The sequence below is a fragment of the Uranotaenia lowii genome, chromosome 2, assembly GCF_029784155.1.
Source record: "Uranotaenia lowii strain MFRU-FL chromosome 2, ASM2978415v1, whole genome shotgun sequence".
Taxonomy (NCBI): Eukaryota; Metazoa; Arthropoda; class Insecta; order Diptera; family Culicidae; genus Uranotaenia; species Uranotaenia lowii.
Window position 1 is genome coordinate 415,711,959 of NC_073692.1, and position 72,089 is coordinate 415,784,047.

Sequence of the window (72,089 nt, forward strand, 5' to 3'; positions counted from 1 at the left end):
TTCAGAGCGACCACATGCTTTCCTTTTGTTCGTTCGCACTTTTAGTTTTGCGGTGCGAACCACGCTAGACCAACTATTGTGTTGTGTATTCCGTGTTGATCCGTGCTTGAACAGAAGTTAAGTATGTTTGTTGTTAAAAAGCTTCTTAAAAATTTCTACCTGTACCTAATTTTTTTCCTCTAACATTTTTGCTTGAACAATGCATACATAAAAATAGTCAAAAAAATAAGTTTCTGTATAATTATTCAGGTTTGAGTCATTTTACATCAATAGTAATGTATTTAATTTAATTTCAAACTTTCGAAAATAAGTCCTAGAAGTTGTCAATTTTTTTTCAAGAAGTTTTTAAAAAAATTATTGGTTTGAAAATTCTACTTTAAAGAAGCACTTTTAAAATTTTCTTGAATAAGAAAGTAGTAAGTTAGTTCTGTTCAACCACAAGCATGACCGCTGGAAGCATTGATAAAAAAAATCCAAATATTTAGGAATAAAAGTAAGAGATAAGAATTGCGTTTGAAATCAGATTTATTTTCTAATTACTCTTGTGAAATCGATTAACATTAAAGATTTTAGTTTTAAACTTTGTTTGAGAAAAATCTGCAGTATAAATAATGCTAAACAAAAACCCAGTTCAATATGTTTTCAATTGAATTAAAAAAAAACTAGTTTTTTCTAAAAACAAAATTTTATTTTATAAGTGTGATTTTTTCTGGTTTGTGTTCCAAACTAACTCTGATTGAATAAAAAAAATTAGTTTTGAATCCTAAATTTTGAAACTGCGACCACCTGTAATTTGAATCCTTATTAATATTCTCACATTGATATTTTAATCATGATTAAAAACTTGGTTGCCCCCATGGTTGCACGGATTCACCGCAGTTTCGCCAACGAATGCGCTGAATTGCATTTTTTAGATCATGAGTTCGGCTAATCTTCAATGCAAATCACCACATACCCGAAACCATGGCTTTGTGTAAACTGTCGTGTAATGAATGTATTTTGTATATTTCTTCCATTTTCACTCAAATGAATTTTCCTTTAAAATAATCAAGATTGCTGATTTTCCAGCAATTCGGATCGTTTGCTGGAAAAAACCACCAAAATAAATGATGTTAGCTGGTTTCCAGCAAAAATTTGGATTACTAAACATTTCCAGCAAAAAATTTTGCTCGAAATCGAGGCAAAAATTTACTGTGTAGGGAAGGAAGGATGAGGCATAAACGTTGGCAAAGCACATGGAGCAAACAACAATTGGGAATCTGTTCAGATCGAAATATGTGTTTGAGTATCACGAGATATAGGATTTGTCGGTGGAATGTCCATATTTGGCACTTTCGTCAAGTTAAAATCATCACTGTTAAAGGCCCCGGAAGTGGGGAACCCCAGCTTTCACCACCCATGCAAACAGCAAACAAATGAAATTCTTTTGATATGAAGAGAAACTGTACTCACTTGCACTGTTTCTTCTATTGTTCTGGTGATCTCAAGGTCAGATCACAAGTCTTACGAACTAGAACACTACACGGGCGAGCTAAATTCTTATCGACTGACTGCACCAACGGTTGGAGAACGAATGAAGTTATGCCAAATATAATTCCCTTAGTAATATTCGTTGGAATTATTAAACCTTTTTTAAATCCATAAAGTGGAATTCAGTTCTTGGGGGTCTTATATTCGGTTTTCCAACGATTATTTTACGGATAATCAATACCGATCTTAAGAAGTCTCTCTCAGAATCTTCAAAAGAGTAAAAGATACAAATTTTAGCAGACTTTGTTTTGCTTATCATTTCCTTGCAAAAATTGCGCAACATCAAAATAGCAGCGATGAAAATAAAAATTTTCGAAGGAAAAAATCGATACGTAACGATGAGCAAACCCCCCTCCCCTCCCTTATGTCGCAATTCGTAACACACGAGCATACTCCCTCCTTCCCCTAGGAGCGTCCCGTAATAAATGGATGGCCATTTTAATAGACTTCGCTATTTCAGCGTTGCCACATCAAAATCTGTACCTCTCATCGAAAAAATCTTTTTCATCTGTACCGAAAACTCAAAAATCTGTACCGAAGAAAACAAAATTCTTCATGCAATGTGTTGATATGTGAAGATTTTGTTTCCTTATTTTGAATCTTAAAAAGATATGTAGATACTTTATTGCACATAGTACAGTTTCTCAGCTTAACACTTTTTGTGAAACTTATCTAATCATTTTTATTTTCTCTCTTTAAAAAACTGACACACGCAGAAAAAAGATTTTTTATTTCAAAGGAAAGTGTAGCAAAAACAAAGGATTTTTTCCTTTGATTTTGGGATAAATAAAAATTCCATTGGTTCAAGGACATTTTCCTTTGTTTCAAAGAATTTTTCTTTTGAAAAATCTTTGAGTCAAAATCTTAATGCTTTGAAACAAAAAACAGTTTCATTTGATGCAAAGTCTTTTTCGTTTGCTACAATGTAATTTAGATTTAGATTTAAAAGGATTGGTTCATTGAACTATTTCCTTTTATTCCAATTGGAAGAAATATTTTCTGTTGTTCAGAAGTTCCAATTATGAATTTTGAACAATAAAAAGAAACAATTTACATCTGTTACAGTTTTGCTAATATCGATCTTTGGCAGACCAATCACGCGATTGCAATTCGTGAAGGAATCGATAAACGGACTCTCGATGGCTATGTCAGCAAAAGCTCAAATGTGGTTCAAATATTGGCTCAACCATAAGCTCAAATAACGAAATAGCACGTATCAAATTTGATGATATGATGCTAAAGGCATCCTTTAATCTTAAGAAGCATCACAGCAAAATATTACGTTAATTACATGAACTGTTTCAACTTAACATTTAGGTACAACTTATTACTAAGCACCTGTCATCCTCGGTACCGCTGCCAATAAATCAGCTTCTCCTGCTTGCAGTCGACGGGGCCCCGGTCTCGAACACTCGTCCAAACGGCAACGTGCTATCCGCTTAAACGTGTGAGCGAATCTAGGATGCGTGCAAATCCCATGCATGCGTGCACACTGGCTCGGCTTTCTTTCACACACTCTCACACGGCTCCGTCACTTCTTCGGGTACTACATGCATATATGCTCGACTGTCCATGCAATCATGCGCAAGTCTGAGCACGACATTCGATGACGATGATCTCTAGCTGACGATGATGATTTCGACTCTCTCCGTTCATGCTTCGTTCACAATATTACAGTGATACGCATGCTTAAGTCCACCCTGGAGAGGTGACTTCGATCAAAACAAATTGCGCCACACGCACACGGTTGATGAGGGGTTTGCCACAGTTGATCTGATCCAAGGCGACTCAGATGTGTTGGGAAGCAATGTACGCACTTGTGCTTATTCTATATTGAGTGTGTATCGTTTCCTGACTGACAGTGCTATGGGCAACACTGCTTGTCGATCGTATTCAATCCTTTTGTTTCCCCCGTCGCGAATAGACGTATCGCTATCGTTAGCTACAAATAAAGTTATTCTTTTGTACTCGTAAAACCGCGTGTTTGAGTCCGTCCTTTCACCTTCCGAATTCCCTGAAGAATCTCGTATGAGCCTGACCGCTCATCAAGATGTTGGACTGTCGTTGCAGCCTTGCAGGCGTTTTCTGTGGGAGTTAGAACCGATTCAAAAAAGGTCCTAAGAAAATTTCATTAGTTTCAAGCCTGCCGATCATGATTTGTGAACATCCTACCTCTGTTGAGGACCTTTTCGAATTCACTGGTTCCCGTGTGGTGCTGCTTATGCTCTGTCGACCCTCAGCCTCAATTTCTACCTGTGATTGAGAGAATCCGTTGTATGAACTCCGATTAATATTCAATGTCAGTTTTACCTGGTTGTTAAGGACCATGTATTCATCTGGTCTGTTCAGAAAGTCTGATCTTCCCAGGACACGACGTCGGTTCACCCTGTGTGTGAATTGATTAGGTTAGCTCACTGGGAGGTTTATGACATTGATTTGTACCTGTAATGCGGTGGATTCTGGTAGGATTCTCTTTTCAGGTGAGCCGGATGTTGATGCTCCTCTGCCTACGATTGTGAGGCAATATTCATTCGACTTCTTGTACCGTGTATAGGTCTGCGATGGTTTCGACGCTTCCCGTGTTCGGTTAGATTGATGTCGTTAGCTTTTCGGTCTTGATGATGTTAGGCACACTACCGTTAAAATGAGATTAGTTCATTGGAAATAATCCGATGCAATTGTAGATTACCTGATAATGATGTAATAAGCTAGTTTTGGCCAGGTTTGCAGTTCTGTCTGCAGGATCAGTCTCGATTTCGGAATCGGTTGAAGTGTGCTTCAGGTGATTCCTGCACGTTATTTATGTACACTGTAGCAAGAATCATGCATGTGTTCTCCTGAGCAGGAACTATATATCACCGAACAATCGTTATTCACCGATTTTATCGCACATCAAGTAGCGGCACATATTTATACATGGTTTGCATGAGTCGAACTTACTACCGGAAACGGTCTTGATAGATGCAGTGACAGTTGAGACGATCGTGAGTGACGGTGAGTGTCGGTGATTCTTTGCGGTACAGCTGAACTTCGATTTCAGAAACTATACACGAATGTTTCTTCTCACAACATGTTTGTTAATTTTAATCAGATCCAAGATAATGTAACACATCTTAAATTCATTTTTATTACAAACTTAACACAAACACTGGTTCACTATAATGGAATTAACCGGTCCTAAATTTTGGCCTGAGGGCATTCTTCTTGGACCGCTCAATAAACTTCCGGAAGCAACTCCGGTCATCCAACTGGTGATTGCCGCTGAAGATCGGCCCGAAGATAATCAGACCGCTGAATTTTGGGCGGAATCAGCCGTGGTCCTGTAACCAGTGTTCCGAATATCAATCAAAACAAACACTCAGGATGCGTTTCCTGTTGGAAACATTCTGATTGTATAATGGGATAGCGCCTCTCGCAACTGCTTCGCCTGGCTGGTATGCAATCTCGTTCAGCGCTCCTATCAGCTATGCAAACCGAGTCGCATCATTCAGAATTATCGGTTTAGCAAACATCGCATATCGGAGATGATTGAGATACAAACTGATCCATTCTGAATGTAGCTCACTCAGTATCTGCCTGAATTATATGAAATTCAAAATTATTTTTTGCAGGACGAGAAAAATCAAACAGTTGTGCGGGGCACCATAAATTCTCAGTAGTTTTAACGTGACGGACGACAGTTTAATAAAAGTACTTGTAAAAATTTAAAAACACGGCGAAAGTGAACATCTTTCCCTCACAAACATAACTACAATTTGATTTTAATCCTACTGATGTTAAAAAACGTTATAACAACAAATAAATTTATTAATTTGCTGTATATCAAATCAAACAAAATACGCTAATGATCGGCTTCATGTATCACTCACTCACTGCCTGATCCATTCACTCCTGATCGAAGACCAACAAGATTCGCCATATGCATTGCGCATTGGTGAGATTCCAATTTGATGATGGTGCTGCACTGTTTTGACAGCAAGCATCGTGCGAGGTGATCTGTATTTTAGCGATGAATTGAACGATCGATGATCGGGTAGGTCCAGTAGCAATCAATAACGAAACACGACCGCTGTACGTTCAGGTGCGAAGGGCAATCAGAAACGTTCATTGAAAATGAGTGATATTCGGAACACTGCCTGTAACAATGCAAAAGTTTATATAAAATCTTAAATATTCACTTTTTGACTAATGGATTAACACACACTTACCATGGTATGCATTCCTCATCCTGAATCCTCCTAAATAGCTATCTCTGATTCACTTTTGTTTGTTTTGATTTTTAACACGACCGGCCAAACTTTATTCGAAATTCGGTACTTGCTCAATCCAAATTATCTTCTAAGTTTGAAGTTTTAACTTAAAGAAATTATTCCTTTCTGTTGAAAACATTTTTCTTTGGTTGAAAGAAAATTTACTTTGTTTCAAAAGACATATGCAATTCAAAAAATGTCTTTTGAATCAAAGAATTTGTTTAAAATCAAATTCCAAAATTATTCAGTTCAAAAAATTAATTCTTTCTTTCAAAAATTATTCATTTGAATCAGAACGAGAATTCATTGATTCAAAGAAAACAGGAGTTTGATTCAAAAAACTGAGTGTTTTGAATCAAAGTCAGTTTTGTTTTGTTTCAAAATCCAAGTTTTCTCTGCGTGCATTAAAAATATTTTTCATAACAAGCACTTTCTAATGTTCATGATGTTAATACATAGTTTTCTTAACGATTTTTGAGCGTCATATTTTATACGATATTTTTCGATCCGCCCGCGCCGTTTAATCCTAAATAACTTTTCGTTCTAAAAATATCGTCCACTGTGTCAACACTAAGACGATTACGACCTTTGGTTTTATTGGCATTTCCTTAAAAGAAAATGCGCTCAACCACTGATGATGAGTGGAGGATTATAATCAGATACTTAATTATTTGTAGTAAATTTGGAAATCTAGTAGTTCCATCGTATACTTCCCAGTAAGGAACTCCTATCGTCAGAATAATAAAGGCTAACTTTTGACTTATTTTCTATAAAGTTTTCAATTAACTGGATGAAAGCAAAACGTAGAAATTTTTTTCGGTTTTTAAAATTCAAAAATCTGTACAAATCTGTACCAAATTTTGAAAACCTGTCATATGTACGTACAGATTCTGTACCAAAAATAAGCTCAAAAATCTGTACCTGTCTAGATAAATCTGTACATGTGGCAACTATGCGCTATTTTTACAATGGCGACGGCAGTGCTCGCGCTCTAAAAGAGTATTTTGCGCAATTCTCTATGCTACTGGGGATGAATAAACCAATAGGTTTAAAATCCCAAAAAAAAGAAAAAAAATCTCTATTCTATGTGTATCTGCCTTTGCTCTCTGCTTATGCTTATGCTTATGATACGTACACAGCCAGATCTTGTCAGCATCCCGGTGAATAGTAAAAATACATTTACTATTCATCTTATCAAGGCCGGGGCCACTGTGCAGTATTGGACGCAGAGACGACTGGAACCAGGGGAGGAAGAAACGTGGACAACAGTACCATACGTTCCCATGTTTATTTGATATTAATTCGTTGGGAACATAGATGCTAAGATATTTCTATGCTCCTTGGTGTTGGGCCTTGCGAATCTTCCTTCAGGGGATGGAAATGAGGTTTTTCTACATAAAGTCCAAAATTTAACAATACAATAATTAAAGAAATTCTTCTTTAACCATCATACACTGTTTAATTTTGGATCCCTGTACCTTCATCTCAGGTCATCGACCATGGTTATAGCGCCATTGCTCGCTTTTGAAAAGATTTGTAAGAGCAGAAAAATTATTAATACAGCACCGAAATCTTTAGAATTTTTCCATTCTAAAAGATTTCAGCACCAAAAATAATACATACACATATGAACACCAAGATTACCTGTTTCCTTCTATTTGAATAGCGAACTAATGAAAACATAAACAACATTCACTACACCTGCACAATTTCAATCAAGCCAATGCCTTGGAATTTTTAGAAAAATGTTTTGCAACCTATTTAAAAAGATGCGTGTCTTTCAGTAACTTATTGATTTACTAGCAATCCCAGCTCAGCTGTCTTTAAAGTGACTAAATAAATGCGCATGCAGTCCGCACAAGTGGATGACAATAATAAATAAATAATTCGATTTTATGAGAAAATATTTTTAAATCCTCATGATAAATCATGTTGATAGAAAAAAAAAAAACAAAATGCATCAAGAATTTGGATGATCAAAGCAACCGAACCCTATAAAGATTTTTCTAGCTGCTGAAAAAAAAAATTGAAAAAATACTTCCGAAATCTTTCGAATGTGGAAACTTTTCTTGTTAACCATATTTCAGTACAGAACAAAGGCTAAAGCCATAGTGCCCATAGTAGAGTAAAAGTATCCAAAGTATTGAAAAATAAAATCGGAAAGCTCTCACCGGGATTTCCTGCCCTTGCCGTCTTTGTCGACTGCCGTTCTCCGTATTGAAGCATCCATTGTTCTTGCATGTTCAACTTTTTCTGCCACAAATCACTTGAACATTTTGAATTTCAATCCACACCTCAGTTCTGATTGACACGATAAAACAAACATTCTATTTCTCACAAATTCCACTTTCCATTAGGAAAATAATTAGAAAAAATTAAAACTGCAGAGCGATGAGTAGACAGAAAAACGCGTCCGCACTCGAACAAGGCCTACTCCGAACTCCGTGTATCTGCCTTTGCTCTCTGCAAGCCAAAAGGCTGCTTCTCAATTTCTTTGTTCGCCATTAATCGGGCTACCGACTGTTTTTACGCTTGGGTCTTCTTGTCTTCGCTGCACCACGAGTATTCTCTTCAGGGTTTTCCGTGGACAGATTGAACCGGGGGATAGAGAGATGAGATTCCTTTGTATTTTTTTTAGAAGGGCAATGTTTAAAATTTCACCACCACCACCACTTCACAATTTGCAACCAATTGCACAATTTCTCGCTCTCACAGCACAGAATTCTCTCATTTAAACTCAAATTTACTCATTTTCACGCAAAATTGTATACAATATAAACCCTCATCCGCTCTTGAGTGTCAATATGACTCTAGTGGAAGTTTGAAGGCTTGTTACTTTATTCATGCGCATCCATATTTTCAAAAAATCTACAAGAACTCCCAAATGAACTGATGAAATCTTTAATTTTGCATCATTAAATTTACATGGACGATCCCCCGCTAGGCAAGTGGCTAGTTGGCTAGTGAACAGTAGACAATGTGCAACTCGAGACCCCATACTCCCAACCTTCGGGTAGTGGTCATATCACCTCTTGTCTGCAACTCCGATTCTCTACCTCCCCGTGGTGCTAGCTGGGGTGCGAGCAACCTTAGCGGAGATCGGGTACCCAACCCCGGTGGATGCTTTGGTCGCATGCAAACTGAGTTAGGGGGCTTCGTACGCGTCTGTTCTCCATGTCAGGGGCGGCGTGCGGAGTGCAACAACGTCCTGGTGGTGTTCGGGATCCAAAACAGCAACATCACGACGGTCCTCCTGCGAGATAGTGGGGTTAGATGCGGGCCTTGCGAGCCCGTGACTACAAAAAACGTAAGCAACGAACAACGAACAACAAATTTCGGATGGAAATCGACAAAGACCCACGCGGCGAAAAGGAACTAGCGATTGAAAACTTGGAACATGGAACTTCCTATCTCTAAATTTCATGGGCAGTACCCACTTGCTCTCCAACGAATTGAAGAGCCGCCAATTCTACATCGTAGCGCTGCAGGAGATATGCTGGAAGAGCTCCACGGTACGAACGTATCCAGATGGTCGTGTTATCTACCAGAGCTACGACAACACACACAAGCTTGAAACAGCTCCTATAGTGATGGGGAAGATGAAGAAGCGCACGATCGGGCGGTGGCCGATCGACCCACGAATGTGTTGGTTGAGAATCAAGGGCCGGCTCTTCAACATCACCATCATCAACGTGTACAGCTCTCACATCGAAATTACCGATAACGACCAAGACAAACTCTAGGCGCAGCTGGAACTTGAACACGATCGCTGCCCAAAACATGATATCAACATCGTCATCGGGGATTTAATCGTTAGGTCGCACAGGAGGAGGAATTCAACCCGATCATTAGAAGGTTCAGTGCGCACCAGGTGACCAACGAAAACAGCCTCAGACTAATAGATTTCGCCGTCTCAAAACGAATGGCCTTAGTACACCTGGAGATCACGGTACCAAACGCAGTCACAGACCGACCACGTTTTGATAGACAGCCGGTACTTCTCGGACACAATCGACGTCAGATCCTGTCGAGACGCGAACATCGAGTCAGACCATTATCTGGTGATAATGAAGATGCGCCAAAAACTGTCCGTAGTGAACAACATACGAAACTAAAATTCAGTGGAACTTTTTTATTCGCTAGCTCACTCAAAATTTAACGAGAAAATTAATCCGCTAACTAAATGTAAATAAGAGGATTAATTAGCAATTATCGGATTGGCGTTTTTGTGACAGACACAGCTAATAGCAAATCTAAATTGAGTTTAAGTGTAATTTACTTGTACAAAATATCAACAGATCAAACAGCTGATGCATGCTCAAGAATCGAGCGAACTATGTTGCTTTATAAGCTCTTAAGACAGTCTACGCCTTTAAAATCTTTGGTAACAGCTAACATAAAGTCAAGATTCCTGGAAGCTTTGTCGACACCGTAATTCGTATGAGTCTTCAACTCCAGCCGTTGGTCAAGGATAACGCCCAGATCGTTGATGTGATCTATCCAGTTAATTATGCCGTCTCCGAGAGTGTACTGCGCTTGCGAGAAAATTATATAACCGCACATTTACTGCAATTCAAAGGCAGGCAGTTGGTGTCACACTACTTTAGTGTGACATGTAGAACTGACTTTGTAACCAATCGATGCCTTCTTGGCTTGTGATAGTGTGGAAAAGTTTGAGGTAATCAGCATAAGCGAGTTTTGAACCGTCGAGGAGAGAAAGTACATTGTTAAAATAGATAACAAAAATAAGCGGACCCAGATGGCTTCCTTGAGGACGCCGGAGGAAGCAAAGAATTTCCTTGTGCAGTGATTACCAGTTTCAACAGATAGCTTTCGTCCCGTTAAGTAGCTGCGAAACCAGGCCAATAAGGATATACAGAAGCCTAAGTCGTACTGGTTATGACAGAATGTATGTACTTTAAGCAACTTCAATCGAATTATCTGTCAAATCACCGACCATAAACAATTATCTTATTTATTCTAGGTTCTATACAAATATGTCCCTATCTGATTTTATTTTTTACAACACAAATTGCGCACTCCCTCCGGTTTTAATAACTTTTAAATGATATTTGAAGTCTTCAAAATATACATCCATGCTTAATGTCGCATTATAAATCAATTCGCAATTTTGATGCCAATCTTCTTTGGCCTTTTCAACGTGTAACGAGTTGGTTACGAATTTTATCGTTCGCCGATAAAAAAAATAGAAGCGGTCGCTATTTTCCATAACATCACCGACAGACAGCTGCGACGACTACGACGAAGAGCGACGACGACGACAACGCTCGGTAGCTTTTGGCCAAGCAAGGGATGATGTCGGAAAATGTTTGCAGCGCTAGTTAGAAGGGGTACGATGAAAACTTTCGATTGACGTCATCAGCCGAAGCTGACGTCATTGCGGGTCGAGCTTTCGGGATGATTCTCGGTAGTTATGTCGGTTATGCATGTATGAGGACTACCACCCCCTCGCTTCAGGAACCATGTTCGAACCCTGAACGCGGTCGTCGTCATCCTTTTTTTTCCTTCACTTTTCATCATACAGCGCATGCAGCAATGTGAATGTGTGTGAATGTTTTTCAGAGGACTGCACCTGTGTGCGTGTAGATGAATAGAAGAACACCATCGTCGAAAGGCAGCAATTCCGAAGGTGGGTGGTATACACGTTTGTTTGTAGAGCTTCTGGAAGGGGGGATACCGGTAACTTTTACTACACTTTCATTCATCAGAACACATCGGAAGAATGGTGCCAACATCAAGGATATTGAAGTGGCAGCGCTAAGGACGAGGTCAGGTTTTCGCAGATGGTGCGAATGTGTCATATCGGTAATGATATCAACTTACAGCGCGTTCCCGCCCCGATTTTCCTAGGTAGCTTTTCATTTGTGAATGAAAAGCTGCGATGCATTTGATGATTTAAAATTCATTCCATTATGACGTTGTGAATTCTAAATTACAGAACTCTCGAGGATTTGAAAAAAAAAAGTTTCAATGCTTTCGGATTCCTCACTCAGCTAGCTTGATTAAAAAAAAAACAATGTTATTCTAAAATTTTAAACTTTCGTTAACTCTATTTACTCTCCAGGAACGTTCGCATTTCCTTGTTGATTAGAGATGGATTGTGCTGCTGCAAAAAGTGATCAACTCCGGGTACGATCTTAAATTGTAAATTATTAAACTCTTTCATCAGCAGAGGACCCGTTTCTTTGGATATGAAATGGTCGTTTTCACCCAACAGGTACAGCCCGGGAGCGTGAGGAGTGTCAATGCTTTTCGGATCAACCAATTTCCTACCAGAACCCATATTCGCTCGGTAATAGTTAATGGGAGGAGTAAGAGCACCTAAAATAAGAAAGAAAAAAAAGTTATGCACATTCCCAACTAACCTAAATCACAAAAAAAAACTCACCTTTCTTTCCGAAAGTGTACTTGAACGCTTCGATCTCGTCCAAATTGCAGTGGTGCTTGAACATCCGGTCAAAATTCGCCAAATCGTTCATTCGGCAGAAGAATTCCGGCAGCTTCGGCATCTGGAAGAAGAACATGTACCAGGACATCTTGAACTGGGTCTTGTTGGACATAACGAGCTTCCGGAAGACGCGCTGCGACGGGGCATCCATGCAGATGTACCGGTCAATCATGTCCATGTGCCGGGCCAGGAATTCCCAGGCAATGACAGCGCCCCAATCGTGGGCAATCAAGGTGAACTTTTTGCGTCCTTGAGGTGGGGAGAAAAAAGAATGCTAAGCAGTTGCTTGAAAATAATGAAAATTTTTATTGTTTTCCTCAATTTTGTTATCTGTTTTTTGAATGAGAAAAATACTTTATAAATGCTTAATGAGCCTTGATTTAGTGGGTATTGAGTTTTGGGTCAGGGGTCGGCAGAAGGGGTCTTCCATATTAACTGTTTGATGTTTTAGCGTTATTGGCGTTGTTATACATTGAATTGAGATGCGAATTTCCACATAGGAGTTTTGAGTGACGAACAATCAATTCCAGGTTTTAAATTTGGGGTCAGGGGTCGGCCAAAGGGGTCGTCCATATCTATCTTTTAATGTTTTTGCAATATTGACGTTATTATACATTGGATTGAGATGAAAATTTCCACATAGGAGTTTGCTTTCAGGTTTCAAATTTTTAGTTAGGGGTCGGTAAAAGGGGTTGTCCATATTATCTGTTGCGATATTGTCTTGATTGTGCATAGGATTGTTATGAAAATTGGCACATGGGAGTTTTACAGTAAAGGTATTTGATTACAGGTGTCAAGTTTTGGATCATGGTGTAAAACAGGGATCGTTCATGTAAGTTGTTCACAGTTTTTGCGAGATTGTCATGATTATGCATGGGATTGAAATGAAAATCTGCACATGGGTGTTTTGAAGGTCGAGCAATTGATTTCAATTATCTAATTTTGAGTGAGGGGACCAAAAGGGTCGACCATATAAATTTTTCACTATCTTTGTGATATAGAGACTAATACATATTAGATTTAGGTGAAAATTTGTACATGGGAGTTTTAACCCTCATCCGCATTAGATTTCATTACCCTAATCAGAACTAGGAGTGTCAATTTGACACTCCAAGCTAAAATCGTCATAACTCTTTTTATATCTAACCGATTACAATGAAACTTATATCACTAGAAACCTTGTAACGTCAGTAAAATATGTTTAAAACATTATATATAGCTAAAGCTTCTAGTTTTCCCGTTATTCAGCATGAAAGAAAAAAAAATCCGAAAAAACATGTCTCAGGAAAACTGCTGTAGTTCATATGTTAAACGTTCAAAAAAATATTTGCCTGATACATATGAAAGCTGAAGTTAATGTCTACATCATGGAACAAAGAAATATTTTTTAAAATTTTTTTTAATGAAATGGTCACAAAAAATTCAAAAAAGTGGTCTTAAAAACCTACTTTTCATTCGATTGCTAGTAAATACTGTTTGAGCGATGGTAGAGTTTTTTAAAAAATATGAATATAAACTTTATTAAAATTCTAACATTTTGCTGTCTTTAGATTTTCGATGCAACAAAAATTGAATTTACTGGAATTTTTCAAAGTTGACTACTTTGCGCGATTTTTTGCGCAAATCATTCCTGAATTTCTAGAACAACAAGCATCGCATCCAGCAAAACGTGTTTGTTTGCTCTCCGAGTAGGTACGGTGGGTGGTGATTTGGGCAGAGAGCGAAGCCGACAGACGAAATAATGATGCGTGTCGTGCGTTTCTTGGTTGGAAATTTTCTATTGACAGGAGTTCACGTTTGCTTGTTACGACACGCATCATTATTTCGTCCGTCGGCTTCACTCTCTGACCAAATCACCACCCACCGTACCTACTCGGAGAGCAAACAAACACGTTTTGCGGGACGCGCTGCTTGTAGTTCTAGAAATTCAGGAATGATTTTACGTTTATAATTTTCATATTTTTGTGAAATCTCACAACGTAAATTGTTGCACCTCACTAGAATGTAGATTAAATTCCCTTTTCAATGGATATAGTTTTGATTGCTTCAAACGGCGAGAAAGCACTGAAAATCCGGGTACAACCTGACGGTGGACCACAAAAACAGATAAAATTTCAATTAGTGAAAAAATCGCGCAAAGTAGTCAACTTTGAAAAATTCCAGTAAATTCAATTTTTGTTGCATCGAAAATCTAAAGACAGCAAAATGTTAGAATTTTAATAAAGTTTGTAGTCATATTTTTTAAAAAAAACTCTACCATCACTTAAACAGTATTTACTAGCAATCGAATGAAAAGTAGGTTTTTCAGACCACTTTTTTGAACTTCTTGTGACCATTTCATTAAAAAAAAATTAAAAAAATATTTCTTTGTTCCATGATGTAGACATTAACTTCAGCTTTCATATGTATCAGGCAAATATTTTTTTGAACGTTTAACATATGAACTACAGCAGTTTTCCTGAGGCATGTTTTTTCGGATTTTTTTTTCTTTCATGCTGAATGACGAGAAAACTAGAAGCTTTAGCTATATATAATGTTTTAAACATATTTTACTGACATTACAGGGTTTCTATTGATATAAGTTTTATATGAAGTTCATAATAATTCAAACGACTTAAATGGATTTTAATTTTGGAGTGTCAAAATGACACTCTAAGTCGGAAAAGGGAGTTTTTTTGTCCAGGCTTCCAGGGTTCGTCCATAAATAAAGTAAAGATGCAAAATTAAAGAACTTTTGAATTCATTTAGGGTCCCCGAAGAAATTTTTGTTTTTTAAAGCTTCTGAAAAAAGTTACAAGCATTCAAACTTGAAATAGTGTCAAAATGACACTCTAATGCGGATGAGGGTTAAGGAACGAGTAATTGATTTTTGGTGTAAAATTTGGGATCGTGGTTCGGCAAAAGGGTTCTCCCATATTCATTGTTCACTGTTTTTTGCTGTAATTTCATACTAGCCCAAATTTTGTACACGGGAGGTTTAACAGACGGGCAATTGGTTTCAGGTGTCCAATTTTTGATCAGGGATCGAAAAAAGGGGTCATCCATATGAAATATTAACTGTTATAGCGATATTGTCATGGTTTTACATTGGATTGTGATGAAAATCAGTACAAGTATTAGACGGACGGAAATTCATACACGGGAGCTTCACGAAATGAGCAATCGATTAATGATTTAAAATTCTGAATCAAAGGACAGAAAAAAGGGACGTCCATATACTGCTGAAAATTTTTAATGTAATTTCGTTATTATGCATTACGCAATCGAAATCAACTGTTTCTTATTTTTTCAATAATTGCATGATTTCGCATCCGAACAAGCTAATAATTCGTGCACCGGTATTTAATAGACAATCAAAAGGGTCTTTCAAAAATACTGTTTAATATTTTTCGTTCAATATTGTCGTGAAAATGCATCCCAATTACAATTTACACACACTCATCACATATTTGAAGTTAGAAGTGAAAACGGAGTTCGTACGGGAACAGCTACTTTAACTCAGAAACGCATCTATCGATGTATAGTCTTCTCAGTTTGTTATCATCGCGTTTGTTACAAAATAGCATCGGTGGTAGGTCGCTATCAGACTATCGCATTCGCATCCAAACCCCGGATGTAACATTTTTTTGATTTTTTAACAGCTTGGCAGATTGTCAGATATTACAGCGATTCTTCGATGTGGTTGTAAATTGGTGTGCTGTTAACCTACTGGTCTTAAGCGTCTCTAAGTGCTGTATCATAACATTTGGACGCAAGAAACTTCCATTTTTATACGACTACAATATCCAGGGCGAATCTCTACATCGTAATGATCAAATAAAGGACCTTGGCGTTGTTTTGGATAGTCATATGACATTTAAGCGTCACTACTGTGCTACACTTGAAAAGGCTAACCGAATGCTGGGATTTGTCATACGTCTGAGTAAAGAATTTACAGATCCTGTTTGCCTACGAGCTCTGTATTGCTGCCTGGTCCGTTCAATACTAGAATCTGCAAATCTTGTGTGGTGGCCATTTGAAGCTACATGGGTAGCGCGTTTTAAAGCGGTTCAACGGAAATTCGTTCGTTATGCTCTGCGTGATCTATCGTGGGATAATCCTCGAAACCTGCCACCTTATGCACAACGTTGCGCTCTGCTTGGCCTTCACACGCTGTCGGATCGCCACTCCATCGGTCAATCACTATTTGTGGCGAAACTTCTCAGAAACGAAATCGACTGTTCTTGGATACTCTCCCGCTGTAATATTTATGCCCCAGAAAGAGCTCTGCGAAACCGTGACTAGCTTTCACTGGAATCGAGAAATACACGCTATGGCAGCAATGACCCTTTACGTTCCGCAAAAATTAGCTTCTTACGCAATTATGCTCTCTTTGACTTCAATGTCTCAACTGCAACATTTAAACGCTTGATCGAATCTAACATAAGTGACCAGTTAAGAAACAGCTAATTAGAAAACTCAAAATGTAAGTTTAGATAGACCTAGATTTAAGTTTTTTTTTTAATTCTTTTTTCTAGGATTTTAACGCTGTCGCGTTATTCATCCCCTATCCTCAGTGTCAAGTGGCATTCGTTGTTTGTAGTCGTCATTTGACGGTTTCTTTATATCAGTCTTGCCAGTTTGGTTTGTCGGATAAAATTTAAAATCTTTTTCTCTTCGTCGGGGCAATTAGAGAGAGCCTGCCGAAGGTTATCTGCAAGATCACAATCCTGTCGAGCTTGTTGGTAGATAGTGCAGTTTATGATGATGTGTTTAATTGTTAGGGGAACCTGGCACGCTTCACAGATAGGAGCATCATCTTTATCCATCAGGTATCCGTGCGTATATTTGGTGTGCCCTATGCGAAGGCGTGTTAACATACGCCTTTCTTGAAACGATGTACGGTCTCTCCATGGTTCGGGGGTATTTTTCAGTTCTCGTAGTTTGTTGTCTGATAGGTTGTTCCAATCCTGGGACCAAATATGGTAAATATGCTGCTTCAACCATTTGACAACATCGAGAGAAGGGATTTCTTGCTCCTAGATTTAAGTAAACCATTAAGACACTTACGTCAGATGGTCTTTTTTATAAACAATAAACAACAACAATAAACGCGATGATAACAAACTGGGAAGACTATACATCGATAGATGCGTTTCTGAGTTAAAGGGAGTATATCTGAGCGATCAAATATCATCTTTTTGTTCGTCCGCACTGCAAGTTTTCCCTTGTGGGGCGGACCACGCTTGGCCTACTAATGTGTGGTGGTAGATGCAAGTCTATATGTATCTACCGCTTCATAGTAGTAGGCCCGTGAGGAACAAAAATTTGGTATGTGATGATATGCTTCTAAATAAATTCTACCCGCTCATTTTCAACATCTTTCATTTCATCTAACCTTCTATCCATCTATATAAAAAAAATCATAATCTTTAGATGTCCCTACTAAAAAGGACATCACTTTTCACCGCTAAGCACGATAAATTAAATCTACAAATATAAATTACGGTGATTAATCCTTCATAAAATAAAAATTAACATGTTCTAATTAAATGCAAAATTTATGATTATATACCATTTATTCGACCAGTGTTGATTTTTAATCATTCAATAAACATTTGTAAAAAAATCTAGATGTTTGAAAACATTTAAGACAAGATCAGGACACAAACATTTTCAGAGTATTGATAAATCAAAATTTATTATTTCTCCTTTATGCTTTTTTGGCTCTGACTTATTTTTTCTTTACTACGAAATACTTATTGTAAAAAGATATTGGAACCAAAAATATTTCTGTCCAAATCAAAAACAAATTCATAACGTTTTGGTGCGATTAAATTTTGAATTGCAAAAAAAAGAGAACGGAATGAAGAATGCTTACCCAAGAATTCGTAAATTTTTGAGAGTACAAACCAAAATGCAGTACCCAAAAATAGATGGACGTCAAAACTTGCTCAATACAAGTCCGTTCGATGGATATTTCTCGTCCAACTGTATTTATTTGACCCTAAGCTTCTTTACATACCATCTTATCACATTATTGTCTGTGATATTGATAAACTAAAGTGCTCATGAGCGTGAGTGTTATCTCAGACAAATGTGTGCTCTTATCACAAAATGCATCAAAAATGTAGTATCAAGATGTTACATACTAGAGATAAATGTTAATAAGACAGCCTTGGAGTGAATCAAACTCAAACTCAACCAGTCTTCTCGATTCGATGACGCAACTAACGCAACATAAACAGATTTCCTCCCACACAACGGCAAACGAGCGAGATTTTCACAACCCATGGTAAATGAAATTAAGCTCACCTAAGGCTGTAACCAATTCTTTGATGTCTTGGACCATGTCGTCCACCTTGTAGTTTTCCAGACCTTCAGGTTTGTCCGAATCTCCATAGCCTCGCATATCGACCGCAACGACCCTAAAAGTTTACGCTATGCTATAATCGGAAAGCATTTCAACATGATGCTACCACGTTTATCGTTTACCAGTAATCTTTGGAGAATTCCTTCAACTGGTGGCGCCACGAAAACCAAAACTCCGGGAATCCGTGCACAAACAGCATCAACGGCTTCGAAGGGTCACCGTTCTCAACGTAGTGCAATTTGATGCCCTGGAGGTGAAAGGTTAGATAAAAAGTCGAATCGTCAAAGCAAACCACACACCCAGTCATTAGCGCCCATCAATAAAAACATGTGGACGCGTCAATTGAGTCCAATTAGAACGTTGTGCCCAGATTGCGGCCCCATTTTTACGCTTACATTAACGCTGACGAACTTGCTGGTTCCATAGTCGTGCTTCTGGAGGCTTTGCGGCGGATATGGACGCTTCTTGACGACCCAGAACTTCGAGTGGGGTTTGGTGAAGAACTGCACCGCGATGTAGAACAAAATTTGAGCCGAGTAGTAGACGCAAAGCAGACGGCTGATAAACCGCTGCAACGTGGCCCGCAAACAAGCCATTATCAACCGCCCGAGAGTAAATTTCAACCGAGACTAAACCCAACGATAAGCTCCGGGAACACTACACATATGATCGTTTCGCAAAATACTCATCATCCTCTAGGGTGGCGCTTCAGGTGTTACAAACTTATAGGTGGTACCTCCCATTGATATGGTCGGTTTTCGTTAGGTTCTACGTTCAATAGACGGTTGAATCCTCTGACCTGTAAAATAAAAATCTCATCTTTAGAACCACCCCAGCTCGGTATCAAATACTTCTGAGAGTTACTACGCCAGTCAATCTTTTGGCTTTATCTAATCATAAACGATTCATTCAACCTGGTCTTCTCCTTCTTCGACCAAAGGCCAAGCGTGGATCCAATTGTCGAAAATTGCGTGGTCATAATTACACGATAATAATTTGATCGATAGACGACAAAAAAAACGACTACTAACGTACTAATACAGTCACAAATTCTTCCCGACATGCAGCGGCTTAATTTCGATCCGTACACAGCCGAATGCGAACAGAATTTCACTTGTTTAGGCATCATCAACGGTTTTTGATTCCAGCTCAAACTTGTAAACAAATGACTCAATGAATACCTACTATAGGAATAGTATACTTATGCCGAAGTAGGCGGTTTCGCGTGGCCCGGAACACGTGTGCGGGTAGATGGAATTCTTGCATGGGCTACTGGGGTTGAATCTAAACTTCTGTGCCAGGCGCCATGCAACATTGCAGACAAGCTGCTATAATTTCAAATTTATAGCGTATTCGTTTGAGCTCAACCACGTGGATGGAACTTCAATTTGAATTTTTAGCTACAGGAATTTAGATTCCCAAAAACAGATTTCTCATTAACAATTATAAGCGTAAGAGTTCAAAACGCTAGAAATAACATTAAAATTTGAAAATCTTTTATGAGACATTTCAATGTCCTAAATAAAAATCGTCATTTCGAGTCCTCAACTAGATGCATTTTGGACCAATTTCGATATTTCTCGAATATCATTGCCACAAATGTTATAAATTTAATTATGAAACTCTATTCTACTGAATTTAACACAACCCGAGAAGATTTTAATGCCTTAATCAATAGCAAACAGTAGCAACAATAAGCTATCGATGCCAAAATAATAGCATTACTTAGTTTGGTGTTTTTCCCGATGTCAAAATCAAGTTTCATTAAAGTATCAAAAAGCTAAAATTCGATGACGAACGAATACCAAAGTAGAGCATCAATAGAAAAATGATAGTACGTTAAGGTGTTGATTTTACTATTTCATTTACTTGCATAAATAAGAAAAGTTTCAACCAAATGATAGCATGATCTGCTATAATTATCATCAAGTTCATTAAGGTGTGTGAATTTAAATTGGACGGAGGTGGTATAATACCAAAGTTTTGTTCTCTTTTTCCCCATACAGATATTACAGTCCTGCCAAATTTTTGTTATTGATGCTTCGTTCATTTCCAAAGAAGTTTCAATATCTCAGCGATGACAAAAATGTCAAAAAATAAATACATAAATAGAAAACATAGAACAAAATAACATATACCTATGACTTTCATAACACAAATGAAAAAAACTGTTAAATAAACAAAGGCAAAATTTAGAAGAAAAAAAGGTTTTAAGAATAAAAATGACACCGTTGCCAAAAATGTCTAAAATCACTAAAATGTAGAGAAACTTACAAATTTCCAACAAGGAGAAAATCACAAAATTGTTAAAAATTCCTGAATTCACGTGCCTGCCAAAAGCGAACAAAATTAAAATGAAGTTAAAAAATTTAAAATATTATCAAATGACTAGCACAACTAAAATGCTCAGAAATGTTAAAATAAAAAAGCCAAAAAGTGACAAAATGCCGGCTAAGAAAAAAAAGGTTTTTTTTTAAAAGACGAGAATAACGAAAACGACAAAAAATCAAGACAATCTAAAATATGGCAAATGTAAAAGAAAATTACTCAGCGATGACAAAAATGTCAAACAATAAATAATTAAATAAATAAATAGTGAATAAAGAACAAAATTACAAATATAATTTTCATGACACAAATGAAAAAAGTGTTGAAACCAACATAACAACAATGAAGCAAATGTCATACGGATAAAAATGACAAAATTGCCAAAAATTTTAAAATTTATAAAAATCTAAAAAAAATACATATTTCCAACAAGGAGTAAATCACAAAAATAAAAAAAAATACAAAACTTACACACATAACTGGTAAAACCGAACAAAATGAAAATTAAAAATTATAATTTTATCAAATAACAAGCAAAACTAAAATGACAAGAAATTTTGAAATAAAAAAGGGCTTAAAAATTGACAGAATGACGGTTTAGAAAAAAAAGATTTTTGTTTTTCGAAAAGCCAAAAATGACGAAAACGACAAAAAAACAATTACAAATATAACAAATGTAAAAGAAAATTAGAAAACCAGCAAAAATTAACAAGTTAACAAAAATTAAAATAATACATGAAACAACATTAATATGGAACAATTACAGCAATTATAGAAAATACTTCAAATAAAAATGGATAAAAACAAGTGATACAAACTGCAAAAAGACGGGAATGTCAAAACTAGAAAATAAAATCAAATGACAGAAATAACCAAAATAGTAAAAGTAACAATTGAATGAAATGACAAAAAAAAAACAAAAAGGACAAATAAATGGAACAAAAATTGAAAAAAAAAAACATTTTTCAAAAATCTATAAAACAGGAAAAATTAAAACGACACAAACAAGACGAAACTGATATAAAAATAACACAAAAAAGTACCATTAAAACGAAAAAAAAAAAGTAATTTGATAAATAAAGCAAAACTTACCAAAATAACAAAAACAGTTGAAAGTGACAAATATTACCCTTGTGGAAGAAGAAGAAAGAAACAAGCATACATTTTGGCAACACGCCCATAAATTTTATGTTGCCAAAATCAAACGGTTTTTTGTCACTTTTTTATTTTTTTATTTTTATTTCAAATTAGTCAAAATTAATGTTAAAACATAATATGTATGAGCCATTTTTTCAATTTGGCTCAATTATATTGTAGGCCCCCTAATTCTTTTTGTTATGGGAGTTTAACACGGAGAGTCATTCTTCCCTATGCTGTAGTCTTAAGCAGTAAAAATGGAACAATTAATTTTTTTACTGTTTAAAACTAATATAATTAGGCCAAATAAAAAAAAATAATGCTCATATTATGTTTTACATTTCTTTTGATTAATTTGAAACAAAAAAAAAATGAGAAACCAAACTGTCTTTTTTGGATGTTGCCAAAAACGAACGGTTTTGCACGGATGTCGCCAAAACAGAATGTTGACAACATCGAATGTTGCCAAAATCAAACGAGGTCTGTATTTACTAAATTTAAAAAAAAATCCAAAAATGTATAGTCGAAACTTCTAAGCTTATTTAGAACCGACAGCAATTTGTTTATTTAATAAATGGCCAACCAGTCTAATTTATCCGAACATGAAGTGTTTATTTAACCGACGTTTCGGTGCTGATTGGCACCATCCTCAGGGTAACTGGGATTTTAAAAAGAATTGTTGTAATTTTATGATAGTGTAAAGTGTGAGTTATGTTTTGGTCCTACTTACAATAATGTATCTGTTCTTTGCAATATTGCTTATGATAAGCCTATTGTCGTTTTGTTGGTCACTTGATAATTTGTACATGCTGTAAGGTCAAAATTTTTTGGTATGCATTATTTTAAATTTGAACTGTTCTCAAAACATTTTTCGATTTCTTACAGAGCTAATTTTGGTCTTGTTGTCTATGGCGATCTTTGACAGATTAAAACAACACAAACAAAAACAGAAAAAGTTCTCCCAAAATATCTCTCAAAATGAACACTCACAACAAGAATGAACTTGCTACCATTTCCATAAACCCTTAGAAAAAAAAAAAACAAAAAATACGGCCGGATAAAAATCCCATCTTCCTCAATTAATTTTTTGCTCTTGTAATCTTTAGGATATTCGATAAATTTATTCCCCCCTTCGGGTTTTTTGGAAATTTAAAACGGGGGGAGGGGGGGGGGGGGCAATAGTTGATTTTGAAATTTGTTCCGGCCTAACTTAATGTAGAAAAATAAATAAAAATCAAAGAATAGAGAAAATAAAAAAAAATTGAGCGGAATTGGAAAATGTGACAAAAACTGAAAAAAAAATCATAGAAATGTCAAAAGTCTGAATTTCATACTTAAAATTTGGAATTCAGAAATTTTGAAATTTTTGAAACGATTTTTTTTTAATTTTTAATTTTAAATATTAAATTTTAAATTTAAAATATATTGAATTATGATATAAGAAAACTGAATTTTGAATATATTGAATTTTGAAATAAAAATACTCACTTTTGTATTTTTTATAATTTGAATTTTGAATTTCGAATTTTGAATATTGAAATTTGAATTTTAAATTTTAAATTTTAAATTTTAAATTTTGGATTTAAAATTTAAAATTTTAAATTTTAAATTTTAAATTTTGAATTTTTAATTTTTAATTTTTAATTAGAATTTTGAATTTTTGATTTTGAATTTTGAATAAGAATTTTGAATTTTAAATTTTAATTTTGAATTTTGAATTTTGAATCTTGGTTTTTGAATTTCAATTTTAATGTTACTTTAATTTGTCGGCCTTAGCGATGAAAAGTGATGTCCTTTTAAGTAGGGACATCTAAAGATTATGAAATTTTTAAAAAGGTGGATAGAAGGTTAGATGAAATGAAAGATGTTGAAAATGAGCGGGTAGAATTTATTTAGAAGCATATCATCACATATCAACAAAGGAGGGGAAGGAGGAACAAAAATTTGATATGTGATGATATGCTTCCAAATAAATTCTACCCGCTCATTTTCAACATCTTCTGATATCATGTAATTCAACTATCTTTAGATTTCAAATGTCCCATTTTTTTGTCGTGGCGAAAGTTTGAAAATTGCATTTATGTAATTGATAATGAATTGATTCTTGAGAAGAGTAGGCGTCGCTTGAAACTGTCACACGCGTTTTTTCAGAGCTGAAAAATTTCTATTTGGAAATTTAAATAAATTTATAGTTTTTATTCAACAAACAAGTGCGAAAAAGTTCTTTAAGTGGGTGTGTGTGTTTGAAGCTCGCAACGGGTTCATAGTTATCGGCTTTGTTTGGCGTTTTCCTTGGTCAACTGGACAATTTCGAATAAACTTGTAAGGCTTTCAACAACGTTTCTATTCCTGGAATATCTTCACGGGAAAAAATAAGTTGTATGCAGAAAACCGAAGCTAAGTATTTCTAATTTTTAGATCATTTTTTATAATATGGCAAAAGATATTTTGCGACGGATTGCAATGAAATCTGAATGCGTTGGTTATAACTTTGAGATCTTGATTTATTTTTAAAGTTTTTATTTGAGGCGCATCACATTTCAATATCAAAGTAAAGCTTGCGATCTTGCATTTCAGTATTTTTTACCATATATAATTATTGCAACTTACTTATTCAAACAAGTTTATAGATCGAAACTATGTTTAGATCTGTAAAATTGAAATTAAAAAAATATATATATGAATACTGATGTCAAAAGTAGGTATATATATCGAAATTGTTATTTCCATACTTTTCTGATGTTTTTTTTTTCAGTTTTGTTCTAAATTTTAATAAATTTGCAGTTCAAATTTTGTTGAGGTATTCCTCCAAAAAAAGTTATTTTTATTTATTGAAGAGATGTCCACTTTTCCCATATTTATAATAGGGTTTTCAAAGTAACTTAAATTGATTCGTATAAGTATTCAAAGTTATGCATGAATTGATTGTTTATTGAAAGTATTGAACTGGACAACAAGTAGACGAAGTTGATTGAAATTGTAACACGAGTTTTAATAGAATTATATCTATAATAGAGATACATTTTTTTTAATATCGGGAATAATAAAATTTGGTAATTTATTGAAATCTTTATGTCTAAAATTTACCAGAATAAAATTTTTCGTATTTTAATTTGGATAAGAAATATTTAAAAAATTAAAAATGAAACTGGAAAATTTGATCATTTCAAGTTTGGGAAAGTATGAAAATTTGGGACCGTTAGAAACTTGAATATATTTTGAAAATTTAATTTTTGAAGATGTTGATAGTAAAGAATATAAAAAATGAAACTCTAAATTTTTGTGAACTATGAAATAACTTGGAATTTTGAAAACTTGAATAACTAACCTGAAAATTTTAAAACTGGAACATTATGAAACATTTGTACGTTCCATGTAAATTTAGAATTTTGAAGCAATACAAATTTCAGAAATCAAAAATTTGTCAATTAGTGTACTGATTAGTTTCCAATTCAATATAGATTTTTTCCGAAGATTTTTCTGGAAATACTGATTTGAAAAAATTGAAAATATTATAGCAAATTTTTTTGTTTCAAAAAACCAATTGAAAATTTTCACCATTCATATTCGTGAATAGAATGAAAGAAACTTAAAAAAAATTGAAATTTGGATTACATTGGAAGTTTTGAAAGTTATGAATTTTTTCTGAAGAATTTTGTCAAAATCAGTGTGCAGTAAAACAAATTGTTTAAATGATTTATAGCTTATTGTAAGTTATAGGAAAGTTATCATAAAATCAGTCATTCTTTATTTTAATACTTCTTTTCCCTGAAAAATGAGTTCAAAAGAGTTATATTAACATTTCAAGAAAACAGATATTCTAAGAAATAATAGTCTCATCTTGTCAGCGTTTCCTACTTCTTAATTAATTTAGACGATTGACCAGGAAACCGTGGGAGTGCAACAGAAGAAAATAAAAGTTTTCATTAATTTCTCGTGGGAGCGAATTGAGATGTGATTATAAACAGCAGGTCTAAAGATACACTGAAATTGGTTTTCTTTATCAAGTTTTTAGTATTTCTGATTAAATATGTCATTAATAAACTTAACTTATTAGAAACATTTGTTTGACTGATAAAAATGCAATAGAATATCTTAAAGATTTTGGAATTTTATACCAAGCATATTCGATGATTTACTACTATTGAGATTGAGATTGAGATTGAGAAAGACTTCTAAAATGTGAGGCAAAGGAGAGCAAAGAATCAAAGAGTTTTCAAAAAGGCAATATTCATAGAAAAACAAATTGGAAAAATTTGTGTCATTTTAAGTTGCTTTCATTCTCTAACCATTAAAGCCCTTCTGCAAACTCTTTGTTTCAACAGGGATTACGGTTAGGAAAACGAGCTAGTTTATTAAGGAAGAAATTTGGAGGGTATTGATTTGCCTTCAATATTTTACTCGATCCATTTTTATTGGACCTTTATCAAATGCCTCATAGAAATAGGAGTTTCCTTAGGAAATGTCTAGGAGCATAGGAGGTGTAGGAAACTCATGATCGCACCATTTACCAAAATGGTTCCTGATCTCTACCTTTCACCAACTAACACAACCCATCCTTGGATACTTGAATATGGATTCGCAGACGTATAGACGGTTTCCATAGTTGGTGATACTAGCTTATATCTGGTTCTGACTATTTCAAAAAAAATTTTTTTTTGAGTGCAGTAGCGAGAGGTTGCTAGTTGAACTTAAAGAGTATCTTACTAATAATCCTTCCTTTTTCCCCATTGACTACTAGGACGTGGCCGGCGCCGTTATTAATCATTTCAAAAAACGGAGAGCATGAGTTTTGAACATTGAGAATGAACTGCTAATCCCAAGCACCATTCTTTTGGACTTTGTGCAAAATTGATGGCCTCGATTAATCACGGAGTAGCAACCATTGGCGACGTGGAACTTGTTCTGCTTAGCCACGCCAGCGATCATGGAATTCGAAATGTAAAGTTTGAAAACAAATGTAAAAAATACGAAGTGCCTCTAGAATCAATTTAAAAAAAACTGTAAGTGAAGCATTTCGAGTTCAATGATTTAAGGTGGATATGAGTAGTCAACCAAGCTAAGCTAAGCTAAGCTTGATAATGAATTGATTCTTGGTAAACATATATTACCTAGGGTTGATTGTCCGGTTTCATCCGGGTTTGCCCAGATATTTCATGTAAAATTTAAAACAGCCCGGATTTTGTCTGGGTTTTACCCGGATTTATTCACTTTATTTGCCAAATTAAACAAAAAATACAAATTGTGTTGTACATTTGTTTTTATTTAAGCGTCCAAAACGAAATTTACTAAGCAATTTTTTTGAAAATAATCTTGAAAGATTTTTTGGAAGCCTAAAATACGATTTTACATCTACTGATGAGTTTTGAGGAAGAAAAAAAAATAACAAGATTTTTTGTCTTGATTTTCTGAGTAATTCCTCGGTTTTCACTAAATTTGTCCAGATTTTGCCCGGATTTTTGGTCGTAAATTTTGATATCTAATGCCCGGATTTTGCCAGGTTTTTACATAAAATAGTCCGGATTTATCTTGCCCGTATACGTACTCAAAAATTTCCTAGCAATCTTAACATATGTGGCTACACCACACGAAACCACGTGGACGGCATGTATTGTCCACGTGGCCTGAAAAACGCCAAAATCAACCGATGGATTTGTTTTGATTGCTGTTGTTGTCTCAAAACGATCGATAAAGGGGGTAGAGAAAAAACATCGAATTCGTAACCACAGCGACATGATAAGTTTGTTGATTCTCGTTTCAAAATTGGAAAGAAAATTCCAATCAGCGGAGTTTTCACTCGGTTTTAGTGCTAGTTCTTCGGAATCCGGATAAGAATTTTGTTTTACAGATTTTTGGTTTGAAAAAACCATGCCAGAACAACAGATGCCGGTCTACGATAGACCATCTTCTAGTTCATCCTCAGAGCAGGCATCCCGTGAACATTCGCTCGGTAATGAAGTGACTTTTCGTGATGATCCAACCGCATCAATCCAGAGGGAAAATCATTTTGTGGCAATTCGAAATATGCAAAATAGCAACAGAAACAGTCGACATCGGAACCGTTCTCTGTTTTCGAATCCACCCTTCGAGCGATCGTTTGTTCCAGCTCCAGCCCGATACTATCCGATAATCATTCCGGCTGAACCAACCATTGAAGATCTGCTGGTAAGTAACCGATCGATATCCTACCGTGGTCATGGTCATTGGTTGTTGTGCTTCTATGGCTGTTTATACAACACTAGGTAATTGATTTTTTTTTCCTATTGCAAACAAATGAAAAGCGCCAAGCGGCCGGATCCAGCGAGCTGCACCAATTGACGGAAATCAAGCTGAAGGTAATTTCCCACATGACCAGCCTGCAGCGGATTCCGTTCTTTATTCCGAACCTGAGGGCCCTCACCCTCGAGGGAAGCATCGTTATGACCTTGAGAGATTTGGGTTGCGATATGACGTCACTGGTCTATTTGAATGTAAGTCGATGTAGCTTGAAGAACCTCGATGGTACCAGTGGGCTGGAAACATTGGAGGAACTGGTGGCCGATTACAACCTGATTGAGGAGGTGGGCCCCTGCACCAATTTGGTTATGATCAAGAAGATAAGCTTGAAAGGGTGAGTTTGTTATGATTTTTTTTTCTCTTTACGGTGAAAACAACCAGTGATACTTAAGTAAAAGACCAAATGAGATAATTTGTTGCGTTATTGTGACTTAACACGTTCGTCGCCACGCTCATTTTGGTATTTAGTTTTACTAGCCGGGCCCAAATAAATTCTTGGAGCGAGAAAGTAAAGACGGAGAACTTCAAAATTTGCAACGTTTGGTCAAACTGAGCGGCTAACTTGGATAAGAGTGCGTCACCCGTTTTTGATGTCACGGGGCCTCCCAGGAAATACACCCGTTACCCAAATATGGAGCCAAGGGGACGAACGTGTTAAAGACAACATTTTATCATTTGACGCCGGTTTATTGTGTTGTGCGGGGTTGTGCGAAGCGAGCAACAAATAGGTAGTAGCCTTTGTAGGGCTGATGTTTGTTGTGACAGTGGATAGTATTGTACCGTACACCCATAGAAGAGGTTGCAAAAATCCAATGCCTATTTAGCATATCTCTGTGCCGATTCAGTGCGCTGAAATGTGCACTGTGCCGAAGACGGTACGTTTGAAAACCCGTAACTGGCATAAGGACTCGGCTCCCAACCAAAATGATGACCACTACATTCAAGCGAAACAAGAAAAACATTTTATGGGATTTCCTTCCTATTGGATAACTCATCCCAGAAACAAAAAAATAAAAATTAAAACCACAGCGCCGTAGTGAGAATCGAACTCAATGTACCAATTCAATCGTCTTGCCAGTCCGGCATTTTAACCAGTGTACTATTCGAGCTTCATGTAGGACGAGGGATATTTGTCATAGGCTTTCTGTCATCGATCAATCACAAAAAAAACGCACAACGGCGGCTTCCCGGCGTTGTTGCTTTTGCTACACACGCACAGTGCTCGGTTCGCTGGCTCAGCCAGCCTGGCTGCCTGGTGTTGCCCGGTATTTATTTCCATCCTTCTTCGTATTGTGATGCGATAGGGAGGGACGTGAATTCGTTTTTATTTTGTTTCTTTCAGACATACGCAATTCGGTTAACTTGGGAGGTTAATGCCGGTGGGAGCAAATCGAATCAGCACCGGTCGCGTTATCTTCTTGTACCAATGATGCCTTGTACCAATGATGCCACCATTGGCACAGAGGCTGATTTGTGGGTGTATGAAGTGAGCAACGAATAGTACACCCAAAATAATTTAGAAATTTATTCTATTTACGCTATTTTTCACGTAAACGAAAATTTTTTTTGCATCTCATCACGGAGAAAAAAGTATAGTATTTCCAATAATATTCCGCCTATATTTAACTATATTTCTGATTGCTTCTCGGCTAACTATAAATCTGATGATTTCAACTATATATATTTTGCGTTTAACAACACATATAATAGATTCCATTATATTTCTATGATTGGTTTTAATAGATCAACAATAGATATTTTAGATTCCCACCATATATTTAATTCCACTGTACAGTTTTTTTTCGGATTTAGCATATTATTATTTTATCTCATTGTAGATTTATCTCACATTTTCTCATTTTTTGGCCGGCGACTCCATCGTGCAATCCGAATGTCTTCCAGTTAGTCCATCGGTTTTGGTTCTGCCTGGGTGAACTTTTGTCGCAGCTTTTTTCCTTAAATCCGGAAATAACAAATGGCCAATACTGTCGCCACATTTTGCTTACCTTTATTCCTCAATGTATGCTGTTCCTTAGGCCTTCAGCAGACCGCTACCGTGCCGAATGTTGAATTTTTTTGAATTTCTCTACTCGACGGTGTTCTACCAAGTCCATTGGGATGAATGACTCGACGAGCAGCAATCCGGAGGTTGATTTGTTAGTGACAGAAGCATCGCTTACCCGGATCGATGAGGATCGATCGATATTGGTGAATAACTTTTCGGTTCCCATGCTTACGTTTCCTTCCGTGAAATGTTAAATTCCTGATGGCACCTGGAGCAAAGAGCAAAAGAAAGCAAAATTAATATAGCATATAGATAAATAACACTAGACTTACATTTTTCGCAAAGAATAACTTTTTCGAGTTGTTCAGCAAATGAATCGGCTCGGTCCACCGAACCCCATTTTGATCCGAAAACAAAACAAAATTCCGAAACATTTTTTGGTTTTTTATCACACTGCAAATTACACTCTCACATAAGGATACCCAGATTTTAATTAAAATCCTAACCAGCAATTTATAGTTCAATATATTATATAGTTGAGTGCCAAAAATCAATCATACAATTGTAGTCCAGTCTATCATATATAGAATTGAAATAATTATACCATTACAATTGAATCTATTATAATCATGGTTGATTGCACAAGATCAATCAGCAGTTTGTAGTTGAATCTATTATATTTAAAGTTGAATGCCAAAACTCAATCATACAGTTGTAGTTGAATCTTTTATATTTAACAATTATACCATTAAAATTGAATTCATTATATTCATAGTTGATTGCGTAAGATCAATCAGCAGTATGAAGTAGAGTCTAGTATTTGTATAGTTGAATACGCAAAAAATTAACTACACCTCGATGATTGTTAGAACTAGCTCAAATAATTGAAACAACAGTCATCATTTTTTGAAAATATGTACAGGATTGCCAGTTGTGTTTTTCTAATCTTATTTGTTTGTAAGTACAACTTTTTTTTTTTAAATCTCAAACTACATTCTGAAAATACGTGTATGTTTTGTACATGTAATCTGAGCAAATATAAATGTCGACATACGATAATTTAACAACTTTATCCTACATGATTTTAACCGAGATTTCATCAACTATGTGATTCAATTGGCTTCGTTTTCTTGGAATGATTTTATAATTGAATGATATTATCATTCAAGCATCCAACTACTTTGTTGTAGTATTGTTCCCCACCAATACTCTATTTTAGTTTAATTCAAACCAAGTTTGATGTACTGTTTTACTTTTTCAATAAATAATCCTTTCGACGCCAAGGGGTTTCAATAGAAGTTGATTTGATCCGTCAAATTTCGGAACCAGCCATATTGATGGCTTGGTTGCATTATTTTTAATCCATAGAACAGCTGAGATCTTAGCTTGCCTTTTCATTTTAGCACACTGCTAGTTTGTAAACTAAGGTAACGAGGTAATCACCCCACATCACCGCTGCCTACTAACTGTAAAAGTCAGATAACCTAGTACTGAGACTAACTAGTTTGAGACCGCTTTCCATTTTTTTTAAGCTTTTAACACATGAGCTACTCATTTTATCTGTTTTTTTCCTTATCATCTAGCTGTCTCCAAAATGCGCTGTTTTCTTTACACATTTTTTTTTTTACTTTAAAATGCAGCAATTTTGTATAGGCTCTGATGTTCCTCAAAGGATTTGTTACTGTCTTTAAACTAGAAATTTTGCATCTTTTGCGGTTATTATCTCATTGGAATCAATCAGTTGTTTTTTCATGTACAGATTTTCTATCCATGCATATAGAAGCACAGGGCAGTCTTCTCAATTTGCATTCTCAACATAAGAGTTATCTTCTTAATTTTCTCTTACGTTATCAATTGGAATCACTGAACTCAAAACTTCAAGCTACCCTCTCATCAAACCTTCATCTATAATGGGGCTTATTCTCTCAACACGCTGTTTTTTTTCTCAATGCGATCCTCTCAACACGCAATCTCAAGGCTGTTCTCTCAACTCGCCTTTTTTCACAGCTGTTCTCTCAACACGCTGTATTTGTTTCAGTGCGGTCCTCTCAACACGCAATCACAAGGCTGTCCTCTCAACTCGCCTTTTCCAACAGCTGTCCTCTCAACACACTGTTTTTATTTCAGTGCGGTCCTCTCAACACGCAACCTTAAGGCTGACCTCTCAACTCGCCTTTTTCACAGCCATCCACTTAACACGCTGTTTTTTCCTCAATGCGGTCCTCGCAACACGCAATCACAAGGCTGTCCTCTCAACTCGCCTTTTTCACAGCTGTTCCCTCAACACGCTGTATTTGTTTCAATGCGGTCCTCTCAACACGCAATCACAAGGCTGTCCTCTCAACTCGCCTTTTTCAACAGCTGTCCTCTCAACACGCTGTTTTTATTTCGCCTCTCGTTGCGTCCTACCTGGTAGGCTGTCGTGTCACTTCTGGCGTAGATACTCAACCCGGCTGTGGGAGAATATGCTGATACACCAATACATCCTTCCCGTATCCCACACAGATTCGTTGATTTGTTCCAGTATGATTCGTAGCGTTGTGATGTGGTCCACACATGATCGTCCGGATCGGAATCCAGCTTGTTGCCATCGGAGTGTAGCGTTGATTTTCTCCTGGATCCTGTTCAGGATCACTTTGCAGAGTACTTTGAGGGTTGTACAGATCAAAGTTATGCCTCGCCAGTTACCGCACTCTGTCAGGTCTCATTTCTTCGGGACCTTCACGAGGATACTCTGCATCCAGTCGGCCGGGAATGTTGCAGTATCCCAAATGTCAGCGAAAAGACGGTGCGACATTTGTGCTGACAGGGCAGAGTCAGCTTTCAGCATTTCAGCAGGAATGCAATCGATCCCAGGTGCTTTGTTGGATTTCATGTTTTTGATTGCCGCTTCTATTTCAGCCAGCGAAGGTGCTTCCGAGTTGACGCCATTTATGCGACTTACTGTTGGCGCTTCGAGCTGCGGATTCTGTTGGCCATCGCTACTCGTGACTCGGAAGAGTTGTTCGAAGTGCTCAAACCATTGTTTGAGCTGATCTGTTCGATCTGTCAATAACTGACCTGCTCGGTCTTTTAGCGGCATTCTTGCATTAGTCCTTGCACCTCTTCGGCTAGGGAGTTTGTCCAGGCTCTCTTGTCTCGTCTACAAGCTCGTTGACCTGCCTTTTCCAGCCCTGCATATCGTAAGCGGGCGGCTGCTTTGGCTGACCCAGTACATACCTTCTCAATTCCGACTTTCGCCTTTCTCCGATCATCGATCATCATCCAAGTTTCATCCGACATCCGTTCACTTCTTCTTCCACAAACTTTACCGAGAGTACCAAGGCTCGTCGTGATAAAGGCATTCTTGATTCCATACCACTGTTCTTCGACTGTTCCGTCTGTCGGCAATTCGGAGGCTCGGGATTCTAGCTGTTCAACGTATGCCCTTTTTGCCTCTGGATTCTCCAACCGGCGGACGTCGTATCGACACCCGACTTTCTCCTCGCGCCGTTGGACACGCGCAACTCTCAGTCGTATTTCGCCAAGGACGAGGTGATGGTCAGATGCGATGTCTGCGCTTCGTTTGTTGCGGACATCAAGAAGGCTCCTTCTCCATTTTCGGCTGATGAAGATGTGGTCAATTTGATTTTCTGTTCGGCCATCTCGGGATACCTAAGTGACCTTAAGTGCTGGTCGATGGGGGAAGAGTGATCTACCGATCACCATGTTGTTGTTGCCACAAAATTCTACAAACAGCTGAACCTTAGAAGTAAAACAAATTTGTAGCTTTGATGGTGGTTTCATAATGATTGAAAAGTGGAATTAGAGAGTGTTTTTGTATGCCCCATCCTGTTTGTAAAATACCGCTGTCCTGAAATAACAGGTTAAATAGAATAATTAGATGGTTTTTATCATGAAAACTTCGAATTTAAGCTCTTATTTACGCCTTTACAGAGAATTGAAGATCTCAATACAGATTTCATAAAGCTTTTTTTATGGATGAACTGCCTCCATAATATGGCAACCCTAACCTTTGTTTTATTCTCTAAAATAATAAAAGAAATAGATTTTTACAAAACTTCGTCTTTGTCGTATGAAAGTTATCAGTTTCCAGCAGAAATTTTGCCTCAAAATAAATAGGCGCATTTCTAAAAAACTGTAGGAGATTTCAACATAATAATTACTCCAATCTGTAGAAAACAGGTGTCTGCTTATGTGTGTATAGTTATTGTACATAAATTCGATGCAATATTTGATAAAATCAGTATTCGACTTAATAGGCGCATATAGCCCGCTTCTCCCCTAAGTCTTATACCGTATTTGTCTTTATCTGGGGGATATCTTCATATGAAAAAAAAAAACGCTTTCACAGCACTTAGTGCATAACTAGTGCGCCACCAGGGTAAAACAAATACGGCACTAGAAAGTAACTTGATGGGCAAATCATATTCTGTATGGGACTGTTATGCGAGTAGATTTGCACCGTAAAAATGTAGGTGAAAAAATCTTGTTTTGGCCATAAATCAAATATGCGGTACGATGGGGAAAGGTTGAAAAATGAAAGTCTAACTGGTCTAGTTTTTCAAAACCTCCTAGAACTGTTTTTATTCCGATTCCCCCGGTTTTCACCGCGGAATTTTCATCTGCGGAATAAAAACAGTTCTATGAGGGTTCAAACAACTACACCAGTTGCATTTTCATCTTTCAACCATTCCCCATCGATTCCACCACGTAAACAAATCCAGTTTAGTTGATGATATAAGATGTTTCACGTTCATTTTCACGAGAAGTGTTTATGGGCCTTAACGCGGCGCCGAATAATTGCGAAGATGGTGCTGCTTGTCGATTTGTTATAATCGATTAAATTGTAAAGAAATACTCATTTTACTTACTCATTTCTTAAAGTTCCAAGTGCCCTTTTTTAGACTTTTCATGTTTCGATCCACAGCAACCGAATAACGGATCTGGGAAGCTGCACCTTCCTGGCCATGTGCGAACTGCTCCAGTCACTCGATTTGCGCGAAAACTTTGTTTCGGAACACCCATCTTTTCGGCACATGCTCAAAGAAAACATACCCCAGTTGCGCCAGTTGAATGAGATTCCATTCTCGGACGCCGTTGCTCTTGAAGATGAAAGTTCTTCTGATTTATCTGCGGCAGCGGAGTCAACATTGGCCGTCCCCGGAAGAAACAATCCGACCCGTGGACCTTGGGACATTGGTGGAATTGGCGATGGTACCTGGAACGAAACTTCGGTGGTTCGCCCTTGGACAGGACATCAGGAACGAACCGTAACACTGGAATTGTTGGATAACAATCGTCCCGCTTCAGCTGGTAATTGAGAAGATTTCAAGAATGTTTTGCAGGATTGTCGTTTGATAAAATTGTATTTTGTTGTTGTTGTTTTTTTGTTTTTGAAGATGCTAACAAAATAAAGAGTCAACTAACATCCGGGGAACCGTTGTGTGGTTCGATCGTCACCAAAGCTCGCCGCACCAGACGTCAGCGGACGGCTTGGGGTGAGTCTACTTCCTGTTCCAGCATGAGCAGTTCCGATTCGTCCTATTCGAAAGATTTTCCCGATCGTTTGCCCCAGAAAAATGTGGACCTAGAGTTGGGGGTCATTGGGCTGCAGGGGGAACCGGATGGAGCCAGTACGGCAGATGAGGATTCGCAAAGTTTGCTACGGGCAGCTCGGCTTTGGCGTCAGCGATCGGTGCAAACGCGTGAAGCCATCAGAGCGCAGGATCAGCTTCAGCGACACATAAGTGAGGGCTAGATTCATAAGGACTGTACTCGAAAAAAAAAAATCCAACACTTTGTTTTTTGAATAGCTAGAACCTAATACAATTTTAAGATGAGCAAAATTGTGTGACTCTGTTGAGCGGTTTTTGGGATAGTGTACAATTCAGAAGTTCATCGACCAAAATTTTTGAGCGTGATCTTGGACAATTCAGGGAATTGTGAGACCGCTAAATAGTCGAAAATCGGCATAGTTGAACCGGAATGAATGTGGTAAATCATTTGAGGGGATCAATACTATTTAGTGGTGAGATAAAAATTAAATTAAAGCGAAACTAATTGATACCACGAAGGAAAGGAATGAGAGAAGTTTTATTAAGAAAAAAGAGCTTTTTAACTGAAGAATTGGTAAAGAATTTAATTTTGTCTGGTTTGTGAAATAGACAACGAAATATCTAGGCCGGAAGTTTAAAAATACTGTTGAACGGTAAAATAAAATTAATACCGTGTTCAAATCGTGCGCCAAATAGTTGTACGGCAAGCGAAATGTAGTTTGTGCGAAAAAAAGAAATCAAAATGGACTGTAGAACCAACGTTTTAACGAAATCTCCAGCAATTGTTTTCTGAACAAGTTTAGCTAGGATTATTCAGAGAAAAATGAAGAGAAAACAGTTGAAAGATTGATATCAAGTATGTTCTTTAGGGTGGCAATGGATGTATGGGACAAATCGCATGATCGAATTTAGGAAACCGGCCATATGCATTTCGTAGATCGGCCTTACAAAACTGAAATTTTAGCTCGGTTGCACTTGATTCAGGGGTGCCTCTACGCGCTCAAAGTTTCGTGTTTTTGACTATCAAAAATCACTTAAGGGAGGCAAAGGAAATTTTTTGTTTCCAAATGACTTAAAAATACATGCTGTTTCCCGGAAAATCGACTAAGTTCCAGAAAGTCAATTGAAGTTTATTACATTTTTCAAGACATTCGGCATCAAAATAAAAATTTCGATTTTTTTCAATTTGCTTTGGTCCCTCCTAAAGTGATTTTTGAGGGTAAAAAATTCTAAACTTTTAGCGCAATAAGGCACCCTTAAATCAAATCCGATTGCGCTGAATTTTCAGACATTTTGGTTCCAATCTACAAAAACTCATATGGTCAGTTTTCGAAATTCAACATAACTTATTTGGCTGCTACCTTAATTTGGGATTGTCAACAATTGTGGAAGCTGAATATCAGTAAGTAGAACATAAAAATTGTTTTTATATTAGCCAAACATTCAACAAGAATGCCACTAAACGTGGCCGCTTTTCTTCCTTAGCACTTCCATAGGTCTAACAAAACTGATACGTTGTTTCTGTAGAATCTTGAATCGAGCCACTTAACCATTTCTTCCCTCCTACATGTACTGAATCTATGAAAATATACTTTCCTACAGTGAAAATGTCCGGAAAATCGATTTGACATAGTGTAAGCCACCGCACGAGTTTACGAACGGAGATAGATTCCCTTTTTAACCCCTAATTCCCCTATATTGTGGAAAATTGAGTTTTGGCAGATTTTACCCTCATTCCCTCTATATTTTTCAATTAATTATAAAAAAGAGAGTTTTTTGGGAAGAATGACAGCTTGCTGTTAAATTCCTTGAAAAAAAAAGAGAGAGATCGGACTTGACAAATTTTGAACCAAATGAGACTTTTCTTATGTTATTTTTTCCCGAGGAAACGAATAAAGGCTGTTTGAACATCCGCACGCATTGGAAAATTGAGTTCTGGCCGTTTTTCCCTCGATTTATCAACATTTTTGATATAGTTAAGAAAAAGCTTGTTAGTTCAGTACTTACAAATTTTGAACCAAATGAGACTTTTCTTATGTTATTTTTTCCCGAGGAAACGAATAAAGGCTGTTTGAACATCCGCACGCATTGGAAAATTGAGTTCTGGCCGTTTTTCCCTCGATTTATCAACATTTTTGATATAGTTAAGAAAAAGCTTGTTAGTTCAGTACTTACAAATTTTGGAGCAAATGAGACCCATTTAGTGTGATTTTAATCGAATGAGGGCTATTTCAGCCACCGCACGCATTGGAAAATGGAGCTATGGCTGTTTTTACCCATTTTCACCTACATTTTTCAATTAATTTAGAAAAAAATTAGTTCTGTCTTAAAAATATTAAACCAAATGAAACTTATCTTATGCGATTTTTTTACGGGGAATCAAACGAAGGCACGCTTCGGAAACTGGAGTAATGGCAATTTTACCCTGTAATTCCCAACATTTTTCAATTAATTCAGAAAAAGCTTGATCGCACTGGAAAAATTTGAAAGAAATGATATTTATCTTGTGAGTGTGTGTTTTTTTTTTGAGGAATTAAATGCAGGCTGCGTGAACCATCGCGCGCATCGGAAAATGGAATTATGACTGTTTTTACCTCAATTCCGGCTACAGTTTTTTAAATACTTTAGAAAATGCATGTTTGAAAATAACCAAACGAAAGTTATGTTGTGTTTGGGTTTTTTCTCTCAAGGAATCGAATGAAGGCTATTTGAGCCACCACACGCTTCAAAACGAGGGAGTTGTGGCAAAATTTTCAAAAAATGTAGTGGAATAGAAGGTAAAACGGCTATAAATCCATTTTCTGATGCATCTTTATTGGATTTCTCTAAAAAAAAAAACCACACAAGATAAGTCTCATTTGGTTCAAAACGTTCAAGTCCGAACAAGCTTTTTCTGTTGGGAAATTGAGAATGAAACGGTCATTATTTCATTTTCCGATGCGTGTGGTAGCTTAAACAGCCTTCATTCGAAGTCTCATTTGGTCAAAATATTCAAGTTTAAACATGCGTTTTTCTGAATTAATTGAAAAATGTAGAGTTGAGGGTAAAAGCAATCATAACTTCATTTCCTATGCGTGCGGTGGTCCAAATAGCCTTCATTCGATTCCTCGGAAAACCCATTTGGTTCAAAATTGTCTAGTCTTTACTTACCCTTTTCATAAAAAATTGAAAAATATAGGGTAAAATTCAAAGATAAAATCAGCCAAAACTCCATTCTCCGAAGCGTTCGGTTCCTCAACAGCCTTCATTCGATTTCTCGAAAAAAATCTGAGAAGATAGGTTTATTTTTGTTCAAAATTTACAAGTCCAAATCAGTGTTTTTCTGAATTTTTTATAGAATGTAGGGGAATTAGAAGTTAAAAACTATATCTCCGTTCGTCAACTCGTGCGGCGTCTGAAACTATGTCCAATCGATTTTCCGGACACTTTCTTAAAAGAAAAGTATATTTTCATAGATTTGGTTCACGTAGGAGGGAAAATATTGAATTTCTTCGCGGTTTTTACACTGTTTCCCCATAGTGCATTGAGAAAAACTTTTCGCGGAGTGATAAAAAGTCATCAAAGTTGATTATTGCAGAAGGTCAAGCTTCAGAAAATAAAGAAACATCATTCAAAATAACTGTTGTAAAACTGGCCACCGTACCAGTTCGCGGTTGTTCAAAAGTCGCTGAGAAATAACAAGAAGAAAATTTTAACCATCGTGGCCATCTTTCGCGTCGAGTTTTAAAAGTACAGACGGCTTGAAGCTTTTAAGTGTTACAAATTTGTTTGTAAACCCGATAATAAATCCCGAATTACATTTTGTTGGTTGTGCGCGGGATCTATGCACTTGTAGGTCTAGTTAGAGTTTGCCATCAGTGCATTTATTGAATGATTTTGTATTTGCAGTAAAAGATATAGACGCTAGTGATAGATCACCGATTTCTGTCGATCAGATCGCAGAACTAATATTACGGTAAAATTTGTGTCTTTGCTCCGAACGATTCGGTTATAATCAAGAACTTGTTTACAGGGAATTCTTTTAAGAATCAGTTGTCAGTCAGGGAACAGTTGATGCGTATAGGGTCACTGATTTGTGAGTAACATAACCAAACTTTATTTTGAACATAATGTTGACTAACGCGCAATTTTGTCTCATAGATTTGAAGTGTTAAAATCCTCTCTAATAAACTATTAATAATAATAATAATAATAAGATTTGAAGCATCAAAACATCTTTAACATCACAACAAAAAGGGTAACGGACCTATTTTGGACCGGGTACATATTTTGGACCACCTTATAGCTTTTTTCCAATGTTTCTCTAATAAATAATGTTAATCATGAAAATTTTGAACAAATATAGTTAAAGCTACATCTTATGATTCCAATAATACCTAACGTTCCATTGAATTAAGCTAATAAGGAGAGAAAATTGAAAATAATGTTTTGATTTTTCACATTTGGGCCGAATCAAGCTAATTTCAGGAGGACTTGCCATAATAGGAGTCAACTTTCAAGAGGATTTCTGCAAAGTCGTGATGAATTGAACAAATACAAACATGTTCACAGCTATGATAAAATACTTGAAAACTAGTTTGTGAGCTCGAAGAACCGAAAAAACTTGTTTTAATAGCAATTTGACCCATGTCGAAAATAGGTCCTACTTAATTCCTTAGGGACTTATTTTGGACCACTCAACATAGCGTGGGGATTGAATTTGATGTTAAATGTTCATGAACGAAATGAAACATCGTAAGTCGATATGAAAACAATTATGTACACAATTTCAATCGCTTATTATGGATAAAATTTCGGAAAATTGGCTTTTTTCTATTACATCTACTCGCAAAAGCCCAACCCTGCCTTTAGACGGGGTTCACTTCAATCGACATAAAACCTAGCTAATCATTGTTTTACCTTACTGTTTGTGCTATGTGCTATGCACTATGCTTTCAACCACGTTTATCTAACAATCACCATGTCAACTTTTTGATAAGCAGTTGTCAAAAGCTACAGCTAAAAGAAGCTTTAAACATGAAAAAACCGGCCATACACCATTTTTTTTATTAAGTTAACATTTGTTTTTGCTTCATGAGAAATAATTGACAGTTTTTTTTTTCTAAAAGTTACTACTGTTCAGAGTTGATTTTCGAGAAAAAAAAATATACTTGGTTAGGTAGAAGAGTTGAAATATAAACCCCGTCTAAAGGAGGATTTGGGGAAAAATCGACAACAAATCGGCAAATATGGAAGGTGTTCAATTTTTGTAACAGTTAAAATATTTCAATTAATAAGTAGTAGAACAATTTTGAAAAAAAAATATATTCAACTTTAGCTATGAGATAGTCTTAATATGTAAAAAATTGGTGAAATGTGTAAAAATTACAAGCGAAAAAGTACTAAAAATCTAGTTTTTCAGCCCCTGAACTAAAATTTTGTGAATTTTTCAGCGAAAAAAATCTGGCTTTTGGACGGTTAAAAAGAACTCATAATTCTCGCACATTTTTATCTTTTTGAATCTCTGTATTCTACAGAACTGAAGCCAAACCAAATCCACTAAGGTTTTGTAAGTCAAAATGCATCAATTGATGTCACGGAGTTGAAGATGTCAGACTTTCTCAGCTTATCGCTAGGCTGAAGAAGATTTGCGTTCAAAAAAATAATCCTAAACATAAGCCAACTGGCCAGTATTTAACACTGCAGGAAAAAATGTCGTCTAGATTGCAGTGTGCTGTAAAAAATTCCAGAACATTTGAAACACACTATATAACGGAGCAGTTTTTCCGTTTTTATTCTTTTCTTATCGAAAATTAATGTTTTGAAGCATAATAAATTGTAGAAAAAAGGGTGTAATAAGAAAAATTCAACAAACAAGTGTACCAAAATAGAAGCTGAAATTAATTCAGAAATGAATTAACGTGAACAAACAAAACTTGACTACAAGAATAAGAAAGGAAAAGATCAACAGAACTATTCGCATAATTGCGCATAAATCATTGTCGTAAATTTAACAAAGTTTAAAGAATACAAACTTATTCAGTTCAAGGGTGGTCCAAAATAGGTCCAGAGAGTGGTCCAAAATAGAAACCTGGTGGTCCAAAATATCGACCAGAGTAATGAACGAGAAACGAGTTTTTTTGCTTAAATCTGATAACATTGCACCAAACGACGACATGTTTCGATATAGCTTAGATCTTCGTTATGAAAAGACAAAGCAGTTAAAAATTGTAACATATACTTTTTTATTTTAGAAAATAGCATAGCCACTTCCCAAAGCGGTGCAAAAAAGGTCCTTTACGCTATATTACTATCAAAGCCAGTGCATTTTTTTTTATTACCACCCTGCTATCAACAATAACCTTTGGTTTAGAAAAGAGGTGGTTCAAAGTGTGAACTATAAAAGGCGCACGTGCCACTCAAAACTTTCGATGCACTTCTTCATTCGATGCTATCTCAAAACCACTAGTCAGATCATCACAAAATTTTGTACATATCTACATCATAGAAAAAATTTCACAAAAAAAATTCATCAATTTCCATCCACACATTCAAAAGTTATTCACAAAACAAAGTATTGCAATTTTTTCGAGTACATTTCACGTGGGGAAGTTTGATAGAATAAGCTAATCGTTGTTTGGTATGTACAGATTTTATTCTTGCAAATAAATAATCACAATTTTAGAGGAGTGGAGTGTTGATTTTATTAATTGAGAAACTCTCGAATCATTTGGTTTACTATGGAAGGATGTTCTTGTTGAACATAATGTTCTGAATTGGGTACGATGCGATACTGAAGTCGGGGGAAACTCTTCACCATAAGTGGTCCACTTCGAAATGAAATAAACTGATCGTTTTCAGCTACGATGTAGAGCCCTGGGGAATATTCTTTGATTTCTGGTAGTTTCTCTTCTTTGCGTAAAAAGCTGAAATTTTCCCTATAGTAATCGATTGCTCGGGTGAGAGCATTCTTCTCGGTGAATGTGTACTTGAAAGCTTCGAGCTCTTGATGGGTGAGAAATTTACCCATATTTTCTTCGATGTATCGGAAATCTCTGTTCCGGATGTAAAATTCTGGAACATCAGGCATTTGAAAGAAGAACGTATACCACGATTTACGAAACTGTTCCCAGCTTGTAATGAGCAATCGTCGAATCACATCCAGTGAGGGTGCTCCCATCATTATGTAGCGATCAACCATTTCCATGTGTTTGGAAACGAATTGAAATCCTAGGACTGCGCCCCAATCATGACCTACGAGAATGACCTTTTCCTTTCCCATAGCTTCCACGAAAGCTCTTACATCTTCAATGATGATATCCAACTGGTACGCCGATCGTTCATTCAGAGGTTCCGATTGACCATAACCACGCAAATCCAGCGCCACTGTCCAGTACTCCCGGGAAAACTCCTTCAACTGATGACGCCAACTGAACCAAAATTCGGGGAATCCATGCAGAAACAGCATCAACGGTTTCTCTCGATCCCCATTTTCGACGTAGTGCAGTTTGACGCCCTGTAACCAAAAATATCACCGTAGAACGATTGTCTGTCTCTTATAAGTTTAACACATTCCGCACTCACATTAACTTCGATAAACTTATGTCTCCCGTAGGCAGGATCATTCAGGACCGCTGGTGGCACTTTTCGTACCTTGGTGGTCCAATTTTCGGGGGTAGGATCAGCACGGAACTCCAAAGCCGTCTTGACCACGAAACCAGCCGTATAGACGCCACTGATCGCGTAAACAGCAACAGATTGAACGGCTCGCAAAACTGAATTTGCAACAGCACCAATCATCGTATAGCAGTTGCACCTCCTTCCCAGACTAGAGGTACGGTAGAAAAAAAACCCTTCTAATACCTACTGACCGCTTGCGTAGCACAAGCCGTACTACGCCAAACAAGAGCTGGCTCCACGCGTTTCTTATCATCAGAGCTCGGTTATGCTTGAGTGGCGGAGCATAGCTGCTACCTAGTCTAGTTGCTTCCATTTTTCCCGCGCTTCCACCTCAAAGAGCGGCGGATCTTCACACGAAGGTATCCCTGAACACACAAAGGCATCCCGACCACCAGATGTCTGCTAGAGAACTGCAGCCGGACCCCATTAGAAGCTATATAAAACAACACTTTGTTTCAGTTCACTATCGGTCGGGGTGATTAATGGAGGGAGCACGCGTCAATTATTCGGCTCATCAATGAGACGAAATATAAATCTTGAGCGCGAGCCACAGGAAGTAGACTGTTTTTTGCTTCCCTTTTTTTTCTTTTCCACAGACAAAACAAACCGAAATCTAGAATAGCCCAAACAAACCAAGAATCCGAATTATTCGGAAGAAAAAAAGTTTTGCAATTTGATAGTCTTTCTTCCACGACATCAGCATCGAAACAGTCAGTAATATTCAAGGATGACAAATTTCCGAAAATTTTGAAGTTTGCGAGTATATTTAGCTCGTATAAACATAAGGGTGGCAGCGAAAATGGACAAGGCGAATTTCAATAACGGACCACTTACCTACAGTATCGTTCATATTCTGTAGAATGCACTGCAAGTTCCTCTACTTTTAATGGTTTTTCGTTGATAATTCAGAGAATCTTCTGGAAATATTCCACTTTGAAAACATGTTATTTTAGAAGGATTCTTGCTCTTCAACACATGGGCGGTCTCATGAAGGGAGGGGGAGGGGTGATCGGGGTGATCTCAAGCGGCGAAAAACCGTTACAAAACTCTCGCAAAAGGTGGAATTTCTATGAGAACTTAGAACTTTTCCTAGTAGGTGTACTTTTGAACTTTCAAAATTTTCCACTCCGTGGGGTGATTGATAAATATAAGAATTAAATAATTTTCCTAGAAGCTTAAGATTGAAAAAAAGTCGGTTCGCCAAAATAAAACAGCGGTAATTTGCGATTCCCTGGACCGATTATCACCAAATAATTTTTGTTGATGTACTTACAGAGTTGAATTCGAATTTGCTGACCATATAAGTATTTTGAATACATTCACTAGCTGATTCCGTACGAACTTCGTTTCGCTAACAACAGTTAAAATGTAATCAGATTAGACGTTAATGTTTTTATCCAATCTCAATATACCTAATCCTGAAAAAAAAATACTTTTGCTTTGAGAGTATTCTTATTGATAAGTTAAGAACACTACCACTGATGAACTGATGTACAAGCTAAGCCTTGAAACGTGTGTAAAGTTCCAACGATCGTTTTCAATTAATTTTATGTGTTTTGGTTGAGCCACCAGATGTCTCCAAGGACACCAGAGAGAACTGTCAAGAAGAAAGTGAAATGTAAACAAAACAAAATAACAAACTATTAGTCAGTTATGAATATGTCGAATTACTATTTGACGAGTTTTGAAGATTCGCAAACACATTTATGATTTGCGTGATGGAAATTTTTTAGCTTTAAGCTGTTTTTCTAATTGTTTCAAACTAGCATGAAACACTAATAAAATAGAAACAGATATAATACGATAAAATGCTCGCTCAGAATAGCCTAGAATCGGTATTGTTTCATGAGATTTTTAATTTTAAACTCAACTGGATAAAATAACTGGTTCGTCTGGCTTGTCCGAAGTTCTTAGTTAGTCTTTTTTAGTAAAAAGAATGAAGATAAAATGAAACAGGCAAATTTACCTTGCTGTGAATATATTGAAGCCGCCCATTCTACTACGATGTTAATTCATCAATTTTTGAGATCATATACGATTGTGCTCTTCCAAGAATGAGGTACTTCAAAAGTTTAATCGGCTTGTTTAAATGATAGCATTCGAAAATTTGTACTGGTTTCTGGAATATAATAATTCAAGCTTGTACATCTGTTTGTTATTTCGACAGTCTCTGTAGTGAAAAAAATATGATAATGCTATTTTCCCCAGCTTAAAATTATTCGTGGTTAATCTAATTGTATAGAATAATTCGTCTTATTGTATTTAAATTTATTCATTTTTGAATTCAAATACCATTGCGTCCTTTCGAAAAATTGTTACATTTAAAAGAGCTATCTAGAAACAGTGCCATCTATTGCGCCGTTCAAAAGTTAGAAATCTAGCAATAGATGGCACTGTTTTTCGTCATTTTTTAACGGCTTCTTTAAAATAGAGCACTGGAAATTTTACACAAGTTTCTGAAGATTTTTTGTTCGAGCTTGTACATCTGTTCATCTGTGACACTACTCCATAAACGACAAAACAGTTTATTTTCGAATCCCGTTATTCAATAAGTACGTTAACCCGTTGAACTTTCATGACAATTTCACAAAAACGGCAGATGGTTCAAAAGAATTATCCCTTTTCGTCGTACAATAATCCAAAATTCAACACATAAAATCATATTGATTTTATCACTACATCCCTGTGTGGTGGCGGCTTATAGAATACTACCACTGGAATACTGGTCCACGTCGTAAAAGGCGACTTATCCAGTACTTCCCATATGCGTTAGTCATTCTTCAAATGCGACTATCACATTGGGAGGGGGGAACCTTGGCTTGGTTCCAAGCCAAGTTTCTTCAGGGAGGATTCACCAATTGTGCTTATTGCTATTAATGCGCATGCCCGAGTTGTATTCTCCTAAATTTTGTAAACACCCGCTTCTAGGGGTTCTGTGCCTGCGGGCCCCAAAGTGGGGGTAGGAGGGTGTATAATAATTCTATCTTAAGCAGAACGTTGTTAAGGTCTGCACTATAGCCAGGCACTGGTGCAAAGGACCGTATTTTTCCTGGCAACTCGTGGGATTCAGATTATACACACGATTTTAAAATTTTCATCCTGTATGGGATACCCCGCTTCATGCGTCAATATGAAGGTGCAGAGGTTCTTGTGTGTGATGGAAATATGTGTGGAATTCTTTGATAGAAATGCATTCTATTAAGGTAGCACAGATAAATCTGCAGCACAAAAGAACCGCTACACTGAACTTATGTCGTTTAATCCTTAATGGAACTGCATCAATCGCCTTGGTCCAAGAACCCTATTTCCGAAATGGAACTTTTTACTTAGGGAATTTGCTCAAACCAAACTTTACTGTATTCAGTGTAATTGGAATGACTAATGCCCGAATAATGCCTCGTGCATGTATATTGATAAACAATTCTTTAAATGCAACACTTATACCCAATCTAACAACAAGAGATATTTGCGTCGTTCAGGTTTCGCTGCCTGATAGAAAATACGTCTACTGTTCAGCATACTCACCGTATGAACAATCATCCCCTACGGATGATCTAAAAAATGTCATTTCATTCTGTGAATCACAAAATATACCTCTTGTAATTGGCTGTGATGCCAATGCCCATCATTTTGTATGGGGTAGCTCAGATATCAATCTGAGAGGCTTAAATTTAATGGAATATTTAAGCAGCACTGATTTAGAAATTCTAAATGTAGGAAATAAACCAACTTTTGTTAGGTGTGACAGAGAAGAGGTGATTGACATCACACTTTGTTCTAGAACAATTTCTCAGGAAATTTCAAATTGGCATGTGCCTAACGAAGAATCGATTTCTGACCACAGGTTTATCTATTTTGAACACTCAGGTGAGTTTTTAGAAACAATTACATTCAGAAACCCAAGAACAACTAATTGGGACCTATATTTGGAGCATCTTGCTACTAAATTTCATGGATATACACCTGAAATTACTACTCCTTCTGAGTTGGATGAAGTGGTTGCAGAAACCACCGAAATTATTTTAAATTCTTATGAAGAAGCGTGTCCCTTACGAACGTTGAAATTCAACAAAAACAGTACACCATGGTGGAACTCAAATCTCAGTAAATTACGAAAAAACTGCAGACGCTCTTGGAACCGAAGGCGCACGGAAGGTTTTGATGCGTTCAAGTTGGCTCGCAGAGCTTACCGGAAAGCAACAAGAGCTGCCGAACGCTCAAGTTGGCAGAGCTACTGCACAAACATTTCAGGCTTGCACGAAGCAAGTAGGTCAAATAAAGTCTTAGCCAAATCAAAAGATTATCAGGTTTCATACCTTAAAACCCCTAGTGGTGATTATACATCAAACGACGAAGAAACATTAAGTTGTCTATTCAATACTCACTTTCCAGGATGTGTTGATCAAGATTCATCGATAGAGCCTGAGTTCTTTTCTGGAAGTCTAGATTCCTTGCATTTTGCTCGGAAAATAGTTACTACAGAATCGATCAAATGGGCAATCGATGGTTTTGCTCAATACAAATCTCCTGGAAGTGACGGTTTATTTCCAGTTTTGCTTCAAAAAGGTTTCGATCATTTCAAACACATATTAAGAAAAATAATGATAAGCAGTTTTGCTCATGGATATATTCCTAAACTTTGGCGGCAGATAGCCGTGAAATTCATCTCTAAAGGGGGACGATCATCATACGACGAAGCCAAAAGCTTCCGTCCTATTAGTCTAAGTTCATTTCTATTAAAATCACTCGAACGTTTAATTGATCATCATATCAGGCAAGAATGCCTTGTCCAACATCCGCTTAATGCGACACAACATGCATACCAAACAGGAAAATCAACATTAACTCTTCTGCACAACGTAGTACATAATATTGAAAATAGTTTTTCACAGAAAGAATCATGTCTAGGAGCATTTCTAGACATAGAAGGAGCATTTGATAATGTCTCGTTTACATCAATAATGGATGCGGCACTACTTCATGAAGTGCCTAGTGTTATAACTAACTGGATTAGCGCAATGCTAAGTAACAGGAATCTTCATTCGTCTTTAAGACAGGCTTCAATAACAAAAGTTAGTACACGTGGTTGCCCACAGGGAGGTGTACTATCACCTCTTTTGTGGAACCTAGTTGCAGACGGCTTGTTGAGAAAACTCAATGACCGTGGAATACCAACCTATGGATTCGCAGATGATTATCTTCTGCTGGTAAGAGGTTTGTGCATAGAGTGTCCATTTCCCGGCCATTTTCTCATTCCCGGGAATCGGGAAATCTGGTGGCCTATTTCCCGAGAATTCCCGGGATCCCGGGAAATATTCAAAATCATGTAAAATATATGCACTTCGTTTCAAATATACATAGCTTATCGAATCTGTCATGCATACGAGCCCATAATTTGTTCAAAACGTACACTTCACAATGTTTTTTTTTTATTACTTTCAATGAAATTGATCAAACTGTTTTCAACAATGATAAATTTAAAAACAATCTAACGAACTATAAAATAACCTGAATAAGTCGAATCCATGCAACAAGGGGTTGATAAAAAAAAATTATGTTTTTATTTGTTTGATTATTCCAACCATTTTTCGTTTTTCAGAACACTTTACATATTTGCTCTTCATATGACAAAACGATGTATTCTTTATTTTGAGGTTTCGAAGTTCATCTGGTTTTCAAAGCCAAAGGGAAACAAGTGCATGAATGTTACTTTCGAGAAAACACAATTTTTCTTCCTGCTGCGCGATTTTTCAAATATTATTCGAACTGTTGGTTTTCGTTCAATTAATACGGCGTGGAAATACATATAATCTATTTAAACTAATCTATTTGAATAAAATAATTGCACCAAATGGCTGCAAAATGTCTCCTGCTACAGGAACAAAATTGGTCACCTGAAACTGAAAGCCACGTTAGCCCCTTGTACCATTTGTCATGTTTCATGATGTGCTGAGTGTTGCCAGAATGCTCAATTGGTTGAAACATGTTACAGTTTTTCGCGGGAAAAACTGTAATTATTCATAAAAACGAAATAAATGCTCTCTTAGTTTTTCGTTCACACCGAGAAAAGTTGGTTTTTTATTTCCCTACCCGAGAAAAATGGTCTGACACAACAGTATTGTATGCCTACATTTTCAAAAAAACAATAAGAATGATTACGGAGGCTTTCAGGCTTTTCCAGAGAAATAATTTCATACATGTCGGGATTTCCCGGGAATGAAACTACAATTCCCGGGAATCGGGAATTCCCGAATTTTCAAAATTCCCGGGAATTCCCGCCCGAGAAATCCCGGGACGGACACTCTATTTGTGCATAAGCACATTATTTGATATAATGCAACAAGTTCTGCGCTCTGTTGAACGATGGTGTTCTCATGTAGAACTTTCAGTTAATCCTCTAAAAACTAATATTGTTTTATTTACTAAAAAACGTATCACCCGCGGGGTGCGTCCTCTGCTGTTTTATGGTTCCGAAATCACCGTGTCTGATCAAGTTAAATATTTGGGTGTCATTCTTGACTCCAAATTAAACTGGTCAGATCACATCGAATTCAGAATCAAAAAAGCATGCATAGCCTTCGGACAATGCCGACGTGCAATCGGGAAAAACTGGGGTCTCAAACCCAAACATATTCACTGGATTTACTCCACAATAGTGAGACCAATTCTGGCCTATGGGTGTCTAGTGTGGTGGCAGAAAGGAGAAGTTGCAACAGTTCGGACAAAACTAAATCACCTTCAAAGAATGTGTCTTTTGGGGATGTCCGGATCGTTCACTACAACTCCTACTGCAGCACTAGAGGCTCTGTTTTCAATCAAACCTCTACACTTGTTCCTAAAACAGGAAGCCTTCTCATGTGCTTTCCGTCTACAGGCAGTTGGTCTCTGGCTATCAGGAAATATCGAAAGATCATCGAGTCATACAAATGTGTGGCCTGAATTAGTTAGATTAAACAAGTTTAATTTAGCGCCAAACGATTTAACTCTCTCGAGTAGTTTTGCCTACATGGGGTTTAAAGTCAAATTTCCTTCTCCTCAAGAATGGTTATCAGGTTTCGAAGAGAACCAAATGTCCTCTCATATTGTATTCTATACTGACGGTTCATTATCAAACGGCCGTGCAGGTGCAGGAATTTACTGTCACGAGTTGAACATAGAACATGCTCAACCTCTAGGAAAATATTGTACAGTCTTTCAGGCTGAGCTATATGATATTATGTATGGAGTGCAAATTGCACTTCAAAAGAAGATTATGTTGAGAACAATTTATTTCTGTTCAGATAGACAAGCAGCTATCAAATCACTCAGTGCTTCCAGTTCTAGATAAAAACTGGTAATCGCATGCCGGAAAGCAATCGAAGAACTTGCTGAAGGCAATGGATTAAACTTTCTATGGGTACCCGGACATAAGGGAATTTTTGGAAACGAATGCGCCGACGAACTCGCTAGAGCTGGATCGGAAAAGGAATTTTACGGACCAGAGCCGGCTGTCCCAATATCACCATGTTGGTTCAGAAACCAAATTCAAACTTGGTCCTCTAACCAGCATAAACGATACTGGGAAGAGTTGGACACTTGTCGCCAAACTAAATTATTTTTAGAAAAACCATCTCCAATCATATCGAGTTACTTATTAACTTTAAATAAATCTCATTGCAGCATCTTGATCATTTTTTGAATTCAAAAAGCACTCTCCGGTCATTACATGCACAACATTCAGCGTGCTGAATCTCCAGTATGTGGCAGTTGTGAATCAGATGTGGAAGATCCCTTCCATCTTATATGTAACTGTCCCTCATTTGCCAGACTACGTTTTCGTACTCTGGGATCTTACGCTTTAAGCGAATCTGAGTTTAAGAAATTAAACTTAAAAAACATTCTATCATTTCTTACCGAATGTAGAAAAGAGCTTTAATGCTAATAATCCCTAGTGGAAAGGCTTTATGTCATCTTAAATAGATTGAATTTATTTCTTCCTTTTATAGGTTTTTCAGGTTTCTCAGGTAAATGATGAAATCTTGGATAAAAAAAGGCTAGGCACAATTTTCCCGTATGATTGGATAACGTGCCGCTATTAAGCCTACCCCCCAACCCCAACCAACCCCCCATTGTGATCCACTAAGTTGGCCTCAGTTTCTTTAAAAAGAGAAGTATTGCAGAAATTGAAGGAGAAAGATGCAGCCACCTAAAATACAGATTAGACGAGGTATAAGTTGGAAAAACTGATCAATATCATGGCTGAAAAAAGTGTGCGTCGGTCGATAGAAGATACCAAGAATAAAGTAGAAATTTCTCTTACAAAAAATCATTTTTTTTTTAATTTTTCAAGAATTAACATAAGAGGAGGAGCTAATCCTTTCTTCATAGAAAGCATTTAGATCAAACGAATGGTTTTTGAGATACACGCATTTGTAACTGTCCCATTTCTAAAAGAACTAAGCTTTAGTGAAGCGACAGAACACCATGCAGTGTGCCTTGAAATATTACGTTGCTACCAAGGTGTGCACATATAGGAGGTGTAACGATATGCCAAATTTCCGATTCAGCCATTTTTGGTTCGGCAAACAGCGGACTTCGTGGAGTTTGTTTATCAACGAAGCCCTCAGTTCGAACATATCTACCGATGTTTACAAACAAAAAACTGAATCTCACCGCGCTCTCCTCGCCTACTTACTGACAAAGTCAGAGAACCTTGTGCTCTAGAAACCTTAGTTGCCACTGTAACAGATCCATGTGCTGTGCAGCCTGCAGTTATCTGTACAGAAATTTCTTTCATGTTATCAAAAGTGCTAGTATTTTTTGCATTGTCCAAGTTTATTGAGATCGTAATTGTATGAAATGATCAAGTAAAAGCCTAGAAACCATAAGGACTAACGTCAAAATGATATCCAACACCAGCTTTAGAGCTTTTCTGCTCTCTCTTAGTACTGTGAGCAACAGATTTTCTAATTGCTGGATTTTTCAGCATTCGGTTGTTCTCTTGTCTTTTTACTGAAAAATCAGCAATCGGTTTTCAAATTGCTGGACTTTCCAGCAATTGGTCTAGTTTGCTGGAAAATTAGCAATCGAGTTGTCAAATTGGAGTCTGTTTGTTTTCATTCACTGAAACAAGGTGAGACTTTATTTAACCCTTCAAAGCTGTTCGGGTCAATATGACCCGAAGAGCACATTTCAAACATCTTTATCATCATTCCAATATACTGAAGAACTGGGAATTTTGACAGACCAAGTATGTTCTATAAAAATAATGATCGAATTAACGACAAAAAATTTAAATTTGAGTTTTGAAAATCTGTTCATTGGGAAATTAAATACAGATAAGCAAAGCCAAAGATGGATGTCATTTTTTTAAAGCAAGATTTTTTTCTACCGGAAGATCTGAGATAGCGGTAAAAACTTTCATTGGACCCCAACATATCTATACATTGCCGGATAGATAGATTGTTGACAATTCCAAACATCAGTGAAACACTTAAATACAGAAAAGCTGTCAGAAGTTATAAGTATTTTAAAAATTGAAATGATGTTTCGGACTTTTTACTTTCTAAACCAGTTTCTTATAACCTGGTAATACATATCGACTTTTTTTAAATGTTGAGAAATAAGAATAAATTACCTACACAATGATCAAAATTGGTTAACATTTACAGCCAAGAGAACGAAATAAAACCACAACTCAAATTAACCCGAAACGGATATTCAGCGAACGGCTTTGGAATTGATTAGAAAAAATTTTTTTCCCTCTATATTCTAGCCACTAGATATCAAGTCAAGGGTGAGTTTTTATTAGATAGGTAGATATTTTATAAAATTTGGATTTGGGACAAAAACCAGCAAAATTTTGCTGGTTTCCAGCAAAAATAAACTTGCTGTGCATGTGAACGCACCTCGATAAGAATTCGCACGCTATGAACTTCAGCTACAATTTACGTGAATTTTAGGTATGTTCAATGCGATGTAATGATGAAAATGGCATGAAATAATTTTGGTTTCGAATTGCAATTCGGGTCGATTTGCTCTTTGTTTTTTTTTCGTTTCTTTTTTTGTAAGAAATAACAATGTAACTTATTTGAATTAAATTCATTTTCACAATTATTTGACACAATCAACAACCATTATCATTGCAATTATCATGAAATTTCTGGATGGAGTACACAAAACTGGCTGTCTGTTTTCTTTTAGGTTTGTTTCCAGTTTAGATCTTGCCAGAAAAATATCAAAAAACTAGATACTGAATCCGATTTTAAAAGATATGACTCGAGCTCACCAAAATGCGAACGCATTTTTGAAGCCATTAATCAGTGGCCTACCGAATATGACATCCTTCTCGATGAGCCGAAACTTCTCAATCCGAAGAACCACTTTAAAGCCTGAGGCAGAAATAATTTTCCTAGTGCGCGAAACTTTAAGCATCAGAAGCCACGGCCATGTTTTCAAGTATCCGGAAATACACGAAATTACAAAATAAAAACACAAAACGTTCAGCACGATTTTTCAAAGTTTAAATAAAAACTGCTGACTGAATGGCAGCTTCTATTCTTATAAGGATATTATAACACAGGCTTGAGAAAAAAAATACTTCAAGCCATCCACTTAGACTTTACGTGAAATTCATTAGTCAGTTATGTGAAGGTTAAGTAGTTACATACAACCAGGGCGTCCTTGATACTCTGTGATTACTACAAGAATCACGTGAAATCGATACGATGCAACAAAAACTAAATTTACGTGAAAAATCCCGTAGAAATAATTTCTAATTTATTTTGCGTGAAGAACTAAAATTCCTATAAAATGAATAATTTTTCGAAAATAATAAACAAATTCATCAAAAAATGTAACCTTCTATCAAATATTCTTATAAAAAAAGTATTCCAGCTTTTTAACGATTCAAAATGCTTAAATTTCTGTTATGAATATGTGAATATCTCAAACACTTTCACTCCCCGTCGGCTCTATCAGCATAACAAAAACTGAAACTTTTTTGTGTTTACTTTCTTTTAGTTTATTTCCGTAACACTGACAAAAAATGTAAGACACGTTCAATATTGGTTCTGAATTTTGCCCCAATAAAAAATTTTGCACCATTGTTGATTTGTTTGTATTTAAACAATGTTTTGATGATGTCAGGTCTAAAAATGGGATATTATTTAAGGAGTGTATTCGAAAAAATTCAACACTTTGTTTTGTAAATAACTTTTGAATTCGTGGATGGAAATTGATGAAATTTTCAGTGAAGCCATCTTAAATATAATGTAATGCGTAAGTGTACAAAATTTGTTAACAATTTGTAAAGTGGTTTTGGAGATAGCATCTAATACTAAAATTCGTTGAAAACATTTTTTGGGCAGAATCGAGAAAAATTCAGGAAAGTCCCAATGGAAGACCCGAAAACAGCAGTAAATCAAAACTATTCGACCAAAATTCACATTGTAAATCATTTAATAAGTCGAAAAGGATCCAATTGTGAGTTGAATAAAAGTTAAGATGATTGATTCCATGAAGTGAAGGAATGTTAAAGGATTTTTTCGAGCTCAATCTGGAAATACCAATAGAGTTGGTGATAAAAAGATATATATTTTTCTGACTAATAAACAGGCCTGACTTCATTTCTTCAAGGTAGAAAATCTGCCCACCGGTAAAATTAACAAAATACGGTGATCAAATCGTGTGCAACAGGTTTGGACTGCAAGTGGAGAGATATTTTAAAAAGAACAGCTAAACGAACATTTTAGCTGTCACCTGACAGGATTCCAGCCAGAAATTTCTCGTTGACTAGTCTCGTCTGTATTTTCTGGAGATAAACAAGTAAAAAATGAAAAAAATTTATGTCTAGTACTTGAGGAGGCTAACGATCTGTGGAAACTGCAAATCGATCAGTGTTTCATAACCAGGGTTGATAAATTTCGCCGCTCACGCTTGATCTGTTTAGTTTTTTTTCATCAACCGAACGGCTCCGTATTCAATTGACGGAATGTTCTTAAAACAAGTTACAAATCTCAATTACTGTTTTCTCAACTTGACTAAAACACAAATAAGATGGATTTGCTATGAGCGGCAGAAGATGTCATCACACCACTAGAACCGGCCAATATTTGCAATTTTTGTCAGTCTGTTCATTTTGAAATTTACGTAATTTTGATCATTTTGGTCATTTTTGTCATTTATGCAATTTTCTTCATTTTTGTCGATTTCTCCATTTTTGTAATTTTTCTGCATTCTGGACTTTTAGGTTTTTTTTCATCAATTTTCCGTTATGTTTCCACATATTAAGTCGATGGGATCAACATTGGAATTTTGGTTTCTTCTTTGGTTCCCCCTTATGTGATTTTTTAGCGTCAAAAATCAAAACTTTTAGCGCTTTGTGGCTGAACGCGATTAAGCTGATATGCTGCACGGGTCAGTTCTTGGGCCAAGCAGCAAAATGTACCTACATGTGGTGCAAATGGTCCGTTATTGAAATTTGATAAACAAAATTTCCCACACATCATTCATCCATTGCCACCCTAATGAACATGCTGTGGTTATTTTCTATTCAGAAATAAGATTAGGCTGATGTTGAGAGTCTATGATTTATTATTACGTACATTTTTTTCGTTTCCCTTTATCTGTGAAGCACGTGCAGGATTTTGTCAATGAACCTGTACATAACGGTGATAGTGGTACCCCGAATGCCTCACCGTGTAAACAGCTGTTTTAAGTGATATTTTATAATCAATTAAATCGGCACCGTCTATTTCAGGCCTCATGCCACTCACCATGCCGAATTGCTTCCTTTTTAAAGAAATTCAAGGTTAAGGTAATACGGTGCTCGTGTGAATATTATTCAAGTGAGTTTTGCGATAAAGTTAGAACATAGGAGAAAGCATTGAAAATATTAAAATGGTTCGGAAACCACTTTAAGCTACAAAGATCGTTCAGGACTTCATAGAACATAAAGATTTTAAGATGATCTCAGTTTGGGAGTTCCCAAAAAATTTCTTTTCAATACTGTCTATCGAGCCAAATTGAAATCTGTCAAACAAACATGTTTTTTGCCTTTCTTTCAGAAAGGTATAGTTATCTGTCGATTTGGGAGATCCTTTTTTTTTTTTTTTTTAAATATGTCTTTATTAGTCTTTTAATCATTACATTTAAGTTACATTATTAAAATTAAATTAAAGTGTTCAGATCAATTATGATCAGTTCAACTCTTTGATACAGTTAATTTTAAACATTGTTTATTTGATTTAAATTTGCTTAAGCAATAAATAATTTGATTTATAGGAGAATATCCTGTTGAGCAAAAAAAAAAATGTATAAACTTAATCCTAAATCCTAAAAACTAACTTAATTGTAAAGAGAACGAATCTCTGCGATGGAAGACTGCATCGATTTGCCTCTGAAGTTGGAGATGATGTTGTTGGCCATCTCGTCGATCGATTCAATGCCTGCAATCCGATGAAGATCTTCGGTGCTGTGCCAAGGTGGAAGCCGCAAAATCATTTTCAGAACCTTGTTCTGAATCCTCTGGATGGCTTTCTTCCTCGTCGCGCAGCAGCTAGACCAAATCGGAACTGCATACATTATCGCTGGTCGAAAGACCTGTTTGTAGATTAACATCTTATTTCGCAGACACAACCTGGATTTCCTGTTGATGAGAGAATAAAGAGATTTAGTGTATTTATTACATTTAGATTGAATATCTTCAATGTGATTTTTAAAAGTAAGATTCCGATCAAGTGTGAGTCCCAAGTACTTCACGTGATCAGACCATTCTAATGAAACCCCATTAAAAGTTATGGAATGATTTTCATTAGGTTTTAAAAAATTTGCTCTTGGCTTATGGGGAAATAAAATAAGTTGAGTTTTGGAAGCGTTAGGAGAAATTTTCCACATTTTCAAGTAATTCAAAAAGGAATTTAAATTTTGTTGCAATCTACTGCGTACCACCCGTAAATTTCGACCTTTGGCTGAAAGCAATGTATCGTCAGCAAATAATCTTCTACCTTTTCCTTCTGGTACATCAGGAAGATCAGAAGTAAAAATATTATATAAAATTGGCCCAAGTATACTACCCTGAGGGACACCAGCTCTAATGGGTGTCCTTTCAGAGCATGAATTTTGATAACTTACTTGTAAGGTTCGGCTAGTCAAATAATTTTGAATAATTTTGGTGAGATATACAGGAAAATCAAATCGAGCTAATTTAGCTACTAAACCTTTGTGCCAAACACTGTCAAAAGCTTTTTCAATATCAAGAAGAGCAACACCAGTTGAGTAACCTTCAGATTTGCTAGCGTTAATCATATTAGTTACACTCAAAAGTTGATGTGTAGTAGAATGCCCATGACGAAAACCAAATTGTTCATCAGGGAAAATAGAATTCTGATTAATGTGAATCATCATTCTATTCAAAATAACTCTCTCAAATAGTTTACTTAAAGAAGGAAGCAAACTAATTGGTCGATAACTTGAAGGCTCTGAAGCACTTTTTCCAGGCTTCAAAATTGGAGTTACTTTGGCATTTTTCCATTTATTGGGAAAATAAGCCAAGTGAAAACATTTGTTGAAGATTTTAACTAAAAAATTTAAAGTACTTTCAGGCAACTTTTTAATAATAATATAGAAAATCCCATCTTCCCCCGGAGCTTTCATATTTTTAAATTTTTTGAAAATCAATTTAAGTTCATCAATATTTGTCTCACAAGAACTTTCAAACAAAAGAATATCATCAAATTCTAGGGAAATTTGAGCGTCAATAGGACTAACAACGTTTAAATTAAAATCATGAGCAGACTCAAATTGTTGGGCTAATTTTTGAGCTTTTTCTGAATTAGTTAAAAGAAGTTTATCCCCATCTTTCAAAGTAGGAATTGGCTTCTGGGGCTTTTTCAGAATTTTTGTTAATTTCCAAAATGGCTTTGAGTAGGGTTTTATGTCCTCTACTGCTTTAGCAAAATTTTCATTACGAATGAAATTTAAACGACGTTTGATCTCTTTTTGAAGGTCGCAATAAATAAATTTTAAATAAGGATCCCTAGTACGTTGATATTGGCGTCGACGAATGTTTTTCAGTCGTATCAAAAACTGAAGATCATCATCAATTAAAGGTTGATTAAATTTATGTTTAACTTTAGGTATTGAAGCGGCTTTAGCATTGACTATTGAAGTTGTCAAATTTTCTACAGCCAAATCAATATCTTCAATTGAATTCAGTGGAACGTTTACATCTAAATTACGTTCAATAAAATTCATATATCGCTCCCAGTTAGCCTTTTGAAAATTAAAAGTTGATTTTAAAGGGTTTTCAATGGGACTTTGGGATAAAGAAAATGTTACTGGAAGGTGGTCTGAATCGAGGTCCGCATGAGTAACTAATTGACTACAATGCTCGCCTAAATCCGTTAGAACCAAATCAATTGTGGAAGGGTTTCTAATTGAAGAAAAACAAGTATGATGGGAGATCCTTAATTATGGGTCTTACCCAAGTAACCAAAAGTCACATAGTTACTTAATCGTGTACAATAAAAGTTCACATTTGGCTGAGTAAAAGGCACTCGAGAGAAATGATAACCGATTCTCGTAAGTGCTCAATTTGTACTTCTGGACGAACATGAATAGTCCCTAGAAGTATCATAGTTCATGTTTGTGCGTTCTAAGTGACTTGTGTAGTTTGAATATCAATTTCATCCCTCGTACTTTCTAATGAACTCCTTACGAACTTTTTGGTTCCATTCTGGATTCCTAACAAACTTTTTGGTTACATTCTGAACTCCCAACGAACTTATTGGTTCTATTCTGAACTTCTATGGAACTCCATGTGTATTGAATTTTGTCGATAACTTTTCGATGGTTTTTAACACTCTCCTGAAAACTTTTCGGAGTTGTTCTCAATTTTTAACAGCGAATGTTATATGGATTATTCGGAAAATAAAGAAGCCCATAACTTGAACAAAATTTGGCTTAGGGAAAAGAATCACGACGAAATCTAGCAACATCATTAATCTTTCACAGGGTCATACATCATAATCATTGAAAGTATAGTTTTTTTTTTCACCAAACGAACAGAATAGTTTGATATTTTTATTTACATTTTGTTTTGAAAATTTTCTTTGTTTATATTCCACACACCGAATCTCCTTGATTGTTTCTTTAGAAGAAAAATTGTCACAGTAGAAACAGAACAACACCTCCGCACCTACAGCAAGGTCGTCACTGGGTGACACGGAGGGTTTAATGCGACCGGAAGCACACATAATATTAATACCAACCGTTTACTTGATTTGTTACTGCTGAGAATAATCAAATATATGCATCTTTTCCGTTTTTTTTTCAGATCTATTTTGAAAAACAGCGATTTTAGTCTCCAATCAAGAATCTAAAATTTGCAAAATAATCGTTAGTGGTACAAAAAAAACAAATCAAAATACAAATTTGAAATACCGTACTTCTTCACGAGCTCCATTTGGCATTCCATTTATTTTTTTCGAAACTGATTCCGCAGCACTTTATTGTCGGATTATATAAAAAATACCTTGCCGACTAACCGCAAGGACTATTCCTTCTTTCAAAGAAAAAGTAAGGCACACAAATCATTAAAAGTAAAATAAACTTAGTTTGATTTCGAATCGTGCAGGTCTTGTTTGAAAAAATGTTATGCATAGTTTGTTGAAAACAAATGTTTACATTTTTAAATTTAGCCTGCTTAGAAAAAGTGAAAACTTTAAATTGATGTTTTTAATAACATCAATTTAAGCATTGGCCATGGTACAGCGGTAGCGTGTTCAGTTCTCACTACGTAGGTCCAGGTTCAAATCTTCAAACATGCCAATACTTTTAAGTAAGTATGAAATGAAATTAGAAAACAGTTAAAATTAGTCTACAACAGATTTTGAGAGTTGATAGATTTCAAAGTACGTAAAAAGTGTACGCTTTGTTTTTTTTTCCTTTTTTCTCTTTACTGAAAGTTTCATGCAAAGGCTGAATAGCCTTCTACTCAGCTTTGATTATAGAAATTGAAAGTGTGGATAAGAACTTAAATTTTCAGCTGAATAGAATACTATACAGCCTTCGAGAAGGGCTGAGTAAGCTTTGAAGAGACTGTTTTATGGAACTTTGGTTACTTGGGTAGATATACCTTTATAGGTACCTATCGAATCAGCTCGTCGAGTTCAGACGATGTCTGTGTATTTGTGTGTATTGGTGTGATTTTTTGTAAACTTTTTTGCATGTTTTTGCGAAACTGGGCAGTACAATAAAAATGATTTTTATCTTAAAAAAATTGTTTTTTTTTCTTCTTCGGTCTATAAAAGAAAGAAAAAATAACAAAATAGTTTGAAAACTAAATTTTCATAGTAATTATCATCAAATCATCACTCCAAAAAACGTGTCAATTGGCCTTGCTAGCCACAACCAGCAATCACTAAAATCAAGATTATCGTATCTATGACGTCAAATTATACGTGACGTCATAGATACGCGCTTGCTAACTAAAACTATGGTCCTGTCGATGTGTGGAAGGCAGAACAGACAGGCTTCACTCCCACTCAGGTTTGATGTCATCGTGACAGAAACCGTGTGGGAGGAAGCCGACAGTGCAAATTTTCCCGGCCAATTGGTTGTATTTTATTTTCATTTTAATGGTTCAGATTGAAACCGAACCATTTCAAAAAATTTCGGAAAAGCTCTTAATTTTTAAACATAAAAATGGTTTTCACCAAGGGGTACGACCCCGAAAGTAATGAAGTCGTTGATAAGTAGGTCATGCCCACACTGCATGGTACGAAAGCGATAGTAACTTCGGCCAACATTATATTCAGAAACAGATTGCTCTGAGAAGGGGAAAACAACACGGGTACGCGGACGATGTATGCACATCCTCTCATCTTCTCACGTGCCGTTCGTGCTCAGGAAGCTTCTTCCTAGGCACGAACGACAGGAGAGAATTTCGCCCGTGGAAGCAAATCTAATTAGACAAATGCTACTCAATCCTCTCGAGCTTTAAGCTCTCGGGCAAATTCCCTTTTCGTTCCCTTTTCTCTTCAGATCTAACGTTGCGCAATGAAAGCTTTTCGTTCGCATAGAAAAACCTGTGCAATTGTTGCGTTTTGTTGTTGGGGTTGGTGTCTGACGAAAACGGCTTGGGAGTCAATCCAAACAGTGGCGCCACCAAGTTCTCCATAGTAGTGTTTGAAGCATTTCGGATTTTTTTTTTGGAAAAGGCACATAAATACGAATTAACCATTTTGGCCAGGCTGGCCAAGAACAAATTTAACTAAATTGACAAAATTAACAAAACTGACAAAATTGACAAGATTAACAAAATTGACAAAACCGACAAAATGACAAAATTGCCCAAATTGACAAAACTGACAAAATTGACAAAATTGACAATATCGACAATTTCGACAATATTGACACAATTGACAAAATTGACAACATTCACAAGATTGACTTTACTGACAAACTTACAAAATTGACAAGATTGAAAAAAGTGATAAAATTAACAAAATTGACAAAATTGACCAATATGTGAAAACTGACAACATTCACCAATTTGACAAAAAAGACAAGATTTACAAAATTGACCAAATTGGCAAAACTGACAAAATTCACCAAATTGACAAAACTGACAAAATGACCAAATTGCCAAAATTGACAAGATTGACAAAATTCACAAAATAGACAAAACTAACAAGATTGACAAGACTGACAACATTGACAAGATTGACTATTTCGACAAAATCGACAATATTGACACAATTGACAAAATTTACAAAACTGACAGAATTGACAAAGTTGGAAATATTGACAAAATTGACAAGTTTGTCACAATTGAGAAGATTGACAAAATTGACCAAATTGACAAAATTTAGAAAATTGTAAACATTGACAAAATTGACAAATCTGAACAAATTTGAAGAAATTGTTAAAATTGACAAAAATGACCAAATTGATTAAATCGACAAAATCGTCAAAATTTACAGGAATCGCAAAATCACAATATTGATTGAATCGACGAAATTGAAAAATTTGACCAAATTGACAAAACTGACAAAATTGACAAGATTGACAAAATAGACCAAATTGACAAATTTTACAAAATTATAGGAGATAAAATTTGTCAAATTTGTCAAAAATGTCAAATTTGCAAATTTTGTCGATTTAATCAATATTGTCAATTTTATGGATTTAGCTAGTTTTGATAATTTTGTCGATTTTATAAGTTTTGTAATTTTTGTTTATTTGAATCAGTTTTGTCAATTTGTTCAATCTTGTCAATTTTGTCAATTCTGTAAATTTTGTCAAATTTGTCAATTTGATAAATTTTGTCAATTCTGTAAATTTTGTCAAATTTGTCAATTTGATAAATTTTGTCAATTTATCAAATTGACAAATTTGACAAAATTTACAGAATTGACAAAATTTATCAAATTGACAAATTTGACAAAATTTACAGAATTGACAAAATTGACAAGATTGAACAAATTGACAAAACTGATTCAAATAAACAAAAATTACAAAACTTATAAAATCGACAAAATCGACAAAATTATCAAAACTAGCTAAATCCATAAAATTGACAATATTGATTAAATCGACAAAATTTGCAAATTTGACATTTTTGACAAATTTGACAAATTTTATCTCCTATAGTTTTTTTTCATCCTCTATAGTTTATTCCGTTTGAGAGCTTCATTTAACGAAAATCATTTACAAAAGTGATTTTTGTAAACATTCTACCGTTATGGATTAAAACGCGCAAAACAAATACGTTTTGAATCTGAAAGAAAGGCTCAAATCCACTGTTAAGTGTATTAAATCGGGTTTTTTAAACTGTCTTTTCAACATTGTGGTGCCACGCGCGCGCCTTGAAAATAATCATTAAAAATGGGAAATTGGTTTGGGGAAACCTTCTTTCTGTTGCAAATAAATGAGTACAAGGTCGTCTGCTGTGCCGCGGAATTTTACGTTCATTATCACGGGCAATGAAATATGTGTCCCGTTTAGATTTCGTAACTCGACAAAGCAGAACCAAATAATATTTACAGATTGAAAATTGCTGTAAATGTTCAGATCTGAGAACGTTCAATATCTTTTTTTTAATTGATTCGAAGAGTTTGATCATCGTCGTAATGGAGGCATTTGAAATGCTTGCTCGTACTCTATTAGTAAATGTACGGGATTATAAGCAAAACATACTTAATTAATTGGAACAACCTACCTACCAGCTTGACTCATTATTTAAGAGGAAACTGAAATATTGTTATTAAAAATTGTGTACTCATTACTTTATTTTAAAACGCAACACATTAAAGTTGGTTTAACTATTAATATGTTGTGTTCCTTCTTTAATAGAAATAGTCAATAATTCAAAAATAATCTCTTTTCCATTGATTTTACTCGACTAAACAACACATTACACAGTTGACATTATCCCTGACCTAATGACAGCAAATTGTATTCCGCCCGGCTCATCCTTAGATCATCGCGGTCAGCCATCGCTGAATGATATGTTATGACTTCGTGATGTCCTAAACCAACTGCAAAATGGACTTCAGCCTTCCTCCTACCTACCCTTCGCCATCCAACAGACTCATCCATATTGCGTTGATAAAAAAAAAAGAAATCAATCTTTTCGAAGGAAAGTGCCCTGCACACGAAACCGGAATTGCGTGCAGATAATGGATTTAGAATGTAAGAATTCCTGCAGCATATCAGGCTATGGAAAAAAGGGGTGGCTCAATGATGATGAACATGTCATCATCGGGATCGCAATCGGGCACCCACCACCTATGCATAGGGGATGTGTGAAAATGGGGCTGAAATTGAATGGACCCCTGCCGCTCATTGAACGGGGTCGATCCGTCCGGGGTCCCATTCTGATTCCCTTCTTCCCCGGCAAATACATGTAGGTACGGGTAAATGGTTTGTGAATAATGAAATGGTGACATCAAACAGTTTGTACTGCAAATATCAACATGTGATGGACGGGCTGTGCAGAAATGGGTGCATTCTGAGGAATTGTATCTTTGTCGCAAATGTTGAATAATTGAGCATCGAATGATAATTCTGTGATTCAGGGTAAACCGATGTCAGGTAGAGAACAATCTAGATTTTAATTTGAGGAAGGAAAAGATGAATACGCTTTGAAGCATCGTTTTTAAACTTTTTATATCTATTACATTTTTCAAGATTCATTAAACATATTGTTGGTAGAAAATACCATAAGAACTATTAAAGAAATCACAATAAAAATTATTCCGATGTGGTTTTGATGAAATTTCTAACTTTTCCGCGAGTACCACTCATAATAGTTTGGACACCCTGATCGCTGACCTTAGCGGCCATTTTGTTCCACCATCTCTTCATCTCTGTTGCATCCCAAGTAGTCCAACCATTCTTCTTCATCTTCTGCTTGACAATTGTCCAATATTTTTCGATCGGGCGGAATTGAGGGCAGTTGGGTCGGTTGATGTGCTTTTCGACAAAATCCACCCCGTTGTCTCGATACCACTGTAGTACCTCTTTGCTGTAGTGGCAGCTTGCCAAAACTTTACTGGTCCTTTGTGAGATCTAATGTACGGAAGAATACGATTTCTCAGACACTCCTCCTTGTATATCTTGGAGTGCATGGTCTTGTTTGTCACAAAAAACCGGGGTTTTTCGGCCGCAGCTGCAAATACCTTGCCAGATCAAACACTTTCTTGCAAACTTATCGGCAAAAACGAATTTGAACTTGGCGGGGACATCACCCCGACGAGTGGCTTTGTAAAATTTTTGGCCAGGAAGCCGCCCAAAATCCATCTTCACGTACGTTTCGTCAACCATGAGGATGCATCCGTCGTACTTCGTTAGGACCTTGTTGTATAACTTCCGGGCCCGTCTTTTGGCTTCTAAATTCTTCTTCAATGTCCGGTTTGGTTGCTTACTGGCCCGATAAGATCGTATTCGTTCGCGCAGATGAATCCTTCTGACGGTGCACCAGTCGGCATTGAATTTCTTAGCGATGTCATAGTCCGACTGCCCTGGGTTTGCCTTGATCGTTCTCAACACCTTCAAATGCAGTTTCCGATCCTTAGTTCCACTAGGACGCTTGGTATGAACCTTCCTATCGATAGTATGCATCTCACGGAAACGTTTTAGAACGCTGCACACGGTCGATTTGAGCGTTTTTAATGATTTTGGAATAACGGGTTTTGAACGTGGGTGTCCAAAATTAATTTTCGTCTCGCGGCTTCCATCCCATCACGTGTAACTTTTTTGAAACAAAACGAATGGTAATAAAATTTTCAACACTGATAGAAGGAACATTATAAAAGAAAGAACTTTCAAAACATTCCAGATCCGACAACTAGGAGCGCAATGGTATAATAAAAAGTGCGATTTAAGATGCTCTATGCTTTATGAAAGGTGCCAAAAATTTGAAAAAAGGTTTTGACTTTTTTGGAGACGTAATTTAAATAGATATGCAATTATGTGCTGGTAGAAGCTCTGGTTTTCGAAATGACTTTTGAAAGTAGGTAAAAATTTATTAAAGAAATTTGTGCACTTTCTCAGCAAAACGGTAGAATTAAACATGATTTTAAAAATTTAAATGTTTACGAAATAATCAAGTTTTTTGAAGACTGCAAGCATTTCTGACTTTGAAGTTATAGAAATTTTATTTATTTTCTATTTCTCCCCGTTCAGTTAAAACGGAATTCCAATGAAATTTCAACCCAAAATTAATTATAGATATTTTTCAAAGTATAAGTTAAAACGCTTTGCAGTTTTCAACAAAATAGTAAAAAATAATAAAAAGGTATAAATGATTTATTTATAGTACTGGATGCGATAGACAAAATCTGACAAAAAAAATTCGAGTTCAGGACGAAATCTTCTAAAACCATTTAAAAAACATTGATAGAAGATTTGAACCCAACAGAGTGTGAAGTTATTGAGTTCAAGGTTGGAATAAAAACGAGCACGCACTGAATTTGTATTGAGTTTTTAACGGATCTGTACAAATTTTCTGTGAAAACAAAAAAAATCGAGCAAAACCAGGAAAAATGAGGCTTATCAGGTCATTAGAATGGACCTTAAAAAATCAGGCAAATCCTGAAAAATTAGACACATAGACATCTCTGCTAGCGACAGCTAACGAGCTCAGGTGGTGGGCGCTAGAAGTGAAGAACATTCACCCTCCTCTCAGTAAAAAAAAGATTATAAAACGGTGAAAAAATTCAACATTTTGTTTAAACTTGTACGAATAACACAGACTGCAAAAAGTTGCAGGAATTAAACTTTCAATGCAACTAACAATGAATAAACTTTCTATCGATCATTTGAACTTCATTTCAGTGTATAATAAACAGTTTTGTTTATATTCGTGACTTTATGATAGAAAAAATTATTTAAAAAACAATTTTTTAAGAAAATTTGGTAACATTTAAAAAATCTTATTTTCTTTTGGCCTTGAATGTCAATTCAAAACAAAGATTTTAAGCGGTTATTTATCAAAATCAGTTGAAAATTGAAGAAGTTATGGTTACTTTACCATAATAGTAATTTTTGCATTTTTTCAAAATTTATCGAACCACAGTGTACTAATAGACTGAGTCGATTTGGGGTCATTTTTGAATTTTTTAAAACCCTGGGGTCTTAAAAGCTTCGTTTTGGTCCAAAACTCATCCATGATTTTTTGCAGAATTTTTAAGTAACGTTTACATGAGTAAATTTGAATTTTTAGGTTTGTATGGGAAAATTGAATATTTTGTACTGAAAAATCAACATCATTTTTGTTTCTTCTGTGGAACCGAGCCTGCTAATGAATTTTGTGCCAATTTATAAATTTCTTACAGGAAATTTTCCGCCGAACAACTTTGTCGAATATCATAACTTCGTATCTTTTTAGACAAAAAAGATATTAGCTGTTTAACAGGTGTATGTCTTTTTAGATTGATAAACCATGAATTCAATTGACACTACTGCTTGTGCCCCACGAAGTATGGCATGAAAAATGGTCTTGCAATACTTCGCTAGGCACCCAGCAGTTGTGTCAATTGAGTTTCTTGTTTATCAATGCCAAAAGACATACACCTGTTAAAGAGCTAATAACTTTTTTGTCAAAAAAGATACGAAGTTATGATTTTGGACAAAGTTTTTCAGCGGAAAATTTCCTGTAAGAAATTTATAAATTGGCACAAAAACCATTAGCAGGCTCGGTTCCACAGAAGAAACAAAAATGATGTTGATTTCTCAGTACAAAATATTCAATTTTCCCATACAAACCTAAAAGTTCAAATTTACTCATGTAAACGTTACTTAAAAATTCTGCAAAAAATCATGGATGAGTATTGCACCAAAACGAAGCTTTTAAGACCCCAAGGTTTGAGAAATTCAAAAATGACGCCAAATCGACTCAGTCTAGTGTACTAATCATAGTATAGGAAGAATCAAACATGGAAAATCTCACTCGCTTTGATTCAGAATAATTTATTAGCTTATCAGAAGGTCACATTTCAAATTTCAGAAAGATCTGACCATGGGGAGGGGTTGCTTGAGTCTCAAACGTGAATTTGGTTTTAAGGTATTATGCCCAAAAAAACAAAAATTATTGGTTTTTCATTAATAACTTTTTTCTTTTCAAGCCCAATGGTTTTTAATTATTTTTCTTAAAGTCTAAGTTAAGATAAATATTTCACCCCAAGACTGCAACACGATTGGACTTAAAACAAAAAAGTTATTGCGGTTCAATGACCGCAAATTTTGCTTAATACAATACAATTTTTGAACCGCAATAACTTTTTTGTTTCAATTCCAATCGTGTTGCAGACTTCGAGTTAAATATTTGTTAAAATTTAGGCTTTAAGAAATTTAATTATAAAAAACAATCGACTTGTGAAGAAAAAAACATATTAATGAAAAACCAGTATTTTTGTGTTTTTCTCGAGCAAAATACCCTCAAACCAAATTCGTTTGAGACTCAAGCAACCCCTGGTCAGATCTTTCTAAAAATTGGCATGTAACCTTCTGGTTAGCTAATAAATAAATTTGACTTGGATCGAATGCGATTTTCCATGTTTAATTCACCCTAATACTATGATTAGTACACTGCGGTTCGTTAAATTTAAAAAAAAAAATGCAAAAAATACTATTATGGTAAAGTAACCATAACTTCTTCAATTTTCAACCGTATTTGATAAACTTGAGATCTTTGTTTTGAATTGACATTTAAGGTCAATGGAAAATCAGATTTTTTAATCGTTATCATCGATTCCAAAACTTTCGCTAAAAAAAAATTTTCTCTAAAAAATGCATTTTTTAATAATTTTTTCTACCATAAAGTCACGAATATCAACAATACTGTTGATTATACGCTGAAATGAAGTTTGAACAATCGATAGAAAGTTTATTCACTTTTAATATGCAAAAAATAGATTCCAAATTAATGTTATGCAGCTTGAGATATTTTAATCTAATTAAAAGTACTTTTTATTGTTCCATATTTTCATATTTGGAGCATAACACAAAAACTGTTCTACTGAGAATTTTTTGAATTTCATTTTCGGGTTCAACACCCGCTTTCACATTAAAAATGACCTTCAATTTACTTAGTTCAAAAATGCTGTAAACTAGTGTATTTAGGCGCAAGTTGCATGAGCGTGTCAAAATAGTATTTCTTGCTCGCATTTCAGGCGCAGCTCTTCGAGCTCGCAACAGCACAGCATTTCTTATTCGCAACGGCGCACAGCATTCCTAGCTCGCATTTCAAGCGCAACTCATCGAGCTCGCAGCATTCCTAGCTCGCAACGGCGCAGCATTTCTTGTTAGCATTTCGGGCGCAGCATTCCTAGCTCGTATACCAGGTGCAGCTCAACGATCTCGCAACGGCGCAGCATTCCTTGCTCGCATTTTTAGCGGAGCTTCACGAACTCGCAACAGCGCAGCGTTTCTATCTCGCATTTCTGATGTAGGTTCCCAAGTTCGCAACAGCGCAGGCAGCATTTCACGCTCGCAATATTTCTCATTCTACTTATGTCTAATAACCTATTAAAATTATTTATTTTTCAAAATCTCAGATAGGCTGAAAATTAAATCCTGGAAGGATCGCCAATGTGGTAACCCCTAGATTATACAACTGAGAGTGCCCGATGTGCCCCACCTGGAGGCGCTCATTTCATAATCATAGTTTTATTTCCTAATTTTCGGAAATTATTTTTTTTTTTGGTCACTTGTGAACAAAGCTGTTGTTGTTTTTTTAATGTATTTCCGTACAAAGGAAATAATGTTTCCTTTGATAAATAAAAACTGGAACCACAGAAGAATAACGCATGAAATATTTTTTTTTGAAAAAAACAACTTTCGTAGAAATGGGGTGCCATTTCACCCCGGGTGCCGATTATGCCCTTATTTCCCCTGGGTGAGTTAAAAGACACCTTTAGATTCCCAGTGCATATGTTATTGATATTGTAACTAGAATATTGTAAGTGGAATAGAAAGCATCATTATGTAGCTTTAAATTCGCGTAAAAAATGAACACAAACACATACAGTACACTCATAGAAGGAGTCGCAAAAATCCAATACCTATTTAGCAAATCTCTGTGACGAAAATGCGCTGAAAGTGTACTATACCAAAAATGATATGATTGGAAAAGCACTACTGGCATAAAGACTCGAGCAAAATGATGCATCACCACTACATTCAAGCGAAACAAGAAATACATTTTATGAGATTTTCATGTTATTGGATAATTCATATTAAAAAAAAATACAATGAGAATCGAACTCACTGTAACATTCTCATCTCGCCTGCCAGTCCGATATCTTACCCAGTGCACCATATGAGTTGGTTAGCAAACGAGGGTTTATTGTCATAGTATTTCTGCCACTACCGATTACCAAAAAACGCAGTTATTAGAAAGTTTGTCGATTCCGGTGCGGCATAGAATCTTAATTCGATAATTCCACCTCATAGGAAGTTCATTATTAGAGTAGAGTCTGATTTGTGGGTACTGTCGGCCATAAATTTGGGATCACTCCTTCAAAAACTTCAAATATTTCAGCCATCTTATGACATATCACAATTCTTTTGATCTCATTCGAGAGATCGTGAGCAAAACCTTCTTTGTATGTTTTTGACAAAACGTTAATGTTAAGTTCATACTACCTAGTTTAAATTACCTTATTTAAAAATAACCTATAACCTTTTAACTTGTAAGATAACTAAGTTATGGTCAAAACATGTTTTGACCATGTTGTTGCATGTTTTTAACGGTCGGACTATTTCGTGAAAATCATAATAAAATAACCAACTTTAGCTAAAGGTTCAATGAAATGAGTCTTTAAAAATATTCCAACTAAATATCCATAAAGCAAGAAGAAATTATTAGCCTCCAAATCAGCTTATCAGAGTTACGCTTGAAATGAAAATGCATGTTTTAGAAGACTGATCATAAACTTTTGGCCGTTAAACCATACTGCGGGGTGACCAAACTACGGTAACGGTATTTTATAAATTTCAAGTACAATGGAAGTTTATAAAATAGCTATATTGCAAACAAATATTTGATAAGTATGGAAAAAGGATTCGAAGGCAATTCGAATTTCAAAATTTAGTCCACCCCACCCTGAGATGATCGGGTTTTAATTTGAAGTACAGTTTTTGGAAAATATCCCAACTTTAAGCTAAATTTCAGTCATATAAACTCAACATTAACATATTGTTGAGAATTTACAAGGAAGGTTTTGCTCACGATCTGTCGAATAAGAAACAAATTACAATCAGTCATAAGATGGCTGAGATATAGCCGACAGTGTTTCTCAATGGAACTTAATGTTTCATCGAAGAGATTCCTTTTACTTAACTCTAAGCGTACATTTTTCGAGAATCTTACAAATGCTAAAACCACCAACCCACAGATAGTGTACTATGTATGCCGTGATCGGGTCTCGATCTAATGATCGTTGGCTTAGAATACTTGAAGGTTATCGTAGAGTTGAATAACATTAATTACGTGGAGATATTCTGCCTGCTCATTTTGAAAATCCAACTTGGAGAAAATTTTGAATTTTCAGAAATCTTTAAGCTGTAAGGGTACTTTCCATTCTTTCATTAATCAATGCAGAGAAATAAAAAACAATTTCAACACAAAACTCTACAGATCGAGATTCCAGAGAGAAAATTGAGCAATTTTGTGAAAACAACGTATTTCCATTGAATAATTTCAGACAGTGACACAAATTGAATCTAACTTTATAGCAAAAAAAAAGTCAGGAAAAATCAATTCCGGGAGAAAGTGATTGATTTCCCATTCCACCAAACTCGCAAGTTTGATTCAACTTTCAGAATATCCACCTATCTATCTATACGTGATTATAGGAAATGTTCAAACATGACTTGTGTCCATCGAACTTGCACCACGTGTCCATCAGCCAAGGCAAGTCAGTTCATCGTGAGCGGTCAGAAAAATCGGGCGCGGAAAAGCAAAACTCTCGAGAATGGTGAACCAGAATTGAATCAACGCTCTGCCGCTGGAAAACTTGGAGCTGTGGATAAGACA

At 36.0% G+C, this 72,089-nt stretch overlaps 3 protein-coding genes across 3 annotated transcripts; 1 reads left to right on the forward strand and 2 right to left on the reverse strand.

The window, feature by feature from the left end:
- Positions 1-11,820: 11,820 nt before the first annotated feature.
- Positions 11,821-19,242, reverse strand: LOC129747462 (epoxide hydrolase 1-like). The gene is made up of 5 exons (XM_055741701.1): positions 18,997-19,242; positions 18,724-18,848; positions 18,544-18,656; positions 12,190-12,498; positions 11,821-12,122 (listed from the first exon to the last, which is right to left on the reverse strand). Exons 1-5 carry the CDS (start codon positions 19,195-19,197, stop codon positions 11,851-11,853), a joined length of 1,020 nt encoding a protein of 339 aa, XP_055597676.1. The 5' UTR covers positions 19,198-19,242; the 3' UTR covers positions 11,821-11,850.
- Positions 19,243-27,820: 8,578 nt separating this feature from the next.
- On the forward strand, positions 27,821-42,568 carry LOC129747813 (uncharacterized). The gene is made up of 4 exons (XM_055742169.1): positions 27,821-28,231; positions 28,348-28,676; positions 35,278-35,663; positions 35,750-42,568. Exons 1-4 carry the CDS (start codon positions 27,935-27,937, stop codon positions 36,106-36,108), a joined length of 1,371 nt encoding a protein of 456 aa, XP_055598144.1. The 5' UTR covers positions 27,821-27,934; the 3' UTR covers positions 36,109-42,568.
- Positions 42,100-43,860, reverse strand: LOC129747814 (epoxide hydrolase 3-like). Its single transcript, XM_055742170.1, has 2 exons — positions 43,469-43,860; positions 42,100-43,400 (listed from the first exon to the last, which is right to left on the reverse strand). Exons 1-2 carry the CDS (start codon positions 43,682-43,684, stop codon positions 42,591-42,593), a joined length of 1,026 nt encoding a protein of 341 aa, XP_055598145.1. The 5' UTR covers positions 43,685-43,860; the 3' UTR covers positions 42,100-42,590.
- Between the last annotated feature and the right edge of the window lie 28,229 nt (positions 43,861-72,089).

What these genes read in the sequence shown, in the direction of transcription:
- LOC129747462 (XM_055741701.1), bottom strand. Translation starts at nt 19,197, where the DNA reads ATGGCTTGTTTGCGGGCCACGTTGCAGCGGTTTATCAGCCGTCTGCTT. An exon ending in GAATTCTCCAAAGATTACTG is followed by an intron (nt 18,657 to 18,723) that starts GTAAACGATAAA and finishes GTAAACTTTTAG; the next exon opens with GGTCGTTGCGGTCGATATGC. An exon ending in AGAATTGGTTACAGCCTTAG is followed by an intron (nt 12,499 to 18,543) that starts GTGAGCTTAATT and finishes CCCCACCTCAAG; the next exon opens with GACGCAAAAAGTTCACCTTG.
- LOC129747813 (XM_055742169.1), top strand. Translation starts at nt 27,935, where the DNA reads ATGCCAGAACAACAGATGCCGGTCTACGATAGACCATCTTCTAGTTCA. An exon ending in CAACCATTGAAGATCTGCTG is followed by an intron (nt 28,232 to 28,347) that starts GTAAGTAACCGA and finishes ACAAATGAAAAG; the next exon opens with CGCCAAGCGGCCGGATCCAG. An exon ending in AAGAAGATAAGCTTGAAAGG is followed by an intron (nt 28,677 to 35,277) that starts GTGAGTTTGTTA and finishes TTCGATCCACAG; the next exon opens with CAACCGAATAACGGATCTGG.
- LOC129747814 (XM_055742170.1), bottom strand. Translation starts at nt 43,684, where the DNA reads ATGATTGGTGCTGTTGCAAATTCAGTTTTGCGAGCCGTTCAATCTGTT. An exon ending in ATAAGTTTATCGAAGTTAAT is followed by an intron (nt 43,401 to 43,468) that starts GTGAGTGCGGAA and finishes TTTTGGTTACAG; the next exon opens with GGCGTCAAACTGCACTACGT.